The sequence below is a fragment of the Azolla caroliniana genome, unplaced genomic scaffold (genome assembly GCF_043228905.1).
Source record: "Azolla caroliniana isolate FFs.n. ecotype wild unplaced genomic scaffold, voAzoCaro1.0.p SCAF_13, whole genome shotgun sequence".
Classification (NCBI taxonomy): Eukaryota; Viridiplantae; Streptophyta; class Polypodiopsida; order Salviniales; family Salviniaceae; genus Azolla; species Azolla caroliniana.
The window spans coordinates 9,783,977-9,856,065 of record NW_028230448.1 but is presented as its reverse complement, the minus strand read 5'-3'; the positions used below and the strand labels follow the sequence as shown (position 1 = coordinate 9,856,065).

At 42.6% G+C, this 72,089-nt stretch overlaps 1 protein-coding gene and 1 pseudogene across 2 annotated transcripts; one reads left to right on the top strand and one right to left on the bottom strand.

Annotated features, from left to right (window-relative positions):
• The first annotated feature begins 41,445 nt into the window (after positions 1-41,445).
• Positions 41,446-47,269, top strand: LOC147856070 (uncharacterized). Its single transcript, XM_087329680.1, has 8 exons — positions 41,446-41,595; positions 42,051-44,347; positions 44,448-44,565; positions 44,666-44,739; positions 45,526-45,758; positions 46,442-46,528; positions 46,662-46,761; positions 46,856-47,269. Exons 2-8 carry the CDS (start codon positions 42,164-42,166, stop codon positions 47,069-47,071), a joined length of 3,012 nt encoding a protein of 1,003 aa, XP_087185806.1. The 5' UTR covers positions 41,446-41,595; positions 42,051-42,163; the 3' UTR covers positions 47,072-47,269.
• A 1,398-nt stretch (positions 47,270-48,667) lies between these two features.
• LOC147856069 (uncharacterized) lies at positions 48,668-60,629 on the bottom strand (annotated as a pseudogene). Its single transcript, XR_015530686.1, has 13 exons — positions 60,302-60,629; positions 59,770-59,884; positions 59,265-59,383; positions 58,705-58,852; positions 58,506-58,624; positions 58,318-58,401; positions 58,185-58,233; positions 58,009-58,100; positions 53,795-53,930; positions 53,586-53,674; positions 50,641-52,245; positions 49,945-50,567; positions 48,668-49,868 (listed from the first exon to the last, which is right to left on the bottom strand). The product of XR_015530686.1 is annotated as an uncharacterized LOC147856069 (transcript).
• Positions 60,630-72,089: the final 11,460 nt, after the last annotated feature.

Below are 72,089 nucleotides of genomic sequence, written 5' to 3'. Positions count from 1 at the left end.
AGAATGTTCAAGGTGACTTGGGCTACATTGTGTGGTGTGCACGCTTTGGGTGTACGTGCATGTGCATGGACGTCTTCGGATGTATGCGCGTGTGCAAGTTTCGGGCGTATGCGTGGATGTTTTGGACGAATGCGTATGTGCAGACGAGCGCGCGGATGCGTGTGTGCGCACATGCGCATGCGTGGATGCGTACACTACGGCGCCGTCGAGACTTTTGCGCACGGGGCGTACGTGTGGATGTTTCGGACGAATGCGTATGTGCAGACGAGTGCGCGGATGCGTGTGTGCGCACATGCGCATGCGTGGATGCGTACACTACGGCGCCGACGAGACTTTTGCGCACGGATGCATACACGGTGCGGGTTAGACACGCGCGCGCGTGGATGCGTACACTACGGTGCGGTCGGGACGCGCACATGCGTGGACGCATACACTACTACGTGGTGTGCACGCTTTGGGTGTACGCGCGTGTGCATGGCCGCGTGGACGTTTTCGGACGTACGCGCGCATGGACGTCTTCGGATGTACGCGCGTGTGCAAGTTTCGGGCGTACGCGTGGATGTTTCGGACGGACGCGTATGTGCGGACAAGCGCGCGGATGTGTGTGTGCGCACACGCGCATGCGTGGATGCGTACACTACGGCGCTGTCGAGACTTTTGCGCGCGGATGCGTACATGGTGCGGGTTGGACGCGCGCCCGCGCGTGGATGCGTACACTACGGTGCGGTCGGGACGCACACATGCGTGGATGCATACACTACTACACGGTCAGGACTTTTGCGCGCGGACCGTCTATAGTTTGGTTGCGACGAACGTACGGATTGCGCACGAGCTAAACTTTATGGATGATTGTGTCATTTGGCCGAATTATACGGACAATCGCATGCAACCAAAAGCCAAGGTCATGCAACTAAAAGTAAAAGGCATGCAACTAAAAGCAGAGGCCATGCAACTAAAAATAGAGGCCATCCAACTAAAAGTGGGCATGCAAAGTAACATTGGGGAGGAGGATCAACGAGGAGCTCGATATATGTCCCATTTTTTTCCCTCCTAGTTTTTTTTTTCCCTTCTTTCTTCTTCCCTCTCGAATTCGAGAAGAAAATTATCTCACATATTGATATCAAAATCCTAGCTTTGTTTAATTGATCTTTCTTGTCAAAAATTATCTCTGGGATTCATATCGGACCACTCCTTGCATGGTTGTTGGCTCCTTTCTTTGAAAAATTAATCTCTCATTTCCATACCCAACCCATTGTAACACGATTCTGAAATTATAAAGAATTGATTTTCTTTTGCAATAAACTAATGATTTGTCTCTCCCTCTTGTCTCATGCTTAAAACTTGCTTGTGTTGTTCATGTTGCTCTAAATCCTTCTCGTCCAGAACCCCGGCGGTTCCGTCTCACGATCCGCACATAGTGACGGATTTTCACGACAACACGCTTGTTTGGTGCGAGGGTTATAACACTTATAACCCTTTTGCTCGTCCGAGTAGCCGACCAAGATATAGTTCTCGGCTTTCGCGTCCAACTTCCTCCATTTCTCCTTCGGCACATGCACATACGCAATGCTACCGAAAACTCTCAAGTGTCGTAGATTCGGCTTCCTTCCGAAATACTACTCATGCGCCGACACTTTGTCTCCGATCCGATTTTGGATGTATACCGCGGTTCGTACTGCCTCGGCCCAATAGAACTTGGGCAAGCTCTTTTCCTCCAGCATTGCCCGTGCCGCTTCCACAACTGACCGATTCTTCCTCTCGGCCACGCCGTTTTGCTTCGGCGTGTATCTACAACTAAATTCGCGCCGAATTCCCATCTATTGTAGATAGCCGTTGAATTGACCGGAAAAGTACTCTTTTCCACCATCTGACCGCAAGCACTCGATCTTTCTTCTTGTTTCCCTTTTGACGAAACTCTTGAGGTTCCGAAAACAGTCGAAGACTTCACTCTTCTTCTCAATGAGGTAGATCCACGTGTGCCGCGTATAGTCATCGATGAAGGAGACAAAATATCGACTCCCACCAAGACTAACGTTTTGTGCCGGCCCCCATCCGATGGAAAGGAAGTCGGTGTTGCTTCCCTAGCTGGCAGGCTTCACAAATTCGTGCCTTCCGGCCACTAAATTTGGGTAATCTGAATACCACCTGTTTCGATTGTAGGTACTGAAGCCGCTGATAGTTGACGTGGCCTATCCGCTTGTGCCATAAGTCGATAGCCGACTCGACTTTTTGTCCTTTCGCGAACATTGTGGTGCCACCGTCACTAGAGTCGAGGATAACCATCCTCCCGTCTCTATGCCCTTGCACAATAACTCAGCCTTCTTCTTCGATGAAGCACCCGAGATGTGTGAACCGGACTTGCATCCCCTGGTCGACGATCTGCCCGACTGACACCAGATTCTTCGTGATTGTGGGGACGTGTAACATGTTCATGAGTTTCCCTTTCCGCCTGACATGGCTTAGGGGAACCTCACCGACATTCGCGATCGGATGCGGAGTGTCGTCTCCGGTTGCGACTACTCCCGGTTGCATCGGTTTCTCAAGGTATGAGAACCACTCCTTGTGGCACGTCATGTGGTTTGAGGCCCCGAAGTCGACGTACCACACCTCGTCCGATTTCAGGGTGGACACCTTCATCGATTTCGCTTCCTGTCTCGTCACGAACGCCGACCCTTTTCCGGCTTTTCCGGATCCTTCGGCGTAGTGCGATCGCTGCCGATTCCCTTTATCGGTCTGTCCGGAACCTGATCTAGATCCGTTCCTCTCCAAATCAGCGCGCTTCTTCCAGCACTCGCTCTCTTTGTGGCCCTTTTTGCCACAGTACCAGCATTTCGAGATTTCCCTTGCCGATTCTCGTCACCTTGACTCCCCCTATTTCCGGAGGGTCTGGAATTGTTGTCGGCATCACTTCAGTGTCTTCTTCCTTGATCCCGTCGACCGCCTCCATTGCGCACCGACTCGCCCCATCCGGCACTACCACGGGGCCTATCTCCCTCCATGTACAACATCTTGTTGTCGGCATGCGTGCTCGTCGATGCACCCACGTGGTTCTACTCTATAAGGAGCATCGACTGTAAGTCGAAAAACGACGGCGTATTCTCCCGTGTACACACAGCAGTTCTAAACGCTCTGAACTTCGACACCAGTCCCCGGAGACAGATCTGCACCATTTCGCCTTCCTTAACGTTCACATCGATGGACGCTAAGGAGTCGGATATATCTTTGATCTTTGAGGTGTAATCAGCCACAGACAAATCGCGTTGTCATAGGTTACTCAGCTCCTGTCAGAGTTGAAGCTTTCTGGCTGTAGTGGTTGCGGCGAAAATCTTCTTGAGATTTCCCCAAGCATCTTTCGGCATTTTTGCATCCCGAATGTAGCTTAGAAGTTGTTCACCCACACAGGACGCGAAGTAGTACAGTACTATGCTCGTCGACTGTTCCCACGCCGGGAAATCTCTGTGTGTCGATTCGGGTGCTGTGTCATTTGCTCCGTCGACATAACTCCAGTAACCGTGCCCGAGTAGGTACTGGTGCATCTTGTAGGACCAAGAAGCATAGTTGTTTCTGTCGAGCTTCTCGGTAGGAAGCGAGCTAGCCATGCCTCTATCTATTTTGTTTTTCTTGTCTTCTTGGTTAGTTTTCTTTTCAAGCTAAGGTCGGCTGCAGAGGTTCTCAACCCTCTCGCTCTGATACCATGAAAAAGATTATGTGCGGAAACAATAGAAAACCGAACACAGAAAATAGGTAGGTTTAATGGAGAGCTTGAATATACACAGTACGCGGGAGAGACAGAGAGAGAGAACACACAGAAATTCAATTAAAAAATAATACTCAATCTATACATAGAATGTGCCCAGTGAGCACTTTTATACAAGTCCATACGGACTGACAGAAGTACTGACACGTACTTCAATGCTCATAACTAAGCACTACGCTAACTCCCAAAATATATTCCTACGCGGAATATCTTTCCAACGGCCTCGTGGTTTACGCACTGCTACGGCTTCTCATTACGCACCGGTTTGCGTACCAGTTTACGCACGCGTTTTACGCACCGGTCTGGTTCTCGGCTTCCACAGCCGATCCGGCCAATGTTGAGCTTGTATCTCAACAGGGATGCATGTGTTAGCTGACCAGAAGTAAAGGAAGTGCACTTGGAGAAGTGTGTCGACTGCTTAGTCGGAAAGCAGAACCGAGCAACATTCCAGACAAGACCACCGAGAATAAGATAAGCTGCACTGGAACTAGTACACACAAATGTGTGTTATGTGAATGCTCTATTGCATCGAGGCGGGCAATACTTTGTGACCTTCATCGATGACTATAGTCGAAAGTTGTGGGCTTTCGTACTAAAGTCAAAATATCACGTACTGTCATATTTCAAGGAGTTCTAGGCAAGAGTCGAACGGGAGTCAGGTCGGAAGTTGAAGGCTGACCGAACCGACAATGGTGGTGAATATAGAGGTTACTTCGAGGAATACTGCAAGGCCCAAGGTATTCAAATCAAATACACAGTGCCGAGGACCCCTGAGTTGAATAGGCTTGCAGAGAGGATGAATTGAACAATCATGGAGAGAGTAAGGAGCATGCTCTCTCATTATAAACTGCCAAAATCCTATTGGGCTGAGGCAATATATACAACTGTTTATCTGATCAACAAGTCTCCCTCAGTGCCATTGAAGGGTAATGTTCCACAAGGGTGTGGACAAGAAAGGATGTCTCCTACCAACACATCTGAGGGTGTTTGGATGCTTAGTATATATGCATGTGGATAAGGATCAGAGGTCTATGCTTGACAATAAGTCGAAACCATGCATATTCATGGGATACTCGGAATATGAGTTTGGCTATAGGCTATGAGACCTAGTCGACAAGGTATCGAGGAGTTGACACGTAATCTTCTTGGAAGACAAGACGATAGGGGACTGGAAGCAACAAAAGTCAAAATCGACTACCCAGTCAACCTCCACTACTATCGATGTGAGGCCAAGTGAACCGACACAGTTGGCTATTTGGAGACAGCCAGTCGGCATAACCGAATCCGACTCAGTCGACTCGGAGAGACCGACTGGCTATGAGTAAGAGTCGGGAGAGCTACTAAGGTCAATCGAAGAATACAAGTCGGAGTCAGTGAACATCCGACAACCGATTGAGACATATGAACCCGAGCTGAGAGTAGAGTCGGTAGATACATCTGAACTGGAGCCGACAACGAGTGTAAGGGGACACCCACTAATAGAATGAAGACCACCGACAACATATGTGTAAAAAGAACAACGTGCGAAAGCAACAGAAAACCAAACGTAGGAAAAAACACAGGTTTAATGGAAAGATTGGACTCACACAGTACGCGGGAGAGAGAGAGAGAGAGAGAGAGAGAGAGAGAGAGAGAGAGAGAGAGAGAGAGAGGGAGAGAGAGTCAATACACGCAACTCTTTCAAAAAATAATACTCAGTCTATACATAGGATGTGCTCAGTGAGCACTTTTATACAAGTCCATACGAACTGACAGAAGTACTGACACGTACTTCAATGCTCATAACTGAGCTCTACACTAACTCCCAAAATATATTCCTACACGGAATATCTTTCCAACGGCCTCGCGGTTTACGCACCGCTACGGCTTCTCGTTGCGCACCGGTTTGTGTACCGGTTTACGCACCGGTCCGGCCTAACCGATCAGTCCCAATTGATCCGGTTCTCGGTTTGCACAACCGATTCGGCCAATGTTGAGCTTGTATCTCAACACTCCCCCTCAAGCTCAACTTGAGGCTCTTCTGGTTCTTCCGAATCACCACTCCGGTTTCTTCTGGCTTCACGCCTCGTCCTGTTCGATTCCGCGCGCCTCGACCCTTCCGGTCGGCATGTGTGCTCGTGCAACCCTTCTCAACTCCCTTGTTGTCGTGATGTTGGCACCTCTTCGGCTGCCCTTTCTTCCGCTTGGCCCTCGGTTGATTCAACATCTCCGAATCAAACATCCGAACCGAATCAGCTTCCTCCGATTGGTTTTTGCTCTCATCTGAGTTAGCTTCATCTCCCCAATGCTTGGCTGGTTTCGTCTCTTTCTTTCGACTACTTCCCTTACATCCGTTTTTGGACTCTTTCGCGGATCTGCCCTAAGCTTCTTCAGCCGACCCGAAATCGAATTTGTCATTCGACTTGGCGTCACGGTCTATTCCGCTCCTTTCCGGCTCCCTTCCGTGGTCTTCCGGGACTTCTCTCCCCCTCAAGTTCGGCACATCCAGGTGTCGCAACCCAAGCGCACTCGAGAATCACCACAACTTGTCGAGACCAAGGGGGTTGGTGAACATGTCGGCGGTCTGCCGATCCGTCGAAACATACTGAAGTTCGACTTCACTGAAGAGGACACGCTCGCGGACAAAGTGGTAGTGCACCTCAATTTTCTTAGTCTAGGCGTGGAAGACAAGGTTCTTCGCTAACTGGATACTCCTGAGGTTGTCGTAGTGGAGGGTCTTGATGATGACGACGAAGGGTATAAGCAATCGAACAAGGACCGGATTGACGATGGAGCGGAGGAGGAGGTTGAGTGAGCAAGCTCAACTTGGGTCGGTGTCGTGATGTGGCGTGCTCGAGAGTGGGAAAAACCGGCGAAAAGGGGGGGTCCAAAATGTGCATGTGCAATGTCTGTGCTCACAAAAGCAATTAATTGTGCATATGCAAAATCAAAAGGAAAAGAAAGGGTGAAAAGGAGGTATACAAGCTCGTGCAAAAAGTAAGAGAGAGAAGAGATAAAAGGTAGAGGGGAGATAGGCTATGAATTTATAGAGATAGAATTATATATTATATAAGAGAGAATTAGTGGGCTAGTGGATAGTCACATTGACTAATGGCTAGAGGTGCACAGTTCGAATTTGGACTTATAGTGTAGTGTGATTTAAGGAATTTTATTCCTTTTTCATTGAAGACAAATTTGGCGACCCCCCTTTCTTTTTTTCCTATAACAGGAGGTCGAGGGGGGCTCATTGGGGAGAACGTTTTGGGAGGAGGAGACTATCGCCAATTTTCCTTCGAAGCTCTTCATCTCCTTATTCACCACTTCTCTTCATCTCATACCCTTTCATCACCCCATCGCCACGTGCCCGTCTTCTTCGCGTCGGCACTCGAAGTGCTCGTGAGCCCAAGCTTCGTTGGTTCGACGTTGCTCTGCCCCGTTCGTCGTTGCGAGCCCGTGTGCTCACCGTTCGGGTGGTCGTGCTTCGTTGGAATTGGCATTTTGGTGGTGCTCGTGTGTTCATCTTCGCCGTGTTCGGATTTGCTTTTGTCTCTAAGGGCATTTAATATTTATGTTTTGATTGAGCTTGTGGTTAACTATAAGTTGTCATTGTAAACAAAACCCTATTTTATTAAGGGTTCTCTTGCGTTGGAATCGAACATGTATTTATCTCTTTGGTCGATATAATTTGTGTTTCTTTCTCTCCTTCTTTCTTTATTCGTGTCTTCCTTGTATGTCCGGCCGTCTTGTGACGAGGGGACCGTTCGGGCTTGGCCATGCACCTCTCCTCCTCATAAAGGCGTACGAGCATTTGTGCGTGTGTTTGTGTCTTCCTTGTACGTCCGGCCGTCTTGTGACGAGGGGACCGTTCGGGCTTGCCCATGCACCTCTCCTCCTCATAAAGGCGTTGTGTGTGTGTGTGTCTTCCTTGTACGTCCAGCCGTCTTGTGACGAGGGGACCGTTCGGGCTTGCCCATGCACCTCTCCTCCTCATAAAGACGTACGAGCATTTTGTGCGTGTGTTTGTGTCTTCCTTGTACGTCCGGCCGTCTTGTGACGACGGGACCGTTTTGGGCGTGCCCATGCACCTCTCCTCCTCATAAAGACCTACGAACATTTTGTGCGTGTGTTTGTGTCTTCCTTGTACGTCCGGCCGTCTTGTGACGAGGGGACCGTTCGGGCGTGCCCATGCACCTCTCCTCCTCATAAAGGCGTACGAGCATTTGTGTGTGCGTTTGTGTCTTCGTACAAGTGTGTTTGTGTCTTCCTTGTACGTTCAGCCGTCTTGTGACGAGGGGACCGTTTCGGGCGTGCCCATGCACCTCTCCTCCTCATAAAGACGTACGAGCATTTTGTGCGTGTGTTTGTGTCTTCCTTGTACGTTCGGCCGTCTTGTGACGAGGAGACCGTTCGGGCTTGCCTATGCACCTCTCCTCCTCATAAAGGCGTTGTGTGTGTGTGTGTCTTCCTTGTACGTTCAGCCATCTTGTGACGAGGGGACCGTTTCGGGCGTGCCCATGCACCTCTCCTCCTCATAAAGACGTACGAGCATTTTGTGCGTGTGTTTGTGTCTTCCTTGTACGTTCGGCCGTCTTGTGACGAGGAGACCGTTCGGGCTTTGCCCATGCACCTCTCCTCCTCATAAAGGCGTTGTGTGTGTGTATATCTTCCTTGTATATTCAGTCGTCTTGTGACGACGGATTGTTTCGGGTGTGCCCATGCACCTCTCCTCCTCATAAAGACGTACGAACATTTTGTGCGTGTGTTTGTGTCTTCCTTGTACATTCGGCCGTCTCGTGACGAGGGACCATTTCGGGCTTGCCCATGCACCTGTCATGATATGGTAAGACTCGAACCCATGACCTTATACTAGATGGGTTGAGCTCTTGACCATTAAACTATACATTGTAATACATAGAATATTATTTTCATTTATGTTTTATTATAGAAAATTGATGTATATTCCAGATTTCTCTGGAACATTCTAGAAACTTCAGGAGTAGTCCTTAGAACACTATAAAAGGAGGCACAAGGCATTATTTCGAACCAAATCAGTTCAACACCAGTCTTAAGCCTCCTAGCTACTGTACATTTTTCTTCACATAATATATATCTTTTCTTATCATCACTCTCTCTCTCTCTCTCTCGATCTCTCTCTCCCTCCCTCTCACTCACTCTTTCCTTCTCTCGAGAGTTCTTCACCTCTCTTAGTACTAATACTTCTTTTAGTACTAATTCCTTCTCTGTCTTAGTACTGTTCCTGACAGTTTGAACCGATTTCCCTACCTTCTGTCTCTCTCATTTCCTACTAATCTCTTATTCCTCTTTTCTTTCATCCCATGGCCACTGTTAGCGTTGAAGAATATCAATCTGTTTTCTCGGAATTTCAATGCTTGAAAGAGAAGTTCCATGCTTTGGAACAAGAAAACCAACGGTTGCTGGGGTTCTTCAGCAAATCTCCTTAGAAAAGCAGCAAACGCAACAAGAGCATGGGGAACTTGCGTTACGCGTGCAACAACTCGAAGCAACCATCATAGTGATGCAACAACAAGGGCCCGGAACACAAGGGATTCATAAAGAACCCAAGATTGGCCTTCCCACGAAGTTCGATGGAACGCGATCGCAGTTTAGAGGGTTCCTTAACCAGGTACGATTAGTTATTCAAATGCATCCTTCCCAGTATCCCACTGATGCATCACGAGTGGGTTTAGTAGGCACTTTGTTAAGTGGCTCAGCGTTTGCATGGTTCGCTCCACTATTAGAAAAGGAATCCCCGTTACTCAACAATTTTGAAGAGTTTCTAGGTGAGTTTAAAGCATGTTTCGGAGATACTGTATTATAGATCTAGGTACTAAGGTAAGCTTAAGATAAGGATAAAGAAATGAAAGATAGAAAGGAGAAAGAGAAAGAAGGGTGCCGATCCACCCGACCACCCCCGAGCGAAGGGATCGAGACGGACTCGAGCCTCAATCGGCGTCCCATACCACCGCCGTGGCGTCGAGTCGTACCTGGTGCTGGCGCGCTCGCTACAAGAGTTGACCCACCACACGAGCAGAGTCTCGATGTAGTCAAAAGATGATCAAATGAGGGTAGCTAGGCCTCTTATTTATAGCGATACCCAAGGCCCCCAGGCAAGTTCACACTTGACCTAATGGGTTGTCTCAATCCCGAGGATTAAAAGTAATCCTCCCCTTCTTTACACTCTCGTTTAACCCTCACACTTATCCACGTGTATAGAATACTACGGTAAATTCTTACCACGGGATATTATATGGTCATGCCCGTAACATACTCCCCCTCTTTAAAACATTGCACTCTTGCAATGGAAAGTTAGGGAAGTTAGTTCTAAGAGTATTTTCGCGTTCCCATGTGGCATCTTTTATTGATTTATCCATCCATTTTATTTTAAATTCTCGGATTTCTTTAGTACGTAATTTTTTTGTTTTAACATCGAGAATTCTTTCTGGTACATGTGGTTTAGAAGATAATTCTTCAGAAGTAACCAGAGTTTCAGTCGTAACTATATTGTCGCCAGAACCTAGAAGTTCTTTTAGACGATTCACATGAAAGACTGGATGAATTCCGACACCATCGGGAAGAGCGAGACGATAGGCTGATGACCCAATGCGTTTGAGGACTGTAAAAGGTCCACAAAACCGTGGGGCTAACTTAGCGCACTTACCCGTAGACAATGTCTTAGAATTGTGATGTACACGTAAAAATACCTTCTGTCCAGGGTTGAATACACGAGGTTGCCTATGATGATCGGCATAAAAACGCGCTCTATCTTGAGCTGTTTTTATATTATCTCGTGCAATATGCAACATATCTTGCATATCCCGAAGAAAGTTTTGCGTACTTCGCAACTCATCATGATGTATATTAACATCAATCGGGGCTCGTGGCTGAAAACCATACATCAACATAAAAGGACTATATCCCGTCGACGTATGCTTAGAGCTGTTATTAGCAAACTCCAAAATTGGGAGATAACGTTCCCATTTTGTTGGTTTTGCACCAACGTATGCTCGAAGCATGTCCTCAATAATTTGATTTACTCGTTCTGTCTGTCCATCGGATTGAGGATGATCCGTGGAGCTCATGCTCAACGTAGTTTCTAACTTCTTAAAGACTTGTGTCCAGAAGTCACTAGTAAACTTTGGATCTCGATCACTCACGATATCCATCGGTAACCCATAAAAACGAAACAATGCGTCAACGAATTGGTAAGCCAATTCAGGAGCTGTTACCGTGGTTTTAGTAGCAATAAATCTGGCCATTTTAGTTAGTCGATCAACGACAACCCAGATGGCATCATGACCTTTTTGGGTGCGAGGAAGGCTAACAATAAAATCCATGGATATACTTTCCCACTTATTATTGGGAATGTCCAGGGGATGTAAAAGTCCTGCGGCTTTAAGTCGCTCGGCTTTGTTAACCTGACACTGGTGACATTTAGTCACATAGTTATGTATGTCAGGACGCATCTTAGGCCAATAAAATTGAGTGGAGATGAGAACGAGTGTACGATGTATTCCAGGGTGCCCTGCGGAGGGTGCATCATGGCATTCAAAAAGAATCCTCTTTTTGACCTCGGGTAAATCTGGAACACAAACCTTCCCATTACGGTAGAGCAAACCGTTAGCAATGTGGAAGTATTCCTTCGAGGATGTGGTGGTGTCTGTTCCAGACTCAACTCTTGCCCAGTATTTTGCGAAATAACTGTCATCAGGATACTTTCCTCGAAGGTGATCATAAAGATCTGATGATATTGCAGTGAAGCTAAGCATGTTAACTTCACGGATGCGACTTAGTGCATCAGCGACAGTGTTCATGGAACCTTTACGATATCGTATGGAAAAATCAAAGTCCTGGATGAGATCAGCCCATCGTGCCTTACGACCTTTCAGGTCTTGTTGGTCACAAAAATATTTCAAGGACTCGTGGTTCGTAGTTACCACAAAGTGATTTCCATAAAGATAATGGCGCCATGTTTTGAGCGCATGTATAACTGCAAATAATTCCTTTTCTTGAACGGTATACCGACATTGAGCAGAATCAAGTTTCTTACTCTCGAATGCTATTGGTTTACCATCTTGATACAAGACAGCACCTATAGCATAATCGCTTGCATCGGTTTCAACCTCAAAAGGTTTTGAAGGATCGGGTAAAAGAAGTGAAGGAGCCTTGCAAACCAGGTCCTTGAGTTCCTTAAAGGCAAGGTCTAGTGTAGCATTCCACACAATAGGTTTTGTAGACTTACGCGTTTGACCTTTTAAAAGATCAGTAAACGGCGTCGTCAATTGGGAGTAATTACGAAGAGACTTTCGCAAAAACACCACAAAACCAAGGAATGATCGAACTTCTCGAATATTCCGAAGAGTGGGCCAAAGCTTGATTTTCTCAATGCGAGAAGGATCAATTTCAACTCCTCGTTCGGTTATGAGATGTCCTAGATAAGTAATTGATTTCCTGAAGAACTCACATTTTGAGATCTTCGCATAAAACTGTTTGTCACACAACGTTTGTAAAACAAAGCGGACATGTCTAGCATGTTCTTGTAATGTACGGCTATAAACTAAAATATCATCCAAGAAAATAACGACAAATTTTCCAAGTTGTTCTCGGAAAATGTCATTCATTTCTTGTTGAAAAGTAGTCGGAGCATTGGTCAAACCAAAAGGCATAACCAAAAACTCGTAATGGCCATAGCGCGTACGAAATGCCGTTTTAGGAACATCGTCCTCACTTATTCGTATTTGATGGTAGCCAGTACGGAGATCAAGTTTCGTAAAATACCGAGCTCCCTGGAGACGGTCAATTAGATCGTCAGCCCGGGGCAATGGATACGAATTCTTGATCGTCACTTTATTCAAGCGTCGGTAATTAATACACATACGCCATGTGCCCTCTTTCTTTTTAACCAAGAGAACTGGTGCACCCCATGGAAATTTACTATAACGTATATAACCCATTCGTAAATAGTCCTTGAGTTGCTTAGATACCTCATCTTCTTCGGATCGACTTAAGCGATACGGAGGTATACTTATTGGTGCAACACCAGGTACAATATCTATACGATGGTCTATATTACGTTTAGGAGGTAACCCATCAGGTAGTTCACTTGGAAAAACATCATGAAAATCATTTAAGATTTCATCAAGTTGTTGTTGTTCAAAATATGTTAATTGAATCGGGACATTATCGATATTGTAAACGTGAATGTCCGGATCAAGTACACAATAAAATAACGTAGAACAAGACAACTCGGATATTGATGGACACGAGGAAACAATCGAGAGGGATTTTTTTTTTACACATTGAATAAAATGCGTACAATCGTTCAGTACAAAAGAAATGGAATGACGAACCCAATCAATCAATAAAGAAGAGTTTTTATTATAAAACCAGGGATAACCCAGTATTACATCGGTGGTACAAAGATTCATTACATGGAAGTCTACTTCCTCTATATAAGTATCAATAGAAATTCCTAATGAATGAATCGCCCCGTTGATGTATTGTACTCTTCCATCAGCCAAGTGCACCGTGTAGGTGTGATCACTTACGGTGGGTTGGATTCCCCATATCTGAACCAAACGATCATTCACAAAATTGTGCGAGCTTCCCGAATCAAATAAAAATTGTACGGGAGATCCATTGATATACCCGTTTGCACGTAGTAAATCATTGGGACCCAATACATAGTGAGGGAAAGAACATTGACAATTACTTAAATGATGTGTATAGACCTGAAGGACATTAGGAATCTGACCTTTATGGTCTGCAGCTTTAGCTTTGTTGTCGTGCTCTTTCCGTTGGAGCTTTCGACATTGATCTTTTGTATGACCCTTCTTTTTGCAGAATACACAAAAAGGATGTTGTCGCTTACAATCGCGATCCAGGAATTCGTTGGGTGTCTTGCGTTTCCCAACAAATTGCGACTGCTTAGTCCCGGGCGCTTCGTTGGGTTTGTTATGGTCCTTCTTCGAAGTGCGTTGATAGCGAAGAACTATTTCAACGGCCTCTTCGAAGGATTTTGGATCCTTATCGTGCACTATCCAGTGATAGTCCGAATTGGGGATGCCATTGACAAAACAAGCTATCAACCAATTGTCCCCTTCTAGACCCGATTTTTGGATTTGGGTTCTAGCATGGTGAACATAGTCTTCTAGCGAGGAAAATTTCCTGCTAGAGAGGTTCATTAAAGCTTGTGCTGCCTCGGTTCGAGAGGGAGGTTGCAGAAATTGGCCCTTAAAAACCGTGACAAAATCTGTCCAGGTATCGGGCAATTTCCCCATAGTACGGAGCCCACGCCACCAGGCGGCGGCCTTACCCCCGAGTTCTCGGCCGACATATGCAATCTTCGTACTATCTGGTGTGGGATAGAGCTCAAAATGAGACTCCCATCGTCCCAGCCATGTGCAGATTGCTTCTTCGGTTCTTTCCTTTTTGTCTCCCGTAAATGGCTTAACGACAAATGATGGTTCACCTTGTCGCTCATCAGGTCTATTAGTCTCACGTTGTAGACTAATGACACGTGCTTCAAGAGCACTCTGAGATTGCCGAAGTTCGGTCATCTGTTGAGCGGTGAAACTAAGGTATTGGGTTATTTGTGCCAAATACATCTCAGTGGACATTTGTCCAGGAGGATTCCCTTGAGTTCCTTCCGCTTGAGCGGATGACATCGGGTCGTTAATTTGAGACATTAAAGATTATTTCTGGAAAAGAAATAGGATAAGGTCAGAGATATAGTCATAACATCATGTCGTGATGTAAACATATCATGGGCGAGCATTAATCGATATCATTATCTCATGTCAATACCCCTCTAGACGTATGAGATGAGGTTCAAGATCAGGTTACTATGGTAACACAAAGGTGTTTTAAAAACCATGGGGGTGACAAATAAATGTCTTTCCCTGATCTCTATATCGATTTTTTCATGGTGGCTCCCCGAGGCTCAACCATGTATGTTCGCGTCATGAATAGTTTATACACGAAAAAAATGTTAACAATAAACTATGTTTCGGTGCCCACATAAGTGGTTTCGGCTCTTTAAGTCCTATTACGAGGACCCCGAGGTGCACTTAGACCTTAAGTCTAAACATGTGTTATAGTCATATGTATCAAGGATGTTGTATGGTCTTGGTCATATTTGAACTCGAGACCTCGAGAACAAATACATTAAACACTTGAGCCAACCAAGTAAGTTGCTCTTCTCGAATGTTTAATGTTTGATGCGTATAAGAGATATGCGAGGCAATTGATCATATATGTTTTTAAAAAAAAACAGATATGTCAAGGGTCCTTATTTCGCCCTCATTTACCAAAACTATGTTGGTACGTTACCTAACCTCAAGTCTCGTAATTACGATGGCATACGCCAAAGTGCAACCTAATGGTCAAGCCAAATGAGCCCTTGTTTCGTAGTAGGCTCACGTGGGCCATCACATGGTCACGTCATTACGAATGCCTCTCGTAAGAACGAGCTCATGGTGGCATCGTATCCATGTAACGAGGGAGGGATGTTGGATACGTGCGTCACTGGAGCGACCTCACTTGAAGTGGGTCAAGCCCTACGTACTCAACATCATTTTGCCTATTGGCGTTTCTTTACGTAACGAAATCGAGGTCGTCAACGGGGTTATCAACAATAAAAAAATGTTGAAAAAGGGATGGTGACAACGCCATTCTCACAAAAATGTAAGGACGGCCACCAACATCCTTTTCCCGACCATGACAACTTTCGATATAATCATGTAATAACGAATATACACATATGTTTACTTATCACATATATACGATCAAATACGTATATATGTGACCACATATGCCTATATTAAACATATCGTTATAGTAAATAGCCACAAATGATGTGATCGAGATACGTAATCGAGGTATATACCTCTACGCACACGAAACATCCACAAATAAGAGATCATCGTAACACGCAATTGAAGTATTGACCTCTTACGCATACGAGACCAACCGCATATCGTTTACAACAAATCAAGGTATTAAACTCATACGCAAACGTAACATATGTTTGTGAAAGTAATACGTAATTGAGGTATTAACCTCGTACGCATACGACACTCATCACATATTATTAATATGTCAAACGAGGTATTGACCTCGTGCACATATGTAAACGTTTTAGATAATCAATTAAAGACCACTACAACATCATTGATTTAATGAAAAAAATTACATATAAACTAAACACATGATTTGATGGGAGAAGAGAGAATAGAAAGAAAAATTATGGAAAGAGTTACCGAAGTTCTTTGTTGATCGTTGTCTGGATCAAGGCCAACCGCACAACGATCGATCAGCATCAATCAAAAGACAAATGAAAAACAAAGAAAAATTAGTACAAAAATCTGATACCAAATATTATAGATCTAGGTACTAAGGTAAGCTTAAGATAAGGATAAAGAAATGAAAGATAGAAAGGAGAAAGAGAAAGAAGGGTGCCAATCCACCCGACCACCCCCGAGCGAAGGGATCGAGACGGACTCGAGCCTCGATCGGCGTCCCATACCACCGTCGTGGCGTCGAGTCGTACCTGGTGCTGGCGCGCTCGCTACAAGAGTTGACCCACCACACGAGCAGAGTCTCGATGTAGTCAAAAGATGATCAAATGAGGGTAGCTAGGCCTCTTATTTATAGCGATACCCAAGGCCCCCAGGCAAGTTCACACTTGACCTAATGGGTTGTCTCAATCCCGAGGATTAAAAGTAATCCTCCCCTTCTTTACACTCTCGTTTAACCCTCACACTTATCCACGTGTATAGAATACTACGGTAAATTCTTACCACGGGATATTATATGGTCATGCCCGTAACATACTGACAGCATCAGGACCGCAATCAACAAAATTCGGCGATTACGCCAAGGTGACCGTCCAACCTCTGCATATGCTGCAGATTTTCGACTACTCGCCGCCGATATCCCTTGGGATGATCAAGCATTGATGGAGCAATTTCGTTATGGTTTACGCAACGACGTCAAGGATTTACTCTTGACCTTCCCCGAAGAGCCAAAGTCCTTAACAGAAGCAATTAGTCGCGCAGTGAGATGTGACAACCGCCTCTTTGAGCGACGTTCGGAACGACAACTACAGATGCCGTGGGCAAGATCAGAGCCCACGTACGCCTCAGTGGTAGCAAGACCTTTTCCGAGGGAGTCATATAATGCGCCTCCAGTGAATACTCCGACTCCGATGGAGATTGACACTACACGTCGTCGAGGGCCATTATCCGAAGAAGAAAAGCAACGACGTCGTACAAATCGACTATGTCTTACTGCGGTGGACCAGGACATATTGCAATAAATTGCCCCCATAGGCCAAGAAGACAGGTAAACCAAATAGTCGCTAGTTCTAATTGTACTAAACCCGAGCCTATTTCAGTAGGGATATCTGATAGTCCTAATAGTACTAATAGCCCAAATCTAGCAAACAGATTTGATGTCCTTAGTCAATTAAAGAAAGAGTTAAACGACTAAGTCCAGCCAAAATAAGAGCCGTTTGGTTGGACAGCCCTAGATCTATGCAGCCCATTAGTGGTTCCATTTCCTCTAAGCAAGTTAGTGATGTGTTCGTAGCCCAAGTAATAGTTAGTACTAAAAGTACCCCTCTAGTACATGTCCTAGCACTCCTAGATTTTGGAGCTAACTCTTGCTTTATGGATAAGAAATTTGCTCCAGCTCATAAGATATCCCTAAGAAGACTACAGTGTCCAGCCTCTGTAGTAGTCATTGATGGACGTGTTGGGAGATAGGTCCCTCCGGATGGGAAACCGTATGACGAGTACCCGGCTACGGAGAGCCGGGTGGTGCAGACCCGGTGAAGACCGGATGAGGAGTACCCGGCTACGGAGAGCCGGATGGTTGCAGACCCGGTGAAGACCAGATGAGGAGTACCCGGCTACGGACAGCCGGATGGTGCAGACCCGGTGAGAACCGGATGAGGAGTACCCGGTTACGGAGAGCCGGATGGTGCAGACCCGGTGAGCATTCGATGAAGAGACATATTCGTAAATATGTTTCTGAGAGTCCATCGAGGCTATATTTGTAAATAGCTGAAAAGTCATATTAGTATAAATATGACTTAGGGCAAACTTTTAGATTACTGCTGTTGTTGTTGTCATTTCTTGTTGGTGCAAGAAGAAGAGAGAGCACGTAACAATGTACAGAGAGAGAGAGAGGAATAGGTCGTAGCCTCTGTTGTAACCGCCGCCTGTGGCGAGGATCGTGAGCACGAGGTCGTTGCCTCCGTGAACTCACTGTTGCACATTCTAACATAGCGATAGTTGGCAGCCTGTGGGTTGCCGTGGTTTTTCCCTTAGTTTGGGTTTTCCACGTAAACATCCTATGTACATTTTTCTTCTCCTTTGTGTCGCGTGTTTTCGTTTCCTGTTTTCTCTGTATGATTCTAAGCTCGGTTGTGGCCGAGCGTTGTGCATAAGGAGCCTTGAGTTCCCGTCAGGACGTCCCATTGCTTCCGGAAATATCATAGAAGAATCAGAGCCCATTAATATTGTCCTAGATAACTTAGCATGTGTAGTATCATTTAATATTATTAGAATCCCAGAACATCCCATGGTTTTACGATTACCGTGGTTCGAGTTACATAACCCATACATAGATTGGAGAACAAGAGAAATCCGGTGCCGACAAACCCAAGGGTCAACTCAGAAGATGGCAACCATTTCACTACGTCAGTTGCGTAAAGAAGGGCACAAGGAGGAAATGTTCCTCTTTGCAATATCAGTAAACCCCTCCAGCACCACTAAAGAAGGATCCACCGTTCAACTTCCCGAGAAGTATCTTCATTACGCCGATGTGTTCGATAAAGTACAAGCCAACACACTTCCTCATCATCGACCGTACGATTGCCCCATCAATTTACAACCGGGAAAAGAGCCGCCATGGGGACCGATCTACAATTTGTCACCAATCGACCTGGAAGTCCTTCGGGCCTATATAGAGGAGAATTTGGAAAATGGTTTCATCCGGCATTCGAAATCTCCAGCCAGTGCGCCCATTTTCTTCGTCAAGAAAAAGGATGGATCGCTTCGTCTTGTTGTAGATTACCGTGGCCTGAATAATGTTACAATCAGGAATAGGTATGCTCTTCCCCTTATCTCAAGTCTTTTAGAACCGATCAATGGTGCCAGGTTCTTCACGAAGATCGACTTACGGGGAGCATATAACCTCGTACGGATCCGACCAGGAGACGAATGGAAGACCGCGTTTCGCACCAAATATGGGCACTTCGAGTATACGGTCATGCCGTTCAGCCTCACTAATGCACCGGCAGTCTTCCAGCACATGGCTAATGATATATTCCGAGATCTATTGGATGATTGTTTGATCATCTATTTGGATGATCTACTAGTTTATTCAAAGACCCAAGAAGAACATGATTCTCATGTACTATTAGTACTAAAACGACTTCGAGAACATGGTCTGTATGCAAAGCTGGAAAAATGTAGTTTCGGGTGCAACCAAGTGGAATTTCTCGGCTACATCATTTCGTCAGAAGGCATCACCATGGACCCACCTAAGGTCAAAACGGTGGTAGAATGGCAGACTCCACGTTCGGTGCGGGATGTGCAATGCTTCCTAGGCTTTGCCAATTTTTACCGGAAGTTCATACAAGATTACTCAAAGATCATTCTACCTCTCACACAACTTACCAAGAAGGGACAACCGTTCATTTGGTCTGAAGAAACGGACGTGGCTTTCGAAAGTCTTAAAAAGGCATTTACATCGGCTCGAATTCTAGCTCATGTCAATCCGGAAAAACCATTTATTATCGAAGTTGACGCATCGGATTTTGCATTGGGGAGCATTCTGTCACAACAGGGGAATGATGAGAAGCTACATCCTGTGGCTTTTCACTCACGCAAGTTTGACGCCGCCGAAATCAACTACGAAATTCATGATAAGGAGCTATTGGCAATAGTGGATTCTTTTATGCAATGGAGGCATTTTCTGGAGGGATCCTCTCATACGGTCACCGTATTTAGTGATCACAAGAACCTTGCCTACTTTCAGGATGCTCGTGTGTTGAATCGACGTCAAGCTCGGTGGGCCCACTTCCTCACGCGTTTCGACTTCAAAATTACATATCGTCCGGGAAAGCACCAAGGGAAGGCAGATGCATTATCATGGCGTTCGTATCTAGCACCCCGTCCCGGCGAGCCAGCTTTCGATAACAAAAAACAAGTCATCTTGGGACCGGCACGACTACAAGCAACAAAGATCTTTGACATGCCCATGGATTCCCGCATTATCGATACCATACGCGAAGACTTGAAGACAGATGCGTTCGCCCAAGCTATACTAGCACAAATTGATCCCTCTCAAGCGTCGTGTTCACAGTCGCAACCACCAGGTACGGACTATCAGCAATTCAAATACCATGATGGATTACTCTTCTTTAAAGAACTTTTGTATGTTCCTAATGGTTCTTTCCGCCTTCAAGTAGTACAAAACTGTCATGACACATATACAGCTGGGCATTTTGGTAGTACTAAAACACTACATTTAGTACAACGATCATTCTGGTGGCCCTGTATGCGACAATTTATCGAGGATTTTGTTGGGACTTGTGATACATGCTATAGAGCAAAAATGCCAAGGCATCATCCATATGGTTTATTAGAACCATTACCAATTCCAAGCAAGCCGTGGCAATCCATTGCTCTAGACTTCATCACAAATCTTCCAGTCTCTAAGGGGTTCAATGCGATTCTAACGGTGGTCGATCGATATACGAAGATGGCTCATTTCTTGCCATGTACTAAGGAGATCTCCAGTGAAGACACTGCCGAAATTGTCATGCGTGAAGTATGTCGGCATCATGGACTTCCCGATAGTATCATCAGCGACCGTGGACCCCAGTTCGTGTCAAAATTCTGGAAGCACCTTTTTAACATGCTCAAGGTCACTTGTAACCTCTCCTCCGCCAACCACCCACAAACTGACGGCCAAGCCGAACGAACCAATCAAACGCTGGAGCAATATCTGCGGTGCTTTCTCAGCTATCATCAGGATGACTGGGCAGATATTCTCCACTTCGCCGAATTTGCCTATAACAACTCTATCCACGCATCCACGAAAGTTACGCCATTTTATGCTTATATGGGATGTCACCCCCGGTGGTGTGTACTTGAAACCCCAGAGGTGTCCACAAATCCTTGCGTAGAGGATCGTTTGGAGAGGTTACACAAGATACAAGCGGATTTATCTACTCATCTCCAACAAGCTCAACAAACACACAAGGTTTATGCGGATCGTCATCGACTCCCATCTAGTTTTAACATTGGAGATCGGGTATGGCTACTCCAACGACACATCAAGACTACTCGCCCATACGGGAAGTTGGATTATCGGCGATTAAGTCCTTTCCGTATTATCGAAAAGATTAATGATGTCGCTTTTCGTCTTGATCTACCTCCACAACTTCGGATACATCCGGTGTTTCATAGTTCTCTCCTCGAACCCTATCAAGAAAGCACCATCCCAGGACGTATTACACAGCCTCCACCCCCGATCGATCTTAAAGATGGACCTGAGTACGAGGTTACCGCCATCCTAAATTCCAAGCTTGTTCGCAACAAGCTCTACTATCTAGTCAACTGGCTAGGATATAGTCCCAGCGAGCGTACTTGGGAACCGATAGAGAATGTCACCAATGCTCGTGCTCTTCTTGAAGACTTCCATCGTCAATATCCAGACAAACCGGGTCCTCAATCCAAAACGACTCGTTACACTCGTCGTTTTAAAGGGAGGATAGTGTCATGATATGGCAAGACTCGAACCCATGACCTTATACTACATGGGTCGAGCTCTTGACCATTAGACTATACATTGTAATACATAGAATATTATTTTCATTTATGTTTTATTATAGAAAATTGATGTATATTCCCGATTTCTCTGGAACATTCTAGAAACTTCAGGAGTATTCCTTAGAACACTATAAAAGGAGGCACAAGGCATTATTTCGAACCAAATCGGTTCAACGCCAGTCTTAAGCCTCCTAGCTACTGTACATTTTCTTCACATAATATATATCTTTTCTTATCATCACTCTCTCTCTCTCTCTCTCTTGATCTCTCTCTCCCTCCCTCTCACTCACTCTTTCCTTCTCTCGAGAGTTCTTCACCTCTCTTAGTACTAATACTTCTTTTAGTACTAATTCCTTCTCTGTCTTAGTACTGTTCCTGACAGCACCTCTCCTCCTCATAAAGGTGTACAATCATTTTGTGTGTGTGTTTGTGTCTTCCTTGTATGTTCGGCCGTCTTGTGACGAGGGAGCGTTCGGGCTTGCCCATGCACCTCTCCTCCTCATAATGGCGTACGAGCATTTGTGCATGTGTTTTGTGTCTTCCTCGTACGTTTGACGTCTTGTGACGAGGGAGCGTTCGAGCGTGCCCATGCACCTCTCCTCCTCATAAAGACGTACGGACATTCGTGTTTGTGTTATCGTCCCCTTGTGCGTTCATGTTGCGTGCTCATCTTGCTTGTACCCATTTGGTCACTTGGCTCGGAAGATCGACGAGTCGTTATGAACGAGAGCCACCGGCCTCACAAAACAAAGGGCAACGAGACCTTGCTTGGGAAGGGTTCGGGAAGTAGTATTGTCGTAAAGCAAACCTCGGGTCTTCTCTATCCCTTGAGTACTCCCTAGTCCAAGACCCCCGTGATCCTGCCCAAGTAACACACGTGCACGAAACTTCGCGACATAAATTGGTGAACCCGACGTGAAAGGGCGGCAAGGGAGAACCAAGATACGAGGAGGAGAACTCGCTGAAGCGATGGCAGCGGCGGTGGACAGCTTGGTAAATGCCCAAGAAGGCATCACCGGCCTAGACTGGGCCATAGAGACGGACGGTGGTTAGCACAACGGGTCGGTTCAATGGAAGAGATATCACGAGCTACTTGGATGCCTATAAGGCCGAAATGCGTATGTGAAACGTCCCCGAAGATAGGCGGCTAACCGGATTCGCTAGAGTGGTAACGCCGAGTATCCACGCGGAGGTACTCGAGATCCAAGAGGACTGTTGCAATTGGGTAGAGTTCGAAGAAAGACTCCTCGAGAAGTACGGCCTTGATGACTCACTCAGAATTTCGAAAAGAGATCTAATGGAGTGGGTTGACCTTCCCGGCAAGGGGAGAAATACTATGGTACTTTTACAAGAATTTGAGAAGTGCTTCGTGCGACTCTCAACGCTCGATAGGATGGTGCTTGACACAAGCAAGGTCCTACTATTCATAAAGATTGTTGATGCACGAGATCGAGAGAAGGTGGGGTCCCTCCTCGAAACTGATGATGGGCTTACGACGGATTGGGCTATGGTAAAACGGGTTTGTAGCCGCTTCGATAAGAGAAGGGAATGGAATGATGGGTCTCCGTTAAGCGGCTACGGCTAAACATCCACAGGCTCCATTAATGAGACACACGAACCCAGGGGTGGTAGAATACCTCAAGAAAGAGAGCAAGCAAATGCAAGGTTCGTCCCCGAGAGAAACGTGGTGACGAGCTCACAAGATGGTGCGAGATCTCCAAATAGCGCAAGCTAGGATAGAGAGTGGCGGCCCTCAAGATCGACGTCCCCCGTTCGCACAAAGATGTATGTGGTGCGACAACCCCGACCACCTACGAAGGGAGTGTGGAGACTTTCAAGAGGCCCTAAGAAAGGATATTGTCTATCTTTGGAACAATAGGGTCTATTCGACGGAGACAAGGCGCCCCTTGGGATTCAATCAAGGCCGAGGGGGCATGAGAAGGCTAATGGAGGAGGCCTAAGCACGACATGTTGAAGCCGTCCACTACTCGGCGTCAGCTGGGATCCGAGTGGGGAAAGAGGTGAGGAGGCAAGAGGAGAAAGAGTTTGACTTTTGGCCGGCAATCCTTGGAAGCCTCTCTAAGGGGAAGTTCAAAAGAGAAGAAGCGGACGAAGCGGAAAGAAGGGTCCAAGAAGCAACCGGGTGGAAGGATCTGGTGGAAGAAAAGACAGGCTTAGTGGAAGCCGTTTGCCAAAACTACGAAGTAATGGTAGAAGAGAAGAAGGTAGGAAATGACGAGGGAGCCGGTCCATCAAGGAAATAAGACGCTCGAGGTGCACGAAGAAGGGAAGAGCCAAACCTGTCTCAAGCACGCGACGAAATATGGAAAGAGAAGGGGAACCCCCCTAACTTCAAGCTTTGCTCGGAGATCGAACAAGCAACAGACTTGAAGACGGTAGTGGAGGATAGGATCCTCGATAGTCGCGTAGAGTTTAATCTACGAGAGGTCCTCGAAATTGCCAAGAAAGAATTCCACGAGGTCATCATCGACCTAATGAAGAGAAAGCAGCTCTAGACAGAGCAAGAAGTGGCAAAGCCCGCGATTGTAAATGCATTGTCAACTGAGGTTCCCGAGGAAGACGAAGATTATGCGGACAGTCACTACACGAGGCCGCATTGGGCGAGAGCGACAACGGAGACACCGGTACGGGTCGGAGATGTAAAAGAGCCGGTTGTAGCATTGATCGACCATGGCTTTGAGATCAACCTTATGTCCATGGACTTTTATAGAAAGGGAAAGTGGCCGATCAACACGAAGCACGGGTGGAAGATTAGAGCGGCAACCCGAGCAACCGAGGAGCTATACGGGGCTTGCCCGAATGTACTTGTGAAGGTGGAGGACGTAGAAATAGATCAACATTTCTTTGTTCAAGAGACGTCCTCGCACCCGGTCATCTTGGGTGAACCATACATCACGGCGGTTCGCATGGAGACGAAGGTGCTAGACAACGGGTCGGCATATGCGAGGGTCAAGAGCCAAGATGGGAAGCATTTGGTCCAATTCCTTACGGTGAGGCCCAACCATGAGCGCAATCGAGCCTCCCTCAAAGGGGATAGCCGAGAGGATTTTTTATTCGGGCTATTAAAGAGTGGGGCCGCAATAGCCCAAGGCAAACGAAGACCCTAAACGCTTGTAAAACTATTAAATGTAATAGGAAACAATTTTGGTTCTCCGAAAATGGAGCTTGTAAAATTACTAGTTTAAGTGATAGAGATAAGTCTAGGGCCAAGAGATACGAAAGGTATCTCAAACAATGTAACTTATTGGGGGAAGATAACACCATAAACAACGCCATGGAGGCGGTCTCGTTCGACGACACTCTCAGAGAGATGGAGAGGGTAGTCATTTCGGGCCTCAATGAAGACAAGGTAATTCCAGTCAACTCAGTTGACATATACACCGCCATCGAAGAGCTTGGGCGGTTGATTGAGGAAGCGAGGACAGTCAAGGTGCAAACAAAGTACAAGACCGTGGACAAGAAGGTGAAGCATGTGGCTGCCCCATTGCCTAATGATAGTTGGGATCGGATAAAGGGGGTAGCGGCGGATCCTAGCTTGCGGGACCCATGAGGCATAGGGCACCGGTTCACCGACGAGACGCGACAGAAGCTCCAGATTGGTGGGGGTGGCTTCCTATTGCCTAGGGAGGAGGAAAGATCTAGAAGGATGATCGAAAGCCACGGAAGGGATTTCGCCTTCTCGTCGGGTGAGATAGGGTGTGTAAACCCTAAGATCTGGAGCCAATGGTGATCTTTATGGTGCCGCATGTACCGTGGAACATCAAGCCAATCCCCGTTCCGAGAGCTCACATCCCGAAGTTGATTGAGCTACTCAAGGAAAAGATTGAAATGGGTATCCTCGAGCCATCAACCGCCCCATACTCGAATCGGTGGTTCACTGTGCCAAAGAAGAACGACACATTACGCTTCATCCAGGACCTACAACCTATTAATCAAGTGACAATTCGAAATGTTGGGGTCAGACCGAGTGTTGACGAATTCGCCGAGGCCTTCACTGGAAGGTCTATTTATTTGATCGGTGATCTATACTCATGGTATGATCAATTCCAACTAGTTGTGGAGAGTAGGGACATCACAACGATGCGGACCCCTATCGGCCTAGTGCGAATGTGTACCTTGCCACAAGGAGGCACTAACTCTGTAGCCCACATGGTAAATGCAATGAACAAGGTATTGAGAGATTGCATCCCCGACATCACCATGTCGTTCCTCGATGACATCCCCATAAAAGGGTGCTCTGAAGCGGAGTAAGATGAAACCTTGGACAAGGATGGGTGCAGACGTTTTGTGGCATATCACATCTCCGATTGCGAGAAGGTTCTACAAAGACTCGAAGATGCACGCTTGACCTTCTTGGGTGAGAAATTGGCATTCGGCCAACCGGAGATCCTTGTGGTGGGACACTTGTGCGGGGCGTACGGACAGAAGTCGTCCCCGGCAAAGGTGGACGCCATCACAGACATGAGGGAAGAATGTAAATCGCAAACAAAGGTGAGGCGATTTCTTGGTGCTTGTGCATTCTACCAATCTGGATCCCGCACTATGCTCACCTAGCCGAGCCCTTGTATGGGCTACTCAAGAAGGGTCAGAAGTTCAATTGGGAGGAAGAGCACACAGAGGCAATGAAGAGGCTCAAAGGAATGTTGGTAGCAGCACCAGCTTTATGAAAAGCCGTATACACGGAAGGGGTGCCCATCTACGTGACGGTAGATACGAGTCCAACAGGGATCGGATGGGTCATAAACCAAGAAGGAGAGGATGGTACACGCTACGCCATCCGGTTCGGAGCCAAGGTCTTAAGCGAGCGACAACGAGGATACGCCCAAGTAAAACGTGAGCTTTGGGGTATTGTGTCTGCAGTAAAGGCGGATAAAGATTACCTAATCGGGTCAGAGGTGGTAATAGAGACGGATTGCCTTCCAATCCTAAGGATGGTTTCGGGATGTGCAACACCCAACCTAGCTATGCTAAGGTGGATTGCTTACATCAAATCAATGAACCCAGAGATTCACCACATTTTAGGGAAGAACAATGTCATGGCAGATATGCTATCGAGGGCAAGATTCGAGGGCAAACGCGACATGGTGTCTGAAGATGAGGATGTCGCTCTTGACTTCTTTAAGACAACCCAAGCGTCTATAGATGATCAAGATGTGCGAGTACTCCATGCCTTCAATGAAAGTGAATATGAAGGGGAGTGGCTACACATTGGCAAGTTCTTAAGCTCAATGACAGTGGATAGTTCATGGTCGAAGCAGGGAGCACAGAGAGTCCGAAAGAAAGCGTACAAGTACTTCCTACGAGGGGGATTCCTCTGGAGGCACCCAAAGAGAAGGACGGGGACGCCACAACGAGTGGTCATAAAGGAAGAAGACCAGACAACATTGGTGTTTGAGTTCCACGAGAGTCCTTGGGCGGGCCTTAGAGGAACGTGGGCAACATTTGAGAAGTTAAAGGAGAAGTATTGGTGGCCGGGAATGTACAAGGATGTCGCCCATTTCGTGGGGACGTGTGAAAGCTGCCAGATACACTCCAACATACATTGTCGTAGTGTATTCCACACACTACGTGAAAACTATAAAATAATATATCCGATTTTAGATACATATAAATAAATAAATAATATATCAAAATATTTATCACGTGCATAGGGCAAGATTCAAACCCTGCACCTCCACGTAGATAAACCTCAACTTTACCATTGTAATAACTTATCTTTAGTGTTATACATATAGATTTAATACGTATAAGACCTTTATTTACACATACCTTTATTAAAAGGTAAAAATCATGTATCCTTTAGGGTGTGAATATTTTATTTACACGTGACATTAAAAGTGACTCATGCACATCTAGCGTGCATGAGCCCTATACTTAGGAAATGACAAAGCATCACATGCACATTTAGTGTGCATGGACACTTTTGGTGAGAAAGCATGAAGCCATGCTTAGCCTCTTCCATCTTTATATAAGGAGGAGAGAAATATGTATAAGGTTGTTGATTAATATACAAGGATTAATCAATCTAATATATTCGTGGGATTCACGAATTTTGCCATCTAAATTACTCTTATAATCTAAATATTGTTTTAAATACACTAAACTCGTGGGATTCACGAGATTGCAATCTTACTTCTCTTTCTACTACTCATAACTAGCTTTAAGTTGTATTCCTCTTCCTCCTAGTCCAAAACCTCGGCGGTTCCCACCCGACTCACGCAGCGATCCGGAGCCGAAAGGCACGACAACGCCATAGGGACGAGTTGCACCCGACCTACCCACTCACCATACACTTCAAATGGATGGTGGATTTGGTTTCGATGCCGATGGGAGTGGGCCAAGTGAAATATTTGGTGCTAGCAAGAGAAGACCTAACAAACCAAGTAGAAGGGCGAGCCTTAGCAAACAAAACGACGGCGGGAGTGTGTAAATTCTTACTTGAGGATGTCATATGTCGGTACGGATGTGTGGGAAAGATAGTGGCCGACAGAGGAGAGCTGAACGCTCACGAAGCTACAAAGCTCTTTGACCGACTTGGAGTGAAGCTCTCTCTCACGACCGCTTATAACCCGGAGGCTAATGGAAAGATAGAACACGGACACGGGCCTATCGTAAAAGCCATTGTACGATCTTGTGATGGGCGAGTCTGGAATTGGTCTCGGTTACTACCTTATGCCTTGTGGGCCGATAGAACAACTCATAGCTCAGTTACAGGTTTCATGCCAGCTGAACTCATGTATGGACAAAAGCTAGTGATGCCCATTGAAGACACAATCACTTCATGGGTAGCGATGCCATGGGAAAACGAGATGAGTCGAGAAGAGCTTCTAGCCACAAGGATAAGGCGACTTGAGAGAAGACCCGAAGACTTGGAGTTGGCAAAGGAGAGGTTAGACGCGGCTAGGCTAAGTAACAAAGCCCGATTCTTTCGACAAGACACACCGACTGCGCCCTCGGAAGATCGAAGAAGGAGACTGGGTGATTGTATATGATAGTAGTCTCGACAATCAACATAGGTCGATGCGGAAATTCACAAAGCGATGGTTCGGGCCGTACGTGGTAACGAGTGCAAACGATAATGCTACCTACCACCTCGTTGAACTCGATGGGTCTAAGCTGGCAGTACCAATCAGGGAAGAAATTTTCAAAAACGACACGATAGGGAGCCAAACCTCGATGACCTTGACGAAGATAAAGGCGAGCAAACAACAAGCCGGGTCAATGAGGAGGAGGAAATGAACTATTGACCACCCTCAGCCCGCCATTCTTGGCACATACCGGAGGACGTGCGGTTTGGTGGGGGTGGATGTCGTGATGTGACGTGCTCGAGAGTGGGAAAAACCGGCGAAAGGGGGGGGTCAAAAATGTGCATGTGCAATGTCTGTGCACACAAAAGCGATTTATTGTGCATATGCAAAATAAAAAGGAAAAGAAAGGGGGAAAAGGAGGTATAGAAGCTCGTGCAAAAAGTAAGAGAGAGGAGAGATAAAAGGTAGAGGGGAGACAGGCTATGAATTTATAGAGATAGAATTATATATTATATAAGAGAGAGTTAGTGGGCTAGTGGACAGTCACATTGACTACTAGCTAGAGGTGCACGGTTTGAATTTGGACTTACAGTGCAACGTGATTTAAAGAATTTTATTCCTTTTTCATTGAAGACAAATTTGGCGACCCCCCCTTCTTTTTTCTCCTATAAAAGGAGGTCGAGGGGGGCTCATTCGGGAGAACGTTTTGGGAGGAGGAGACTATCGTCAATTTTCCTTCGAAGCTCTTCATCTCCTTATTCACCACTTCTCTTCATCTCATACCCCTTCATCCCCTCATCGCCACGTGCTCATCTTCTTCGCGTCGGCACTCGAAGTGCTCGTGAGCCCAAGCTTCGTTGGTACGACGTTGCTCCGCCCCGTTCGTCGTTGCGAGCCCATGTGCTCGTCATTCGAGTAGTCGTGGTTCGTTGGGATTGGCATTTTGGTAGTGCTCGTGTGTTCATCTTCACTGTGTTCAGATTTTCTTTTGTCTCTAAGGGCATTTAATACTTATGTTTTGATTGAGCTTGTGGTTAACTATAAGTTGTCATTGTAAACAAAACCCTATTTTATAAACGGTCCTCTTGCGTTGGAATCGAACACGTATTTATCTCTTTGATCGATATCATACGTGTTTCTTTCTCTCCTTCTTTCTTTATTCGTGTCTTCCTTGTACGTTTGGCCGTCTTGTGACGAGGGGACCGTTCGGGCTTGCCCATGCACCTCTCCTCCTCATAAAGGCGTACGAGCATTTTGTGCGTGTGTTTGTGTCTTTCTTGTACGTTCGGCCGTCTTGTGACGAGGGGACCGTTCGGGCTTGCCCATGCACCTCTCCTCCTCATAAAGGCGTACAAGCATTTGTGTGTGTGTTTGTGTCTTCCTTGTACGTTCGGCCGTCTTGTGACAAGGGGACCGTTCGGGCTTGCCCATGCACCCCTCCTCCTCATAAAGGCGTACGAGCATTTTGTGCGTGTGTTTGTGTCTTTCTTGTACGTTCGGCCTTCTTGTGACGAGGGGACCGTTCGGGCTTGCCCATGCACCTCTCCTCCTCATAAAGGCGTACGAGCATTTGTGTGTGTGTTTGTGTCTTCCTTGTATGTTCGGCCGTCTTGTGACAAGGGGACCGTTCAGGCTTGCCCATGCACCTCTCCTCCTCATAAAGGCGTACGAGCATTTGTGTGTGTGTTTGTGTCTTCCTTGTATGTTTGGCCATCTTGTGACGAGGGAGCGTTTCGGGCGTGCCCATGCACCTCTCCTCCTCATAAAGACGTATGAGCATTTTGTGCGTGTGTTTGTGTCTTCCTTGTACGTTCGGTCGTCTCGTGACGAGGAACCGTTTCGGGCTTGCCCATGCACCTCTCCTCCTCATAAAGGTGTACGATCATTTTGTGCGTGTGTTTGTGTCTTCCTTGTACGTTCGGCCATCTCGTGACGAGGGAGAGTTCAGGCTTGCCCATGCACCTCTCCTCCTCATAAAGGCGTATGAGCATTTGTGCATGTGTTTTGTGTCTTCCTCGTACGTTCGACGTCTTGTGACGAGGGAGCGTTCGGGCGTGTGCCCATGCACCTCTCCTCCTCATAAAGACGTACGGACATTCGTGTTTGTGTTATCGTCCCCTTGTGTGTTCATGTTGCGTGCTCATCTTGCTTGTACCCGTTTGGTCACTTGGCTCGTGCGGTGATCTCGGAAGGTCGACGAGTCGTGATGAACGAGAGCCACCGGCCTCACAAAACAAAGGGCAACGAGACCTTGCTCAGGAAGGGGTCGGGAAGTAGTATTGTCGTAAAGCAAACCTCGGGTCTTCTCTATCCCTTGAGTACTCCCTAGTCCAAGACCCATGTGGTCCCGCCCAAGTAACACACGTGCACGAAACTTCGCAACACCGGATCGGCTAAAGAAGCCAAGCGCCGGATCGAATGAAGACCAATTAGCTAGGCCGAGTCTGATGGAATCTGACAAGCCATTAGGGGCCTATATTCCTATTGAAGTAAATAGGAATATTATAGGTTTTTAGTGTTAGGCTCATTTAATGATCACTCAAGTCCTCGTGAGTACTTGTTATCCCATTGTCAAGGCTTGTATTTAAAGTGATCTCTCTCTCTCTCTCTCTCACTGTATAACTCCATTCTCTGTGTTTACCTAACTATTGTATGTCACTCAGCATAGCCGACTGTGTTGTTAACTCGCAAGGTTCTGCACATATTCTTTTACATGGTATTAGAGAGTGAGGGTTGAGAATCCTTTGCAAACCAACCGAAAAACGAAAGACGACACAAAGACATTCCTTTCTTTCGAAACAACAGGAACATGGACAGAGGCATGGGAAACTTCCTTTTGAAAGAGACAATTGATAGAAGCAACTACGCATCATGGTCATATAAGTTGAACCAGTACCTACTCAGACATGGGTACTGGAGTTATGCCGAAGTAGCTAATGATGCAGCACCAGATTCGACACATAGAGATTTTCCGGCCTGGGAATAGGCAGCTAGCGGAGTTCTTTACTTCTTTGCATCTAGTGTGAGAGAGTAGCTATTGAGCCACATCCGGGGTGCCAAGACACCAAAAGATGTGTGGGCAAATCTCAAAAGGGATTTCACCACCAACACAACGACCAGGAAGCTGCAGCTCAGCAATGTCCCACAGAAAGATTTTTCTGTGGCCGATGACACAGTGGAGATCTGTGATTCCCTTGCCTCCATCAACATGATCGTCGAGGAGGAAGAAATAGTGCAGGTTTGCCTCAAAGGGCTGGCGTCTAGATTCGAATCATTCTGAACGATAGTCTACACAAGAGAGGATATGCCATCCTTCTTCGAGTTGCAGTCGATGCTTCTCATTCAAGAGAACCACGTGGGTGCATCAATGAGTACGCACACCGACAACAAGATGTTGTAGACGGAGGCAGATCGGCCCTGTGGTTGTGGTGGACATGGTGGGTTGGTATGCAATGGTGATGGCTGACAAGAGCAGAACCAAAGGCATAGAGGAAATGCTGACAACAATTCTGGACCCTCCACAAGTAGGGGGAGTCAAGACGGTGTCGGAAGTCGGCAAGGAAAGTCCGCGACAGACTGTTGGTCCTATGGCCAGAAGGGCAATAGAGAGAGCAAGTGTTGGAAGAAGTGCGCCGATTCGGACTGAACCGGCGTGTGCAGATAGGCGTCAAAGATCACGCTACGTCGAAGGTTTAGGGCATGTTGGAACGGGCCAATCCTTCATAATGAAGCATAAATCCAACTCGATGGTGGCGAGCACCTCGAAATCAAAGGATGCGTGGTATGTGGACTTTGGTGCATCGAACCACATGACGAACCATGAAGAATGGTTCTCCTATCTCGAGAAGTCGGAGTAGCCGGGGATCGTCGAAACAAGCGATGATACTCGTCACCCTATTGAACATATCAGAGATGTCCCACTGAGCCGTGTCGGCTAGAAAGGGATCATGAGGAACGTCCTCCACGTCTTGACAATTACCAAAAACTTGGTGTCGGTCGGAGAGATAGTCGACCAAGGAATGCAAGTTTAGTTAACTTATGGGTGCTTCATCGAAGAAGAAGGAAAGATCATCGGGCAAGGGCACCGAGAAGGGAGGATGTTTATCCTTGAAATGAAAGACATCGGCACCGCTATGTTCTCCAGGGGGAAAAAGCTCAAATCAGATATCGACTTGTGGCACAAGTGGTTCGGCCACATGAACTTCATGCAGCTTCGATAAATGCAAACAAAGAACATTATTTTCGGTCTGCCGAAATTTAGTGGTTAGAATGGCCAAGTCTGCAAAGCCTATCAACTCAAGAAGCAACACCAACTTCCATTCCCCAACAAGCGTAATCCGAGCCATAACAAGCTTGATTTAATCCATTCATATGTGTGGGGTCCAACAATGAACGTAAGTATCAGTGGGAGTTGTTACTTCGTAACCTTCATCAATGACTACACTCAGTACTCCTGGGCATATGCTTGATCAAGAAGAAAGACGATTTCTTCTCCTATTTTCTCAAGGTGAAGAGCCTTGCTAAACGGGAGATCGGAAGGAAGATCAAGTGCCTTAGGACTCATGGTGGAAAAGAGTACTTTTCCGACCAATTCTCGAGCTATCTATAGAAGGAGGGAATCCGCCGCGAATTCTCTTGTAGATACAGACCGGAGGAAAACGGAGTGGTCGAGAGGAAGAATCAGACGATAGAGGAAGCGGGTTTGAGGAGAATCATATGCCGAAGTTTTATAGGGCCGACGCGGTCATGACGGTTGTTTACCTGCAGAATCAGATATCTGCAAATGGAGGAGTGTCACCACATGAACTCTAATTCGGGGGAAAGCCGAATTTGGGACACTTGAGGGTGTTCGATGTCATGAAAATCTGCCTATAAGTGTGGATCGTGAGGCGGAACCGTCGGGGTTTCTGGACCGGAAGGATTTAGGGCTTAACGCTTAATACACTTTAAGCTTAAAGACGAGAGATTTCCCTCTAATAAGAGTAAATTGGTAGTATAAGAGATCGAATAATCGTTAATTACATTTATACATAAGCAAATCTTCAAGTAGGAGATTATGCGAGATTGAATAATACTCAATTATTCTTATAAGTAAGAAGGATTAGAGTAAGCAAGCATGAATAACACTTAATTTTACTTATACATAAGAAAAGTTTAAAGAAAGAGATCATGAGAGAGGAAACATAGAAAGCTTTTTATTACTAAATCATCACTATAATGGATCTATTTTGTTACATGATTTTTTTTCTATCCCCTTTTAGGGTATAAAAGTATGAGAGAGGAAACATAAATCTTTTCTTCTTCAAATCCCCCCCCTTCTTCTTAAAATAAGCTCTTATTTATAGGTTTAGGATTGCTTTCTTCTTTCCTTTCTTTCTTTTTCCCAAAAAAGTTTCTCTATATGAGTCGACTTTTCTTTTTATCACTATTTCTGTTCCGTAACGTCAAATCTTACATGCAAGCTACTCTTAGAAAGCTATGTCTATTAGCTTTCTTATGCATCTTTCCTTTTCTAATTTGGACATTGGAGGAGAAAATTATGAGCTTTTTACTCGACCTTGCTCCTCATATCCACGGTTAGGTTTTCTTTTCCTATCTTTTTCTCTATTTTTGTCTACTTTCAAAAACCGCTTCTAACTTTTTATCCTTTCATTTATTATTATAGTTGATTTAACAACATTAGTTTATTTGGACTTCTATTTTATTCTCTTTTGAGGGTGGTTTCACACTATGTGTCGAAAACACCACGACATTGGCAACATCTCATATGTGCACGTGCCAAAGGAGAAGAGGAGGAAGCTAGATGCAATGACCAAGAAGTGCATTCTAGTTGGCTACTCAGATGAGCAAAAGGGTTAGAAGTGCTATAACCCCCGAACGAAACAAGTCTGAATTAGTCAAGATGTCGTGTTCAACGAATTGGCTACGTGGTACTTGCCTCCGTCTCCAACTCCCAATAACTCCATTCCAAATTTTGAGGATGAGGCTAGTGAGGCCGACATGCCCCTGAACGAGGAAATTGGCACTCTAGAGAAGAGTCTGATCTCACTCCACCTAAGTGGGCCAAATGAGGAGTTGAGCTGAAATGGCCAGCCGGATGATGACCCGACAAGGAGTGAAGACTTGGTCGTGCACTCCTTGCACCACGAGCCGAGGAGACGGCTTACACACAAGGAGAAGGGGAAGATGAAGATGTTGGAATACGGAATAGAGACCGATGCTAGGAGTGAAGATGGACCTCCGAAGATGAGGTTAGAGTTGGCCAAGAGGGCCTTGAAATCAACGACGTAGAAGTTGCACCGATCAACCTACCAGAAGAACCTTGTAATTCGATATGGGTACAATGAATATATGGCGCATCATTATGCGTATATGGCTAAGGGGGTGGAACTGCGTGAGCCGGAGAACTATGCGGAAGCGGCGAAGGACGTGAATTGGTGTGCCGCTATGGAGGAAGAGATGCACACATTGGCGTAGAACGAAACACGGGACCTGGTTGACGCCCCCAAGGGTGTGAAGCCGATCGGATGCAGGTGGGTGTACAAGGTAAAGTACAACGCCAACAACTCCGTCAATTGATACAAGGCCTGACTAGTGGCCAAAGGCTACGCGCAACAACATGTCATAGATTACGAGGAGACATTCATGTCATAGCAGCAGCCAGGGGATGGCACTTGCACCAAATGGATGTGAAGAATGTGTTCCAACAAGGAGAACTTCAAGAGTGGGTGTACATGGTGCAACCTCCCAGACTCCAGTCCGGATTGGACACGTCAGTCGTTTGTCGACTGAAGAAGTCCCTTTATGGACTAAAGCAAGCCTCGCGTGCTTGGAACATGAAGATCACGCATTGACTGCGTCGGATGGGGTTTGGTCCGTCGAATTCAGACTTGTCACTGTTCATCCGATAGGGTTGGCATAGGCTAGTAAGTATTCTACTTTATGTTGATGACCTAGTCATCGTTGGTGCCGACCTAGAGGAAATTGGCCACGTAAAGTCCTAGCTAGTTGCATCATTCGACATGAAGGATCTGGGGAACCTTCGTTACTTCCTTAGGATCGAAGTGATCCGCAACCCCTGAAGGTATACTTATCAACCAAAGGCATTATGTGTTGAGTATGCTCTTCGAGTTCGGGATAACGGTTTATAAATCTGCGTTTGGACAAAAACATCAAGCTTCTCCAAGATTCGATAATGACGTGTGACCCGACATAGTTTTGACAAATTGTTGGAAGCCTTATATATATTACCATCACCCGTCCAGACATCAGCTATTCGGTCGTCTTGGTTAGTCAGTTTATGTCACAGTCAACGATCGAACACCTTCAATGCACACAAAGGATCTTACGATATGTAAACGGCACCAAGGACAAGGCATTGTTATATCGGACTCGTGTTGCCGAGAAATTAGTCGACTACACAGATGCTGACTGGGCTGGAAATGCCAACGATCGCAGGTCAACATCTGGTTTTGCATTTTCCCAAGGAAGCGATATGATCACTTGGAGCAACAAAAAGCAGCCAGTAGTTACACTAAGGCCGAATACAAAGGAGCGGTTGTTACAACATGCGAAACCATCTGGCTACTGAGGGATTTGCAAGTGAAGGTGTCCGAGCCGACAACAATATATTGTGACAACCTCATCAACATCCAACTCACTAAGAACCCCATCTTCCACGCACAGACAGAGCACATGGAGGTGCGCTATCATTTTTTCCATGAGCGTGTCCCTCCGATGAAGTGGAACTCCTGGTGTATGTCTGGATGGAACGACAAACCGCCAATATCTTTAGGGTGGAAGCATGCTACAATGTGCCAACTTTTGGCCAAAAATTTAGCACTAAATCGAGGAAGAAAATAAACATAAAAATTTGACAATAAAACAATTACTGTAGAAATAGTGGATCATCATCCATTGAATGAGGTTTGAATTCAAATAAAAAATTCAATACGAATGTACAAAGATATTATAGGTCTCAAGGCCGTATTTAATACATTAACTATCGAAGTGTCCCAAGGCCGTATTTAATACATTAACTATAACTTCATTCTCCTAGGTAGAGTTGTACGAAATCAGACTCGAAGAATATCTCGAACGTGTCAGTTGATCAGTCTCTCTCTCTCTCTCTCTCTCTCTCTCAAAGTTGTTAGTCATATAGTGACAAAAAGTTAGAAATCAATTGCATGTATATTACCTATCTCTCTTTCTCTCTTGCTCTCTCTCACTCCACCTTTGATTCTCTATTTCCCCACATTGTTCTTGTTGTGTTCCCTCTGTGCTTGATTTTTCTTGTTGTTTCCCTACGATCTTTGAACTCTGTATACACAGAGATTGTTGTTTCCCCTCTATGCTCATTGTTCTTATTGTTTCCCTACTGACTTCTTCTTTTTCTCTTAACTCTGTGTATGCTCATTTGTCTACTCTGCACGGCCTCGTCAACGAACTCTTGCATATAGGTGATTTCCTCAGCATGGTGTGCTCCCAAGGTGAAGACATCAACACGGTGTGGTACCTCTGCCTCGACCTTGGCTTGCATCGTTCCATCCACAACTTGTACGACCTCTAGGTATTCTCTGTGCTGCATTTACATTTTAGGGTTTGATTATTCATATTCTCTATGTTGCATGTCCAATTGGTATGTTTTCGTATTCTTTATGTTTCATGTCCGATTGTTTTTATTTTGTGTGTGTTTGACATGGATGAGTTTTTGTCCAATTGTTTTTATTTTGTGTGTGTTTGACATGGCTTGTATATGCAACTTAGATTGAGTTGGCTATTATGATTTGTTGGTTGTTGATGGTATTTTGATGAGTTTTCTTCTTGTGCACGCATATTCTTTCAACAAGAATAATGAAGACCAGGGAAATGACGAGAAGGACACCCATAAAGAAGGCATTGGTGAAAGAGAAAGTGAAGACACCAGTGAAGGAAATAAAAAGGACGCCTATCAAAGAAAGCAAGAAGACACCCACAAGAGAAAGGGTGACGAACTCATCAACTCAGAGGAAGAAGATGTGCCACTCCATCATTTGAGCCACACCTCTCGGATGGCGTTATTTCCTTCGAGCACGACCTGAAGTTTATGAAGAGCTGAGAGAGTGGTTGATAAAAACCTAGGGGTCACCGCATCCCGATACAAGGCGAGGATTCCACATAAGTGGGTTGAAGAAGGAATATGTGAACTTATTGAAGACGAGATATGAACACGTTTATGATACTAATCAAATCTGTAACAATGAGGTGGGTACTGTTTTTGCACATGCATTTGCAGACGACACCACTCATCCGATTCGGCATGTCGGCAATGTCCCATTCAGGAAAGAAGGTGGACAAACTTGTATGAAAAATGTCTTGCATGTACCCACCATAACAAAGAATTTGGTATCGGTCGACCAAATTGTGGAGCAAGGGATGCGAGTTCGATTCAACCAAGGTGGTTGCTTCATCGAGAAGGAAGGTCGACTAATTGCTCATGGTCGAAGGGAAGGTTGAATGTTTATCCTTGAGTCAAACGAGGTGAAATCGGTGAAGTTTGCAAAGGCCTCAAACCCGACACCGACATAGAGCTATGGCATAAAAGAATCGGCCATATCAATCTCAACAAACTCAAGACGATACAATTGTAAGGAGTCGTCATTGGGCTCTCGACCATCAAAGAGAAAGAGATTGACAGAGTATGTGAAGCATGCCAATTCGGCAAGAAACATCGGCACCCGTTCCCGAAGGATGACATAGTCGGGTCGATCCGGCTTTCGTAAGTCTTCGAACCATTCTTGATGAGACGTCATATGGTTCGAAGCACCGGAGTCGACGAACCATACATCTTCCGGCCTAGAGGCACTAGTTGAAGTAGAAGCCGACATAAAATTTTCTCTATGTCTCATCACGAACATTCCTCCATGATCGTCATAGTCGGAGTTGGTGGCGTAATTGGTGAGTTGTCGGCTAGTGGAAGCCGACTCATGCATCTTCTTTCGGCACTCTTCTTTATGATGGCCGATTTTGCAGCAATATCCGTATTCGATCAAGGTTTGTCGATTCAGACCGGTATGGAAGCTCCCCCTTCTTCCGAAGGTTCCTCGATAGCTTTCGTCTTGTTGCCGAAATTGGGAGTTGTTTTCGTAAGTTGGACCTCGTCCGCCTCGTCCTTGGCTGAATCGGCCTCTTGCTCGGTCATGTCCTCTTCCTCCGTTCGAATGCGTGTAGAGCATGTGGCCTTCCGAGGCATTGCTCCTTGTTCGAATATGGTTTTCTTCAACCAACAACATGGATTGAAGATCGAAGAAAGAGGGAGGATTCTCCTTGCTAGTATGGCGGTCCTCATCATGTTGAACCGTGGTGCAAGGCCGCCAAGGCATATTTGCACCATCTCATCATCATCCACATTGACGCTTATTGAGCCAAGCGAGTCACAAAGCTCCTTGATCTTCAAGGTGTAGTTAGTGATGGACATATCCCTTTGTTGGATGTTGTTCAACTCATGGCAGAGTTGAAGCTTTCGTGTAGTGGTGTTGGCCGCGAAAATCTTCCATAGATTCTCCCACGCTTCCTTCGGCTTCTCGAATGTAACCATGCATGTGATCATGAACACATGTCGCCAAGCAATACATCACTCAGCTTGCCGCTTGCTCCCATGTTGAGTAGTCGGCATCTTTTGGGTCGGGTCGATTTTCTTATGCTCCTTTGATGTAGCTCCAATATCCTTGACCGACAAGGTATTGGTGCATCTTGTACTCCCAAGATGCAAAGTTGTTTCGATCCAACTTCTCGCTAGGGAGAGCGCTCCCCATTTGAGTATTCATTGGCGATGAAGCTTTCTTTCTTATTTTCCTTCTCTCTTGAACACGAGCTATGTAGTCTCACTACGATAGCAATGAGCCAGTTCTTCTTCAACGTCGACGTAGAACACAACACACGCGGATGGGCTGGATCAAGCTACCAAACCACTCTAATACCATGTAAAGAATCATGGTATGATTCTGTGTAGAGGATATAGGTTAGAGATGTGTGTTTGTGTGTGTGTGTGTTTGAGAAGAGGAGAGGAGAGAGACACAAGATAGATAGAATAGACAATTGAAAATACTCAAGAAGATGTATATTACAAAGGAGATTAACCGACCTATTACAAAGTAGGAGGAGAGTGCTTTATATAGTCTCTCTCTCTCTTCATTAACTACCGAAGCTCATCGGTCATGGGGAATGTGGAAACTCATTAGTTATGTGTCATAGAATATGATTCTATGACACAGTTTATGTGTAGAGAGTAGTGGTGTGACTTTTGACCTTTGAGTGTTCATACACTCTCAAGGGTGTGTTCACACATTAGACTAGGTTGAGCTTGATTGTCAACAATCCTTGGTGAGGGCTTGTCTGATCGTTTCATCCTGATTCAATTTTGGGCAACTTTTGGCAAATGTCATGCAGAATGCCTCCCAACTCGTCGGCAAGCTCGAAAAGGGGGCAAGGGCTTTAACTTCTTCTTCAAAGTTAATCTCTTGGGAGGAGAGCTCAGACAACACCCGACTGAAGGTGTTGATGTGGGAGGTTGCTAGATCCGTCTCTCTCATCTTCATATTGAACAACTGTCGAATCAATATGAGCTTCGATGGGGAAGAATTTTTCTCGTATATGGCCTCAAGTTTCTCCCACAAAGAGAATGACGTTGTCTCCTTGGCCATGTTGACATAAATGTTCTCGGCTAGGTGTATCTGGATGGTCCATCGTGCGATTTCACCCATCGATCTCCACTCTTTAGTGGAATTTGGCGTTGGTTTGTCGCTTTGGCGAATCACTTCGACTTGTCTTCGGATTATGAGCACATATTGCATCGTTTCTTTCTATAGGGCAAAGTTCTTCCTGTTGAACTTCGGGATTTCCCCATTTGTGTTGGATTGTGTCGTCATTTTCTGGAAAGTAGATGTTGTTGGCCTTGTCTTTTCTCTCAACAAGATAGTTTCTCTTCTCAATCTTTGTTATTCGTTGCCTCCGGACAACAAAGTCGCTCTGATACCACTTGTTATAGATGATATGCGGAAGAATGTGTGAGGACCTGCACAGTAGTGTCAAGCGAACATCGAGTACAAGACAAAGAAGTAGGATGTGCACTATATGAAAGGAAAGTAAGAAACAAGATGCACACCGTTGAAGCTCTAATGGAAACTATATTTCTCTTCTGTAAAACTCTCTCTCTCTCTCTCTCTCTCTCTCTCTCTCTCTCTTTACAATGTTATGTTTCGGCTTATATATATACAAAAGCCCTAACTTGAAGACGTATTCACGCTTAGGATACAAAGTGGAAGGAGTCGACCTTTTATGCCAACAAGTTATTCACGAGCATCCATCCCTCCCTCTCTGCGCTTGGCAACACATCCTATATGCTCAAGGAAACCATTTCCTCACCTAGGCTTGGACAAGCATAGGCAAGATGGAAAACTATGAAGATGCAACGTTTCATTCAACTTGCGCAGTCTTCTTTTGTACTACAACCAGGGAGATTCATCGTGATGGGTTTATTTATATGTTCATATTGCCATGTGATGTTGTGTATGACACATTCAATATGTTTGTGTGTGTGTGTGTGTGTGTGTGTGTGTGTGTGTGTCTACTATTATCCAAAGTATGGTTAAAAGTTAGCTAGCTAGATATCATTTTGGTGGAAAATGGTTCCTTCTTCTGAATCTCCTTTTTATGTTTTCCCGTGTATTGGTTGGTTCCTCTATGTTTTGTTTGTTCGTTAACTTTTGAATGTACACTTTATTCAAATGGAAGGAGGGAGGGAATCGCCATCGCCATCGCCATCGCCATGAATGAGAGAGAGAGAGAGAGAGAGAAAGATCACCAAAGCAAATTCTGCGTGTTCCTAGGAGATGGCGTATGGACTTCACCTCATTGTTCATCTCCTCGGCAGACTCTCCAGAAATCGAGAGATCCTCGTTCCTGAAAGGTAGGCCTTTTTCATTTGCTTCCAAAAACCCGCGCTTTTCTCTTTCTCTTCTCTGTCTTTCTGCCCCAACCACACCGTTTCATCTCCTGCGATTTGATCTATACTCTGTCAATATGATCTAGAAGTAGCCAGAAAGAGCCAGAAAGAGTTGCCACACACACACACACAATTACTTTATAAGATATTTGTTTGATTCCTTCTTTAGATTCTTCATTGTTTGTTTATTATATCAGTCTACATGTTTTATTGAATACGATCTATCTGATTACACATTGCATTGTTTCCTTTTTAATCTATCTATTTGTATGCCCTTGTGTTCCTTATGATCTATCTATTCGTTTACATTTTATTTGTTCATCACATCATCTATATGTTTGCACGTTGCTGTGTTGCTTACAGCATCTATCCGTTTTACATTACCTGTTTGTGCCTTATATTGTCCATCGGGTTTACAGCCTTTAGTTGCATCTTATATTTCTTCTTCGAGTAAGTGAAGAGTACCAAGTCTGAACTTTCCTCAGCAGAAGATCAACCGTTATTGTTCGAGTGTACAAGAAATGAACCGCAAATGGATAATGACATAAGAGATGTTTCTGAGAGGGAAAAAATGATTCACGAAGACAGAATTCATACAAAGCATATCAATTCCTGTTTTGATGGCACAAAATTTTGTGAAGCTAAGAAGCTTTGCTGTGAAAGTGAAGATGAAAGAGGATATATTAGGGTTATTGATGAGGACCGCATCAATAGTTCTATTAAGATTAAAGGCAAGAGAGGTGCAGGTTTATATTCACGGGTTCCTATGAAAGGAGTTTTTTTGGTTCCACAACATGCACATCACAATATGAATCAGATCTTAGAATGCATGCCACATGAATCAGTTGCACACACACATTTATGTGTTGGCAGTGATGATACTTCAGTTTCTGAGAAAATCTATATGTTGGAGTCAATCATGGACATCAATATTGAACTACAGTCTAGTGAGAGGGAAAGTCCTGAAGCTACCTTCGCGAGACAGGAATCACATTTGAATTCTAAAAAGATAAATAAAGGAGCAAGAACAAAGAGAACTAGAAGGAAACTATACAATGAAGAATATTTGGTATTTTGCACCGGAAATAAGAGACTAAAGAAGTCACACATGGATTCATCACAGACAGAATATATGATGAATTGTAGACACGAAATAGCTGCAAGAACATTTTGTAATGTAGAGTCAGTGATATCTTGCATTCCAAATAAGAAAACAAAAGATTCAACTTCCAAACACCATGCACCATTCCTAAATAAGTCTGATCAGGTTGAAAAATCCATCAAAAAGAAGGAAAATGGAAGGAATTTGGAAATGCAAACGCTTTGCAAAAGGTCAAATGACACAGAAGCAAGATTTTTACGTGATACTACTCCAATGGGTAGGGACAGAGAATTGAAAGAGCTAGCTCGAAATGTTGCAAGGAAAGTGCTTTTGGATTCTGGTTTCAAACTAGAGTTCAGACAAAGGAAAGAAAAGGACTACCAAGATCCAGTATATCGCTCTCCAGAAGGCCATACACACTGGTCACTTCCAAAAGCGTGGAGGGCTTTTAAGGAATTACAAGCTAAGGGCCTCATTGAGGATACTAAAATGAAGTATGGCTTTGTTAAAGCTGACAAGAGTGCCATAATACTAGTGTTTTCTAGATTCGGCAAAAAGATGGAAGTAGCTTTGAGGAATAAAGGCTGTCTTTCAGGTACATGTTTGGAGATTTCAGAGGCTGAAGTGACCAATGCTGAACTGATAGACATTTTGTTGGAAGATTTAGGCGTTTTAAACAAAATTTTAAACACAACTAAAATACAGAAAAAACAACGTGAAGGTAAAGCAAAGAAGTCTTATGCAAAAGATATCACGCAGTGTAGGTCTACATCACCAGATGATTTGGATAACAAGGGCAAAACAAAGATCTCTAAGTTGAAAGATATAATACACATTGGAGTGTTGCCATCAGTTGATTATGTACATGGCAGGGGAAGAAAGCTAATTTCGTTGAATGAAAGTAGGACCTCTTCAAAATCTAGGTTCGTGCTGAAGCAGACAGAGAAAAACATGATGTTGACATCAAGAGCAAGCAATTCACCAAATGTTTGTAATAAATTTGTTAAGTCAGGTAATAAACAACGCATTTTGAAGGAATTTCTGATGAAGAAAGGCTATTTTAAAAGTGCTGGTCCTAAAAAACAAGAGGGTTTGAGCAAGAAAATAACAAAATTGAGAGCTCACTCTGATGTTCGATTGCAAGCACGTCCTTCAAGCTTAGGCGACAATGTTGGAAGTGAAGGTTTATCATGCCAGACCGGATGTACATTGTTTTCATGGATGATAGACAGGAATGTGATTGTGGAACGGGAGAGAATATTCTGGAAGGATCCAAAAAGCAGCAAGGTATTGAAGGAAGGAGTAGTGACTCGAGATGGAATACTGTGCAAATGCTGCAAGAAGGTTCATACTCTACAGAGTTTTAGAGATCATAGTGGAAACATGATAGCCAACTCACTGCAGCATCTGGTTTTTGCATCGGGAAAGTCTCTTTTGGATTGTCAATTAGATGCTTGGAATGCTGAAGTCCATCTTACAAAAACATCCAATTATGTTGGAGTAACTGCAGAAGACCCAAATGATGACTCATGTACGATTTGTGGAGATGGTGGAGACCTAATATGCTGTGATCGCTGCCCTTCAACTTTCCATGCATCTTGTTTACTTCTGGATGTGAGCGAGTGTACATAAAATGAGTGATTCCCTTTTTGGATTGATTCTGTTTTGTAACAAATTATTATTATAGCATTGTCATTTGATCGTCACACTGTAGAATGTTCCTGAAGGAGATTGGTGTTGTCCAAAATGCCGATGTGTGGCTTGTGGTGGTACTGAGCATAGTGTCAAAGGGGAATTACTAATGGTTGTATGCAAGCAGTGCAAAAATAGATGTAAGTAATTATTTCTCTTTGTTTTGGGTGTTTTAATGAGAGACTTCATTTAATCTAGTAAACATGGGGCTAATCATTGTACTACACTCTTTGTCATCAGATCATGTATCATGCATGAATGGGAAATGTAACATGGTTGATCATACGTATTTTTGCGGAGATTCCTGTGAAAAGGTGAAATCCTTGGATCTTTTGCTGTACAATTTGGCAATTTTTTCCCAGATGAGTTAGAAACTTGTAATCGTAAGTTCTAATAAGAAAATGTGAAGGAAATCTCAAGTAAGCTACCTTTCATAGGCTGCTTGATCTAAATATCTTTGAAGGATCATGTTGGAAAGACTGACTGCCTGATCCGAATACCTTTGATAGGATGTTATAAATTGACATCATCGTACAGAAGATTTCTAATGATTATGTTAGGCTTTGCAGATCTAATCAACAGTTTCTCAACACTTTACAAATAACAGTTTCACTGTGCTACCCTTTGATTAAAATGTGATGGAGCAATGAATTGTCGTTTTCTTTGTATCATCCCTTTTATGTTAGGCTTTGCAGATCTAATCAACAGTTTCTCAACACTTTACAAATAACAGTTTCACTGTCTAAAACTGTGGTACCCTTTGATTAATCAAAGGTGATGGAGCAATGAATTGTCGTTTCCTGCATAATCCATGCATAGACCATTATATCTGGAGATCCAGAATCTATGTCTAGGATTAACTGTATACATTGAATTGTCTTGATTTAATCTATTTTTATCGAGTTCTTAAGGCTTCTTAATCATAGGGGCGCATTAGGATTTTGGCATGTTGGTAGCGGATGAATTCTCTAGAAATTGGTTACTGGTGCACTATAGTTTATTTTTTAGCATTGTAAATATCTATCAAAAAATATGACGTTTACTGCTTGTAATATAGGTCAGATGTGATGTGGTAATGTTAATTTTAATGCATTTGATAGGTTAATGTGGGTCTTCGTGGGTTTAATGGGGTTGCACACCCTTTGGATGGTGGTTTGGAATGGACTTTGCTTCGCTGTTCAGCTATAAAGTCAAATTCCAATGAAACTAGAGTGAAAGTTGAGCACAATAGCAAACTTGCGGTGGCTCTTCTTGTCATAAGGGAATGCTTTAATCCTATGGTTGACCCTCGAACAAATATTGACATGATCGCCCAGGCAGTGTACAATCGCTGGTAACACTCTCTCTATCTCTCTTGCTAATCAATAAATGTCGCTGTGGTGTGGTTGATTCTGTCTATTTGACTAAGTGATAAAATAGATACAAATGTTTCAGTGCTGAGTTAGTACCGTGTATAAAGAGTGACATGACGTCTTATGATAAGGAGGCTTCCTGCTATTAAGAGTTTTTCCATCCAGAATGTGAAGAAGATACACAGTGGAGCAAGGAACATTTTTCCTTCACAAGTAGACTGATATGCAGAATACAAGCACCTAGGCAATTGGTTGTTAGCTCATTTGCTACGACTCAAGGCTGGCCACTTTGTCATACTTTATTAGACTCTGATGTCGATGAGGTTTTAGACTGCTTCTATAGAGGGAGGGAGCAGAAGCTAACCTTGCTGAGGTATTTTTATAGAGACGTTACTTTATGTAGATGACATCATATTTATTTGAGACCTTCCTGAGGGACTAGAGGATACCTATGCACACTTAAGCTGCACCGCATTCCATGCATTATGATGTACAACTGCACATGGGAGATGTTTTGAGATTAACCCTTCTGCACATTTTAATTAAGCAGATGAAATTGTCTTTGCAATGTATGTCATTTGTTTTATAATTGTGTTTGTAAAATCAAGCCCTTGGCTGGAGCTTATATACTGGGCATGCTTAATTCAACACAACTTACAATCAGGTGCGAGTTTGATCGGTTGAATTATGCTGACTTCTATACGCTAGTTTTGGAGGATAACGGTGAGGTGGTTTCAGTTGCATCAATCAGGTATTACATTTCTAAATTCTCAAATTAGTCTCTTCTAGTATACTGTAGGATGTAAATTGTAAACCTCATTGATGCACTCTCCTGTATTTGTATTTTGACATTGGTGATGTAAACTTATTACGTGATCTGGCAGAGTACATGGTACCTGTCTTGCAGAGATACCGCTTATCTGTACTCGACGCAAATACCGGCGAAAGGGAATGTGCAAATTACTTTTTGGCATAATTGAGAAGGTTGAAGATTCTCTGTGCTCTTTACTATTTATGTTAGTGTTTTGACATTTTGTATTTGGCACGAAGATTGTATTTGACATTTTGTATTTGGCAGATGTTAGGCTCCTTGGGGGTTGCAACCTTGATTTTACCAGCGATTCCTGAAACGTTAGCAACCTGGACGAATGCTTTTGGTTTCAGACCTCTGGATCCAGCTCAGAAAGAAGCAATTATTAATTACAGTATGATGATGTTCCCTGGAACTGAATTACTCCAGAAACACATTCAAAGCATAGATGCAGTGAGCGATAATGAAATAAATATTTTCTGAGGAAGAATGAGTTAAGAAACTTCTCAGATGATTAAATAGCTGGATGTTGCAGAATTTAGCCTGTTGTAAAACCTGACAAGGTGGCAATGTTTTCTTTGTGGTTACATTTCAACAATAAAGCTGAACCGCTAATTCAGGGTACCGAGAGAGCTGATGTTTTAAACAGGACTTGGACAAGTTGAACTGGAGTTTAGAAATACTTGCTTGAGATGTGTATAAATGACTTTAATCGAACGAAGCCTATCTTTTATTTCCAAGCTCTCTCGGCTTCAAGCATCCTTTTAAAAAGGCTTTTGATCCTAATGTCAAATAATTTTGCTATGGAATAAAAGATAATGAAATGCTGGAGATTTGGGACTCGTAGTTCTACCATTGTAATTCAGTCTCCGGACATTAAAAGATTCAGTTAGAATTTCCATAACTAGATGAAACTTTGTTATCACATTATCCATTACATGAGCAAGCATATGGGTCAGAAACTTATAATGTCCACACATTTGGCTTGGAGACTCATCAAAAGCTAGAAAACACTAGCCTTGCTAGCTGGTGTTCTGATTGAACCAAATAACGAAAGTCCATGTCTAACTCTCTAGTAGATTAGATTGTGTGATTGATGGCAGTTGTGCTGGTAGTTTACGACATATTGGCTAAATCTCTTACACGCACTGGATGTAGGGATATATTAATCATAGACTTGCATTTATAACCATACTGCTTGGACATATCAGAGGAAACATAGCAAATGCATAGATATTGATTGATGTCGAATTTGTTAAACATGCAAAATTGTTGTCAATGAAAATTGACTTAGAAAACAATTTGTACCATAAACTCAACAAAACTTGTCTTTGTACCCATCATGTATGCTTGTTGAACTTAGAAAACAATGTGTTTAACCATTAACTAGTTAATATTTAGTTGAACTGCCTGTTGTAAGACCAGAATAATACTTTATAACAGGCATCAAGGGAATTCTATGCACACAGAATGCATACAATGTAATGCAGGTCTTTCCAGAATCACTATAGATGATGTCCCATAATAAAAACCTACTTCCTGACACTAAAGGGCATGCACACCATGATCTCACAAAGTATGACAGTCTTCATTCAGCACGTTTGAAATGAAAAATCATGTAGGGCTCAAACTTAACCTTCAATCTCTATACTACATACATGTTCACTTTTAAAGAGATATTTGTACTGTGGAGCAAACAGGTAGTGTTAATTAAGAAATAGGTAGGATGTTAACAATTGATCCTGCAAAGTAATATTCCTGAAATCAAAAACTCAACAAGCATGCAGATGGATGATTCAAATACATCATACCAATTATAAACAACCAAGAGCCCATGAAGAGGAATTAGTAACAAGTGCAGATATCACCCTACTTAAAACAGATTGTTGAAGATTGAATTGGCTATTAACTGTCAGGTAGTAACAAAATATCAATCAGGTACTGATTTTTCCTTCTGGATTTACTAGCATATGTTAACTTATAAATACATAATTAGTGGATCAATCACCAAATGATACAACAGTTCAGCCACTTCACAGTGAATAAGCAGCACATGAGGGTTATTCTCTTGCCAGGAGATGTACAAATGTAGATACAGCAGCAAATGGCTTTACCCACTTCATATATTCAAAGAGATTTTATGTTCACCAAGAAAAGAATATATGACATACATGAAGCAAATAAACCAAATTTCTGAACAGATTTTGAATCACTCTGAGGTCTCTATTAATTTCACCGCAAAATGATGCAATAATCCTGTCATGCCAAAATTGAAAGATCAGCAAGCAGATCATCCAAAAGTATCACTTTTCAGGTAAATAGATTTTTAGCTTGTATAATAAAATAAAATAAAAACAAAATAAGGACCATTCCAGCAAAGAATTGCCTTCATGGGCAGTCATTGTTTTGGTGCACAGACAAGCACAAGAATTTCGAACCTCACATGTGACACGACTTTGGTTTGTATGTTGACTAACTGAACGTGACAGACTTTGGTATGTATATTGACTAACTGAATTTTCTTGTAAGATCACTGCAGATCGGTAACTGTATTCCATACATCAGAGAATTTACGAATGAGCTCCTAGAAGCAATAGCTCATCAGTGCAAAATATTTTATGACAGACCTGTGCAATCATGTTTCACATCATGCTTGGGTCAAGATAAGGAGCAATGAAAACATTTCGTTTGCACTGACATCATTCTCTGCACCTACCATTACTGTTCAGTTCCATCAACAGACGAACTCTTTTCTTGATCAGTTGCATTCTCTGAACTTTGTAAACTGCTGGCGCCTACTGTCAAGTTGCCATCAAGCTATAGTAATTTTTTCATAATTTGCTCCACAACAAGTGCTAAAGCTCACAGACCAAGCTGAAAAGAAGAGCATATTTCCATGCTTCTTCACAATGCATGATATAGCAGTATACCACTAATATCCTGATACTGATACTTGACCACATTTGGTGTCACAAAGCAAGGTTATGGCACTTGTATAATAGTAAGGAATTTATGCTGTTCAAAAAGCCATCATCCACACTAGCCTTGTTCAATGCAGAAGACCAAAATGGCATGTCATCAGTTCTGTAACTTCACCAAGTAGTCAGTCACAAATCATTCATAATTCTGGAAATTTGCAAATGCACGACATGTCATGATAAGAGGTCAAACATCCGTTTTAGAGATAATATTGTCCTCTAGTACTGCTAAATGGGCCAACTCTGGATGGTCCCTGATCATCGTGAAAGCTTGTATCTGCAAAATATCTTGACCGCAATTCCTACAAATAAAGTAATTAGCAATCAATCAATTCAAATATTCGGATGCAGCTATTACATCAAAAGCTTCATTACTACCTTGTTCCGTGATAATTCTTCTAAGAGACTTTGAGGAACTCTATCCAGAGACATGTGAGGCACAGCTGATTTCCCAACCATATTGACTGACTGTTGCCCTGTGGAATTAACCTCCGGAATTATGTTCCAATCCTCCCAAAAGGTAGGCTGGAACCTGGTTTTGGTTGTGCCATTGCCATAAACAGAATCTTGTATACTGCGTTGAAAGGTTGCATTATGATATTGCCCTGATAACCTTTGGTGATTAATAGACTCATTGAGAGATGAATGGAACAAAGATGGTAACAACGAATCATGGTCCTGATTTAAGTATCCAGTCTGGGAGGTGGAATTCATGCTGCCATAGTTTATATATGTACCTTCATGATTAGGTTGACAACTTGAATCATAATCAATCAATCTAGCCTGCTGTGACAAAGGAGTTGCTTGGGAAATGGAGGTCTGCAGTGAGGAACTACCTATAAAGGGCATAGTTGACCTTGTGACAGGTTGCAACTTCCCTCTTCCAACAGCCATGATTGCAGGATCTATGAATTCAACATCATGTGTACTATTGTTAATAGATTCAGATTGACTATAAATGCTAGACACATCCACCAGTCGAGATGGATCTTGACTGGATTCTGCAAAAGAACAATTATGTGAATGTATTGATTTCAATAAGAAAAAAAACTGGAGGAACTTGCAATACTGCACCTGGAAGTTTTCTTGAATCCATTGATCTGCTATTTTGAGAAAAACCAGGAGGTGGAACTGCTGATGCTCTGATAGCTGAAAATCCAGGAGGAGCACTAACAGTACTCCTGGAGTTTGACAATGAGGATTGCACTGTATCAGAAGTCAAGACATGAGCTAGCAGAAACAGAACAAGCAAAAAGGTTTTTATAAATCACAAACATAAGTTTTAAGCTGAGACTGTTCTTACTAGATTCTCCTGAATACAGAACCTTGTTTTGAAATGATTCACCAGTGGAAAAGACATCTGAAGTGTTTGAAACACTGCTATTTAATAATCTGTGATATTGTGCATTTTCCATCACTTGAAAATCAACATTATCTGTGAGGACCTCTGCAGTTGCATCATCTTGCCTAGCAAAACGGAACCTTGACTGTCCAGTACCAGAAGGCTTCCATGATGGAAATGTTTCCTGTAAATGTATTTCAGGAGGAGGCTCTACATTTTTCCCATTGAACAAGAGTTGAGCTAGATCTTGTGGATTACCATCGGTCCACAGGTCAAACCCAGTTGCAAACATGTCAGTTATGAGCTCATGCTCCATGAGACCATTTATTACCTTTTCTGATACTCGATGCCTTGGTAAATTTCCTAATTTGTCTTCCACACACAAAGAGTTTCTAGACAGAAGCTTCTTGTCATCTTTCATGAGCATAGATAAGTGCTCCCTAGTAGCAGAATCCAAGCATGAATCTTCAGGAAGCACTCTTTTCTGAAAGGTTGATTTTTCTTCAATTTGAGTATTTAGTAAATTTATAGAGTCCTGATCGCAATTACCACCACCAGTTGAAGATGCTTGAAATGTGTGGACACTGCTTTCCAGGCAAGTATCATGAGTGTCAGGATGCAACTCGCAGTTGTCCATCTCCAGTCTCAAACCATTTTCTGAGATATGATTTGATGTTTCAGCATCAGAATGCAACTGGCTAGATATGTTTGGGCTACCATATGGTGAAACGTTTGTCTCTATCATAACTTCAATGTTTGTAGATGAATTATTATTGAGAATCACAGCTCCCGCAGAACTAGCACAATTCTCATGTACAGTTGTTACCTGAGATGTCTCTCTCTCTATGAGAGCAATTGCCCTCATGTCATTATCCTGAGAATCAGAAATTTGATCACAAACAGAATTGGAGGAAGAATCCAATTTTGATTCTTCTCGAATATCATTTAGATCATTGATATCTAAACCGCTAAATTTCCTGCTATGAGAAGCTACCATGTTTGATACAGGCATTGGGAACTCTATATCAATATTTGAAGTGTCTAAATCAGGAAGACAATTTTTGGTTTCGAAATTTCCAGCAGAATGACTGCTTGCTAACTGCATTGGTGCAACTGTTTGAGCTTCATCGGTGTCATTGGATTTTACCCCACCATGGTTGTTAATATATGGTATCTGGATAGGCTGTCCACTTCCATATTTTCCAGGAACTGTCAATAGAGATGAGTTTGTTGCCGTAAGCATTCCTACACCTGCTTTCGGCTTCATAGTGGCAATACCAACACCACTCTTTCCTGCAGAAGTGAGTCGGGATGATGAGATGTTGGAACGTGATCCCCTGCATTTCATATTTTCCATAACAAGAAAATCAGTCACAAAGAAAAATACTACACAAGTACAACAGTGACTGCATTGATATAGGAAGAATATTCTGCAAATTAAAAACATTTTAAGACTGCATGCATGTAAACACATACACATCCCTCCATTAGACCAGAATATTCTGTATTACAAATTGTGTATACATATGATTGAGATGAGATGCCACACAGGGAACATATAGAACAGGTAATCACAAACCAAGTTCCAAAACTCAGTTTTGGAAAATCTGAATTTATGTCAATTTGACCAAATCACACTACCTACATGCAAAATAGAGTAAAAATGTTTTTAATTTAGAGTAAATTTCCTCCATTAGGAAGGGTACAGGTAAGCACATTGATATAGGAAGAAAATTCTACAAATTAAGAACATTGTAAGACATGTAAACACATACACATCCCTCCATTAGACCAGAATATTCTGTATTACAAATGGTGTGTACATGTGATTGAGATGAGATGCAACACAGTGAACAGCTAGTCACAAACCAAGTTCCAAAACTCAGTTTTGGAAAATCTGCATTTATGTCAAATTTGACCAAATCACACTACCTACATGCTAAATAGAGTAAAATTGTTTTTAATTTAGCGTAAATTTCTTCCATAAGCCCTTAATGGAACTCGGAACTCACATATGAGACCAGAAAAATCACTCTGGTCAGTTGAGAAAACAATTGCACACGTGCCTGTTTAGGAAAAATTTCACATCTGCCATTTCTTCAGATCCCACCAGAATTTTCAAGCTATCATTCCATTATCTACAGATATTTTGTATTCTATTTGTCTTATCATGCACACAGATATATCTAGGATTTACATATTGAAGCAGCCTCAACCAAGGGTTATTTGCCATTTAAAGGAGTTGAGCATTATGTTGTCATAGATAAAACAAACAGACATTTTAACGTTGATTTGAAGTAGATTTATGACACTCACAAGTACACAAGATCATGTTCAAATGTTTTGCAAACTAGTAATGTACCACTTTGTACAACAAAAACTGCACATAGTTGTCCTAAATACACATCAATCTGACATAGAAATTCCACACACAAGTGGTGCTTGAACACACCTAAGAATATCATCCAACGCTTTAACTACAAAGTTCAAATTTTGGCCCTTCAAGCTACTAAAAATAATCTATGAGAGTAATATGAACTCATGGACTTTGTCAAGGTCATATTCACAACACAAGGAAAATAGTTTTTATGAACAGAAGCATTTACATCTAGCAGTGTCATATACTCATAAACTTCATTAGCTCTAGTAATAATATAGGACAAATGTATGATTGTACCATGATGCTGCAGCAGGCAAACTGCTAGATTTTCCAGCACTTCCAACCATTGATGATTTTGGTAAATACCCTGGTGTAGATGATGTATGCTGAAGAATGTTCAGGAAAACATAATTAAAGTCAAATAAAATTCAATTCGGAATTATTATGTGAATCATATAGTGCCCTGCAATTGTCTTCTGTGTTAAAATTCATATCATGAAACTTACAGATGTAGGGGCTACAGATGAAGATGTCAGTGTTCCAGATGTTGATGGTAACGAACTGGCTTCCATTGGAGGAGGTAAACCAACTCCAGAACGCAACAAAGGTGGATGTGTAAGCTCATGGAAATATTGATTTTTGCTGCAGTTTAAGAGATGATGGTTCAAGAAACCGAAATTTAATTTGATGGGTAATTTAATTTACACGACTTTCAATTGAACACAAAAGCTATGTTCACCAACACTTGGTAAATTGTGTCATACTGAACCATTCATAAGGTACATGTTTCAACCAAATTGACAATTCGTGCAGTTTTTGTCAGTTACAGATGAAATGTAGGAAATCCCCATCCATTTATTCCAAAAACTGTGGCTTAAAGTTACAAAAAGCACTTTGCAGCTCCAGGTTTTAGAATGACCATTTCATTTCAAAAAGACAAACATATGGCTTTGTAAATAAACCTTACATATCAGATACTTACAGAGGGTGATTTCAGTTCCAATGATCAGGAACCAAACCCTATTGTTGGTTACTACTCATGATTACATTCCAAGCCATATTGTTTTGGGAATATAAAGTAGAAAGACATTTACTGAGTTAAACATAAAGAGTTATAAGCTTTGTTGAGCCTCATATAGATTTGGTCTTTCAGAACATCAATCTTTTCCTATTCTTTATAATTGGTGAATGTAATGATTAATGTAGAGCACGAAAGTCACAAAGCAGCTACATGTCTAGCAAAAAGCATGAGAAGATGGGCCCATGCCAAGGAGCCAATTCATCCTCGGTAATAAGATCCACAATAGGCTATTGCACTGAACTGCTAATGAAGGAAACTTGTCAAACTGCTGGTATGATTTCACTCAAGAATGGGAATCAAAGATAAACGTTGTTGCGTCGAATCGCCAGGATTTATTCAAGTGGAAATCATAGAAGTAAACACGATGGTTGGAGGAAGAGCTTGGAAATATGCAAATAGTTTTTCTTAATTTTAGGCCAATCCTTTCTTAAATTTACAAATATGGCCCAAATATTCGAGACACAACTCATTCTCTAAACATTTGATTCACACGTTTGCTCTAGTGAGCACCTTATCAGCTGAAATTCCACGAATTTTACCTTGCGAATTGTGAGCTTCAGGAAAACACATTCCAGATTGTAAATTTATTCCAACAGCCCCATAGAAACACAAAAAGAGGAACAAATTTTGTACTTGCAAAACGCATCAAGATATAATCACTAATTGTAAACTGCTAATTTATGAATACCTTTAACATTGATCTCTAGGAAACCCAAAACTTCCTTTGCGCCGTATAGATAAAGAAAATTTATTCATTTTGTTATCATTATTTGCTTTGCAAGCCAATAATTCTGATCTTTATCACATAAGACTATTCATATCTGTAATCATAATGTCTCACAGGAGAAACTCCGCATCTACCAGAGAGTTAATTAATCTTTATTTTCTGTCATTCTCTCTCAACTACACAGCTCTTTGTTTATAGTTCGTGATAGGGTCAGTAGATTCAGAGTTTTGAACATCAAGGCAGTGTACAACCTTGCCTAGTCAACTTATTATATTGACGTTATTCTAGAGAGACCAATGTGAGTCTTCTTGAGATAATTAACAACTCTCAAAAGACTCTCAATTATCTTGGTGCCTATTACCTAACATAGGACTCTCATGAACTTTATCACAACAAGAAGCTGGATAATAAAGTTAAGGCAATGATATAAAACACATTATATGACCCATAGAAGTATTCTATTCGATGTTAGGCTTAGTGTCTTTACCTTTCTTGTTATTAGACACTTCATCACACTCCTTATAGACAAGAACTTGTTACGTTCTCTTCATGGGGTTGGCTTCCCAACCACCCAAAAGAAAATGGCCTCCCAAAATACATTAATCAACCACATTCCAACCAAGCAAGATCACATTGAGTTTCTTCGACACAAGCAACATGAGCACAGAATCAGAAACTCAAGGCCAGTCTCAGTGAATTCGGCAACTGATTTAACACCAAGGAAATGCTTCCCATCATGACGGTGGCAAATGTGTAGACAAAAGACTGGATACACAAACCTTTAGTAGCTATTGAGGTCACCGTCAAATCACCAAAGTATGTAAAGGACAAGGATCGTGAGCATCGTCGCAAAAAGAACACCCTCAAGATATGCATCAGACTGTTGCCACCCATTGCTGATGCCTTCACATGTGACTAGATAGATGTGAAATCTCCTCAAATGAGGTCTCTATCCAGCACCATAGGCAATAGTTATACATCATGAGTAACAAAATGAAACATCTCCTCTAAGAGTGCACTTTAGCCAAAGCATCGCTTTCTTTGTGAACAAGGATAACAGAATTAAGTTCTGAATCACCAATCTCGTGTCATCAACGAGACCAACCAATGGATAGTAGAAAATCCCACCAATGTAACACAAAGTTGAGAAGCTCCCACGGATATAACAGAAAATGAAATGTCTCCACCAGGAGAACACTTTAACCAGCACATCATTTTCTTTGTGAACAAAGAAGACTGAATTAAGTTCCTACACACCAAATCTACGTCATCACAGAGACCAAGCAATGAATAGTGGAAAAACCCCACACCAACCAATGTAAGAAAGAACGAGTCGTTCCCAGAGATACACCAAGCCCACAATGAGACAAATATGTGATTCTCCATAAAGATTTCCAAGCTCCCAAACCCTCAACCATCTCCGAGAATATCCAACCCCATAGGATCTATACCTGTTTTGACAGGAAAAATAATATTCTGCATTTTTTGTTCCCATTGGTCATGTTCTGGTTTCTGAAGACATTCCTTGTTGACCACGATTTCGAGTTGCCCTGTTTCTTTGGTGCATTTTCACATATTTCTGGTGCATATATATAGATAGTAGATACATAGATATATAGATATACACACACTTTCATCTTAGCCATCTTGTCAATTGTGGGAGTGAGAAAAATACCTTCTCTAAGATGTAACAGTTCTCCAGAAAATCTTCACAGTGAATCCTATGTTTGTTTTTATTTGCTTGGTTAAGAAACTTATGAGTAAGGTTTCTTGCTAAAAGCTTACACATCTAAGTTAAACAACTCGTTTCCAAGGTGAGGACAGCATATTTACTTGCTTCAAATAAACACATTCAAGTCCTTCTGTCCCTTGTAGAGGAAAAATGCCTTCTCTAAGACGTTACTTTTTCCAAGAAAACAAATCCCACGGTAGTGATTTTTAGGATTGCTTTTGTTTGGTTAGTACTCTATAAAAAAGTCTAATTGAGAGTTTTCTAGGTCTCCTACACTGTTTCTACATTTTATTGATTGTATCAATACTCCTAACACCAGTTTGTGAGTAAATGCAATGTTATATAGCATAAAAATCTACTCTCACATGTGTATTATTTTCAAGGAAAAATCCTCACAGAGAACCTAGGCTTGCTTTTATTTGCTTAATAAAACTAAGAATAAGCCTAAACCATTCCAGATCTGCTACACCAATTCCACATAGTTGGCTGTAAAATCCCTTTACTTATGGAATCCAATCAATGCCACTCGTATCAAAATACATGCAATGTTATTGTACAAATGTACTCTCTCAGATATGTAACCATTTTTAAAAAGCCAGTCCTGATCCTTCAGGTGAGCTCAATCTATAGTGAGCCTTTAATAAATGTCTAACCCTTCATTGATAGTGTCACTCCTTTTCTGTAGGATGTAATCTTTTCCAAGCAAAACATCCTCACGGTTAAGTCCTGCATTTATTTTCCAGACTTAACTAGAATGTCTCAACACATTGGATTACAAATTCCTTCATTGATGCAATCAATGGTGATGACACCAGATTGTGAGTAAATGTGATATCTGGTCATGGAAAATTTTACCTTCTCTACGATGTAAGCTTCCTCCCAGAAACAAATCCCCATGAAGACTTGCTTTCACTTGCTTAATAAATCTATGAATAACACATAACTGCATACTTTCGGGATTACCTAGACCATTTCGATAGTTTTGGGAGTCATGTCCCTTCATTGATTGTATCAATGATCTTATGTAATCAGTTTATGAATAAATGTAATATTAGGTACTATAAAATAATTTTCCTGTTCAGTCATCATCTAGACCTCTGAATCATGTCATGTTCCCTCAATCAAATCATGTCCATCAAGTAATGAATATCCACCAATGTTTCAACCACAATGTAAATACCTTCCATATTTCGCAAGCATCTCCTCTTTTGTAAACGAGTCTTCACGAGTACCTTCATCATGTAAATATAAGCATTCTGGATTACTGCAAGGCTGCAGAAAAAAACAGTCAGCAAACCAAATGTCTAACCCAGAGAATATGGTAATACAGCACTTTCACAAGGTAAAGAAGCAAACCATGTGCTTAAGCCAGCTATTGCAGTATTTTGTGGTTCCAAAACAAGCCCTAGAAACAATCAGTACGATTAGTGATTCAAAAAGAACATAATCCTCCAATCCCCTTTTCCTAACCATCCAAAATAAGACTTACTTTAGGACCTTTCCTTCCAAAATACAGCCATTCACAGCTTCGATACACCGGAGAGCATCTTCCTCTTTCATATATGTTACATATCTACATACATTACATATTTACATATTTTGGAGGTTAATATAACCATAGTCTATTACTGCAATTATCATGAAACATTCTACAACATTGATAACAGAAAAACTCACACGCCAATACTAGAACTTGTAGATGACGAAGAGTGCTGAGAACTGCTTCCACTCAGCTTTGCTATGGATATTTTAAGGATTTTTCCATATTGGCCAAAATACTCTTTACGCTCCAATGTCTGACATGCACATGAATATCAACCATAGAAAAATCATCAAAAGTAACGGCATTAACAGCAGAATGTAAAGCATTTCAAACCTCCTCATCCGCAAATGGTGTTGGTATCCCAACAACATAAACAAGCTTTCTCTGGATAACACGGACATTACTTAAATTCTTCCTTCCTTCTGCTGATTTTAATTTGGATTTGCCAGACTTTTGTTTTCGCTCATTAATGTCTACCGGCCTGATTCAAAGCATCCAAGGTCAAGATGTAGAATGCCAAATATTGCTAGTATTTTTTCCCCCGGAGAAGTATAAATGGCCAAAAAAACTCCAAACAAATTAAAAGTTCAAAATCTTTCCAGAGCATGTCCTAAACTGGGAAGATTTCAAGTCGCTCATGCAGGCAAAAGTGAGAAATAGAAGCCATGGAAGATGAAGACAATGTCTATGACTCTTGCATTATACACATTTATGATCACAAAGGAAAAAAAAAAAGTTGATGGATGTTCATGCGAAAGATACTTATGTGTGAGATGTAATATATTCAAATGTATGAACAGAACAGCATAATCTGTTTAATAGATCAGTACAGGATTGACTTATTAATTCCTCTGAAACCTCACTTAAATGGTGCTTATTTGTATTAGACATACTTGGATGCTGTAGCCACTATTTTTTCTCGATTGTAAGCCTTCCTACATGCAGGACATCGCCCTTCAGTATTGTCCTTCTCCGCCATTTCCATTATATGATTCCAGCACCACACACAAATCTGTTAGGGAGAAGTAATTTAGATGCTTGTGGATAGTGGGTTCATGGTCCCTATACTTCAGTATGAATCAAGACTATAACCATTGCATTCACAGAAACATGAAAAGAACATTACATCTAAACTTTGTATCCTCCGAATTGTGTTTGCTAAGAGTAGTAAATAGTTTATAGGCTTTAATGAATGGAAGTGTTTTGTAAAACATAATGAAAACATAATGCATAAGAATATAAAAGGATAGAGAAAATATAATAGTAAAACATGAATTCCTTCGTATGTTCTTGATACAATACATCACAATACAAAGCAGTTGAAACTAGAACAGAAAGATCGTTAGCAATGGGAAGTAACTAGGAAGAAGGTTTAAGGAAAAACTGCCAAATTTTTACCTCATAACCACACCGACAAGGTTTGAGTTGCCGGTCTGTTGAATCCATCTCTTCCATGCACAACGGACAGCAATTATCCCAATCTTCCCCCATGTCTTCCATTAAGACCTAAATCCATGAAAACCAAACCACCTGTGTTAGAATGGCCTCCCTCTCTCTCCTCTGAAAGGAAAACTGACAACAAAACCAATACTCCAGCCGCCAAGTGCATACAGTAGTTTTACGTCAAATTATATATATCACACCTTAAAGATCTGCAAGTTTCAAATGCGTCATAACCAGACATCTGTTTTCATCAATCCAATACGAAGTTTTGTTTCTAAAACAGAAACTTTTTCGCAGCTAGTTTGAGCGGCAATAGAAAACGACCAGAGTCCACAGATCAGGCGTCAAAGATAGATGTATTATCATTTCAGAAACGCCGTGACAAGATCGATCAAAGGATGAAAAATAAGACGGAAAGAAGACGTAAAAGAACACGATCGTGCATACAAGACGAAAGGACAGGAGAGCACATAAATCTTACCTTACCTTGCAAAGGAGCGCGAGTAAGAAAGATGCAAAAATTCTTATTTGCTGACGACGTAGCAATTATGAAGAAACGTCGTCAAATTTCTGCTGCTTTTGTTGATGATATCCGAAACGAAGGATCAATGGGCAGACAAACAGATGACAGCAAGTAAGAATCAGGAAATGCAGAGAACGGATAAGAATTTGGAGAAAAGTTGTGGGGGATGTGGAGGTGCTGCCAGGCTATGGCGGAAATCTGCGAATGTGTGCTCCGTAAAAACCAGAGAGAGAGAGAGAGAGAGAGATGTTATTCTCTCTCTTTCTGTCTGCCCTATTTCCCCTTCCTTCCTTTTTTTCTTCTGTGTGCGCACACTCTATGTGTGTGTGTGTGTGTGTGTGTGTGTGTGTGTGTGTGTGTGTTGGTGGTGAAGTTTGATAGTTTGATTGGGAAAGAGGCGGTAGCCTAGTTAGCCACAACATTGAGACTAGAGGCGAAAACATGTTATTTTATCACTACTACTTCTTTTTCCAAAAAGATTTCCTCCATTAGTATTAGGAAAAAACGCCGGAAGGCTATAAAATGTACAATTAGTGAGTGTTATATACAAAAATGATGATCAGGGCAAGGACCATGAGTGATAATATTTCCATATTGGTCCTTCAGAGGAGACCGTGAATAGAGGCAACTTCCTCCATAATTGCAGTGTAAAAACGAAGGTGCGAAAGCGTTAGACAACCGGCTTAGCCGGATAGCAACAGAGAGAGAGAGAGAGAGAGAGAGAGAGAGAGAGATTAACACACATAAGGTACGCAGGAGAGACAGAGAAAGAGCAGAACAACTCAAATCTATTATCAACAACTCTATAAAATTCTCTGTACATACAACGTGCTCAACAACACTATTTATACAAGTCCTAAGAGAACTGACAAAAGTGTGATGTACTTCAATGCTCACACGAGCGTTTGACACTAACTACGAGACATTAACTACCTAGTAGTCTAGGCTACTACTGGGCTTCCGGTTACTGCTTGATCCGGCTAACTAGCTCCCTAGCTCACCGGCTCGCTTGCTCACCGGCTCACCGATCCGGCTCAGGCTTATTCAGCTAATCCGGATCCGGTTGAGCTTGCCGCTCAACACTCCCCCTCAAGCTCAACTTGAGCTCGGATCGTAGTGTCAGTCTCCATGGCAGCCGGTCCTTCCACCTGGCTCCTTCTAGCGTCACTCCGCCACGCTCGCACTCCTCGTCCGGTCTGGTCACGTTTGCCGTGACCCTTCTGATTTTGCGCACCTCGATCTCCTCGGTCGGCTTGTCTGCTTAACAGGCCCAATTCAGCTCCCTCGTTGTTGTGACTTCGGCGCTTGCCGATTCGTCGATTCCTTCGTGTTGGCGTCGACTTTCGTTGTCTTCTCGTCCTCTTGGCCTTGAATTGATCCGGTTCTTCCGAATCCGTCTGTTGAACCGAATCGGCTATCTCTGATTCGTTCCAGCTCTTGTCCGAATTGGTCACTCCCAATTCTTCTTCCGGTTCCAAGCCTTTCACCACATCGGACCATGTTCGGGTCTTGGCCTTCTCCTTCCATGTAGAAAACCGGATAGCAACAGAGAGAGAGAGAGAGAGAGAGAGAGAGAGAGAGAGAGAGAGAGAGATATTAACACACAGAAGGTAAGCAGGAGAGACAGAGAAAGAGCATAACAACTCAAATCTATTATCAACAACTCTATAAAATTCTCTGTACATACAACGTGCTCAACAACACTATTTATACAAGTCCTAAGAGAACTGACAGAAGTGCGGTGTACTTCAATGCTCACACAAGCGTCTGACACTAACTACGAGACATTAACTACCTAGTAGTCTAGGTTGCTACTAGGCTTCCGGTTACTGCTTGATCCGGCTAATCGGCTCACCGATTCGGCTCATGCTTTCGGATGCCGATCCGGATCCGGTTGAGCTTGCCGCTCAACATGCATTAATTTTTTCCTTTTCTTAAGAACAACCTCCGAAGATCCCGACATATTGTCATATTGCCCATGTAATACATCCAATAAGCTTTCCCATAATTCCGGCAATATATCTGAGAGAAGGGGAATTATGGAATCATATCGTCTTTTACATCGATACTTCCATAAGGTCCATAATGTAACTGTAGATATTGTTTTCCATACATGGGTTGCACGCATTTGCTTTAGAGGTTGCTAAAAAGGGGAGACAGATATTAGATGCATGTTGATGATTGTCTTAGCCTCTAGAGCATCATTTGCCTCATACAATAAGAGACTGGAATGGAGAACCCCCCATACCGTTGATCCCTAGGATGAGAGGCAACCTGCATTAATTGTCAAGAATAAAGAAAGAACTTTATTCCATACCTGTTGGGCTAGTGAACAATACCAGAGAGCATGCTTGGTAGTTTCCTGCAAGTCATTGCAATAACTACATTGTGTAAGAACGGTTGCCACATTTCCTTTCAATGACTATTGATCTACTAGTAGTGTTGCCTGTAGTAAAAGCCATCTGAAGATAATGTATTTTGTTGGTCCCCTAAAGGACCAAATCCATTTCCAATAAGCCTTCAAATGATTGCTTGAAACACCCCACTTACTCTAGTGCTTTTGAGCCACAGGAGTTGGAATATTCTTAGACATGAGTAAGGTTCTACCAAATTTTACAGTATGCTGAAAGAACGAAACTTTCTGCATTGGATCCATCATGGGACTAGTCTAGAACCATCCCCCTGGGTCCTACTTCAGCCTATTAACTAGTTGTCGTGCATATAACCAAAGCATATCCCACAAATGGGCTATTGACGGTTGTGGATCCAAGAGTCATTTCTTATCAGTTTTGGCAATCATCCTAACTGGAACAACTATTAGGTTTTTTAGTAAATTATTTGAGGGTTTATAAGGCTGCAATTTATTATCCTGTTGAATATGGAAATAAAAAATACACTTGTCTGTAGAAATTCCTTTAACAAAGAGCATCATGCCATTCGTAAGGCAACCAAACCACATATGCTCCTGCATTGGCTGAAGTCACGTTGAGGCATGTGAGAAGGCCGCTGAAATATCCATTGTCATTGTCTTCACCCCATATATCGAGTGTAATTGCTTAAGCCAATCCACTTCTGCCATCAGTTGAAAATGAATCCAGGATCCTATTGATGTTGTTGGCCCATTGTCAAGTTTTCCCCATGCAAGACGAGGTCTAAGGCCCAATACATTTCCAATAGAATCCCGGACGAGAGAATTAGCCAAAAGCGGCTGATTCATCCAACCATCCCACATGTTAGGCATTTGCTTGTGTAAAAAAAACTTGATTACATCCATGCTCTGACAATTCCCACGAGAAATCTATTGGATCTCAGATTTTGTCTCTATGTTTGTACATCTGTCAAGAACATCCATTTCAAAGAAGGCAACCAGTTTCCTCCCGTCTTGGGAGATAATTGCATTAGTTGATTAAGCAGCATACCCTTCCATGTCCCTGTCCCTAGCAACAGTCCTCTTACTACAAACTTTGTCAAGAGAGCTCGAGATTGTATCAAGGGATCTATTAAAGCCAACCCTCCTTGGCTTTTTGGCCTAATCAAAACATCCCATGCCACCTTGGCCACCGCACGAGACCAATTTTTTCCACCCCAGAGGAAGTTACGTATGAGGCTTTGAACTTTCATGATTGCCGACCTAGAGAACAACCAAGCAGATGCGATAAACTACATTGAGGCCAACAACACTGAATTTGCAATGACCACCCGACCTGCAAAGGATAACTGTTGCGAGTCCCAATATACCAACTTACGCTTGATTGATAATAGCAATGGTGATACTATCACTTCATATGGTAAATCTATACCAACAAGACAACCTAAGTAATGAATGGGCTACCATGATTAAGCCAACGGAATGCAAGGCCTGGATACCACTCTAGACGCGGTTCATCAATGGCCCAAAGGCCTACAGATTTATTCCATTTGAGAGAGGCTCCAGTAGCATCTGAAAATATATGTAAAGCATTCTGTACCCGATCAAGATTAATAACATCTCCACGAATATAAAGAGTAATGTCATCCGCAAACTCAGCATCAAGAACTGTCAAGTTTGCAATAGGTAAGGTTATTGCTTGGATGGTCGTTGTCGAGGATCTAAGAAAAGATGGTAGAGCTTCCCCAAATAGAATGAAAAGAAACAGTGCTAACGGACAACCTTGTCAGACATATTTGGAAATTGGAAATAATGTACCATTGCCTCCAGAAAATAGAATCGAGCTAGAAGTATGTCTATATAATGCAGACACACCTTTTATCCATGCACTTGGAAACCCTAATCTTAATAGAACTGCCTCCAGAAAGTCCCAATCTACTTTATCATATGCTTTCTCAAAATCTAATAATAGTATAGCAAGGGACTGTTTGTGATGTTGAGCCAATGCAATCATCTCCCAACAAAGGAAGATATTGTCAAAGATGCTTCTGTCTTGAAGGAATCCTAATTGTGTATCATGTATAATCGACAGAAACAGCGATCACATTCTATTGGCTATAGTCTTTGCTACTATTTTATAGATGTCGTTAAGCAAAGTTATTGGACACCATTTTGAGATTTCATTACATTGAGCATCTGATTTCGGAATCATGTATATGATTCTTTCCGTCCATTCATCGAGCATATTCATTGTTGAGAAAATTAAATTAATTGCTCTAGTAAGAATAGGCCCCAACAAGTCCCAGTAATGCAAATAGAATACTACTCCTATGACATCCTTTCCAGGACACACATATTTACCCAAGGATTTAGCCATTGTCCAGACTTCAGTGTCTGTAAATGGTTGAAGCAACTGGGAAGCCATTACATGAGTAACCTTCTGTTTTATTGTTTCTAGTACAAGTTGTATCTTATTAAGATCTTCCTTCGAGAAGGATTTAGCATATATAACAATTGATGGTAATATGTTGTAGCTATGTCCCACATCTCAGAATCATCCATTGTAAAAGAACCATCAAGTCGTTTTAGGGTTTTAATAGACAATGTTTTATACTTCTGTTTAAATTTACTAAAGAACTCTCTACTAACCCTATCCTGCTTCTGTGACCAAGAAGTTGTATTACACTGGTAGAAATACAAGCCTCTCGCATGTTGCTTTTCTTTTAAATTTCTTTTTACTTGTAAATCCGAGAGTAGCATATGTGAGTTTGGGTATTTTTCCAATAACCTTTGTGTTGCAGCCAATGCTCGACGCAAATTAGTAATCAGTGCACTGCATGGATCAACTGAAGAGGCAACTATATTTATGAAGAAACTCTTGATGTCAAGGATGGCATAAGTGACATATCTGAGCAGAAAGGCATTAGAGAAGCTATATTTAGACCATATTTGAGCTATAGAAACTCTATGAGTTTCATCGCCAAGCAATGATATGGGGATGCGGAATTCCTTAAGATAGGATCTTCTGGTGAATACAATGTTTAACTTCAATGGATAATGATCAGAAGTTATCGTCCCAACAATAATCCCCATAGATCTAGAAGCTTCCCAAAAGAAGCTACTAGCATAGAACCTATCCAATCGTGCCAATTTAGTTGCAATCACACTACCATTTGATCGGGAGAAATGAAGAGAGCCTTGCATTCGAGGAATGGCTTCCATAGGTCCAATAAACCAAAAGAGAAACAGAAGGAATCCCAAGCTCTAGCTTCTCGGCCTGTAATTGTACTGATTGAGCCTCCCCCTCTATCATATGCTTCTTCAATCATGTTAAAGTCACCACCCACAAGCTAAGAATATGATAATCCGGCGTATTCAGAAAGAGAAATCCAAAAGGAAGCTCTTTTTGAGGCAGAGTTAGAAGCATATAGATTTATAATACCAATCTTTTGAGGTCCTATTTGAAGAATAAGAAATTGCGCCCTTTTATACAAAATAGTACCTGTCGAGACTATGATGGATGCCCATTGTTCTTTAATAGCCATACATCAACCAACTTGTCTACTATTTGGACCTATCGTTGGGACCTAGAAATGTATCCATCTCCCTAGTAGGATGGAACCATAACTTCGTAGCCTATCAACAGACAACTGATGCTCTTGCAAAAAGAGAATATCAATAGCACCAACATTAGGTGTATCTAGATCTGCTCGTATAATTCCTTTAAATCTAGGAAAGGCCTGACCTCCCAGGTCTTGCACGTTCCAAGAAAGGATCTTTAACTTGTCCATACTACATATGATTTAAAGATGTCTGTTTCTCAAGGAGAACATCCTAACGACTCTTCTTAGCACCCTCTTGAGCGCGGATTTTTCGCTTTGTTAGCAACACCTTCCCTGCATACTTATGAACCCTATGCTCTTTGATAGCCTTATCCAACACCTGGCCTATTGCCATATGCTTCAAGGATCCAAACTTGAAACCATTGGCCTCTTTCTCTGTCAATAACAATTCTACTTCCATTGTTTCCTTTTTCTCATGAAGAGTTTTTCCTTTGTTATTATCAGTTGTAGGTACATGTGCAACTTCCTCCAATCGTTGGATAGTGATAGCCGCCATCTTCTCCTGCCCTTGTAGCTCTAGCTTTCCTTGTTGAGCTACTTCAATCTCTATGTTATCTTCCTTCTGTTTCAATTTATCTGGCGAGATTGTTTTAATAGGAAAACTCAACTGAGATCCCTGTATACTTTTGATAGGTGGTTGACCCTCTATCAACCGAGAAGATGACTTAGAAGGCATTGTTGTCATTGGGGGACATGTATCAGTCTTCAACAAGATCAATGAACCTGTAGCAAGTGGCACTTGAGGATCCTCGTCATCTACCTAAAGTGTTGTATATTTATTTTGAATGGGAGGAAATTCCTGAAGGTTATTAGGATGTACTTGTTGAGTTTTACTTGGTCAAGATGTTTTCTTATTCCCTATTATACTCCATCCGTTAGATGAGGCCTTGTATGGAATAATGGTCGTAGATGACTCCACTATATGAGAGGCATTATGAAACTTAGGACAATGTTTGGTCAAATGGCCAAACCCGAAACACCGAAAACTTTGATTGGGCAGACCTCGGTACATGATTTTCTGAGAATACGGAGACTGCATTGAGTCCAACAAATTGGGCAACAGAATGTGAGACGACAATACCTTAGCCTTAGAAACTAGAATCTTAGCCGACATCGCACCTAACATTTTGTCTCCTTCTTTTCGTGGCTTATCATATACCTCTAATACTGTACCAATCGTAGCAACAATTAAAGCGATAGAATTTATCCATTCTTTACGCAAGTTCGGGAGAACCACCATACATGTATAAAGAGAGTCAAGTTCACAGTATACATAGTTTGCCGAGAAATTGTGGATCCATTTGTGAAAAGAAACCCATCATCCCTTGACTGCAATAACTTTCCATTCTAACATAAATGGCACCATTCGATTTGATTCGAACTCAAGTTGATAGTAGTTCCTTCCTAACATCTGCACATCCACAATATTGTCAACATCTTGTTTTAAAGCAGCTTGCAACAATAAACATAGATAAGCACGCGACAAATGAATCCCCAACACGTGCAATGATCGTCCGCCTTTCCATCACTTGAATCTCTTGCAAGATATGAATCCTATCTTGTTCTGATAACAGGAGTTCAACCACATTGTCTGAAATAGGAGTTACATCTGGGTTAGTTATATTGGAGTCTCGATAAAGTTGATCACGACCTTGTGGTGATTGTTCTTGTCTTGAACCTGCATCAATGTTCATCGAACCAACACCTACAACCCCATTAAGCAAAGTTCTTGCCACTTCTGATTGCTTGTTGTCTCTTTCAATCCTAAACTTTCCTTCAACAGATGATCCCTCCAACGACCTTGACGCAACAACCTTAGTGGCTAGAGTAACAGGCGAATATGCAGGCAACACCATTGTCTTATTCCCCTGTCCGCATGTTGTCAGATCAACCATACATGTGGTGGTTGTTCTAGTAGCCACAACAGATGAAGGTAAGGATTTTTGGGGAGAGGAAAGTAAGGGAGCGTGAGGAAATGGAGCTTGAGAAGAGGAAGGTAAGGAAGCATCATGAGAGGTAGCTTGAAGAGGTGAGGCATGTGGCAGACCTGTGTGTACACATGCAGAGGCAGCCGCAAGAGCGACAACAACCTTGGTCATGGGCGCTGACGCAGAGGTAGGTGCGATGGAGCGGTTCATCTCTTGATTCATCACTACTACTTTTAATACGCTAGGTTTGTGATACAAGGATATCATCCAACCGGCGCTCTGCTGAAATTCATGGAATACATCCTCGTATATGAGTTTTGCATTATTCATGGACTAGACTAGGCCTCGATTGGGTCGATCCCCTGTGGATGGTAAAAATATATCTATCTCTCCATTAAATAGTAAGGTATTAATTAAGAAAGTCAAATCCCAGTAGATGGAATATGATATATCCTATTGCCTCACCACAAACTCGATTAGAGTTTCCATGGCATCCCTCATCTCTAGATGTGTATCGTTATGGACCCATGGGATAAACACTAATACAAACAATAGACACGATGTCTTAGCAGTCTACATATCCCTAATTCTGCATCTGATAACCGCCCAAAAGTTTCAAATAAGGAAATTTGCCATTACCAATATGCCTTTCAAGTGTTGAATGTATCTTTGAACCCCATATTGAGCATAAAAAAACTAAGGCATTTCACATACACCAATTATATCATCATTCTCGATACCTTTTTTTTTCTAAAACAAATTATCCTTCCACTAGTTATAAAGAAAGGTCATAACGGTTACATCATACAAAGTATTTTTTCCCAACCCCGTCTTGTGTAGACAACGGTTGAGGAAACAAATCTATGTACTCCAACATAGAGAAAACAGTCTAGAAATTACAATCTATTCCCCCGCACATAAACAATAAAATGTGTCTATATTCCTCATCTCCTCATGAGAATGTGCTTCGACCTCCACACCATCATCACTCATCATTATCCAAAACATAAATTCTACGTCATTAAGTCCACATCATCCATCTCGCCAAATACCACCAAAATCCTGCACATACAACAATACATGAGTCTTTTTTCCTCATCCTCTCATGAGATTATGCTTCACCCCCCACACCCTCATCACTCATCCTTATCCAAAAACATACATTTTGCTTCATCAAGTCCACATCAACTTCTCGCGGATTACTGCCAAAACCTATACATACAAACAAGTAAATGAGTCTAGTCTTCTGTATAGATTATGCTTCAACCCCCACACCACCAACACTCATCCTTATCAAAAACATGCATTTTGCTTCCTCAAGTCCACATCAAACTTCTCGTTGATTACCGCCACAATCATGTACATACAAACAACTTAGTTTTCTGAAGAAACTATGCTTCAGCCCCCACACCACCATCACTCATCCTTATCAAAAACATGAATTGTGCTTCAATAATCCACATCAACCATCTCACTCTTGTTGAGTTACCACTAAAATTGTGTACCTAAAAAACCAAAAGGACACTACTCTCCTCGTCTTATTAAATTATGTTACAACCCTCAACACCATCATCACTAATCCTTATCCAAAATCCAAAAAAGCTTCATTTTCTACATCCACCATCTCGCCCTTGTCAGTCCATAGAACTACCCCAATCCCATCTGCCTCTTTTATGTGCTTCATGTCAACCTGTAAGATAAAGAGAAAAGAAGAAACTATATACCTCACAATTATGTTTGAAATAAGAAAGGACTAGGGGGTGAGAATAGCCAATGTGGTGGAACATAAATCCAACGATCTTCATGTGACTCATCCAACCAGAGAGGTATTGGCCACCATATTTTACAGATTTTTTTTTCGCATTTTCTTATGCACCTTTTCCGATGTTCCTTTAATACTATTATACTCTCCCTTAATTGTGTGCACCAAGTTGTCCCACAACATCTTATATCCACCACATTGTACTCGATGCCTTCATATTTCTTGCTACAACGACACTTCCACCACACCCATAAGCATTAACTAAAACAATATTCCAAACAAAAGAATTTCTAAAAACTTTACCACCAAGAATGTTAGGAAGAACTGCTTCAGTTGTATTCTCCAATACATTAATGCTTTCGTGCATTGCTCCACCTCGTACAAAGATACATGCTCATCCAAAGACCCTCAGAAAACAGTCCCCCATGTAAAAATTGTGTTACAGCCATGACCATATCCCATGGTAAGTATTATCGTAGTATTCTATACACGTGGATAAAGTGTGAGGGTTAAACGAAAGTGTAAAGAAGGAAATGATTACTTTTAATCCTTGGGATAGGGACAACCCATTAGGCCAAGCATGAACTTGCATGGGGGCCTTAGGTCTAGCTATAGATATGAGGCCTAGCTACCCTCATTTGATAGATGATCGACTATGTCGAGACTCCTCATTGTGGTGGGTCAACTCTTGCCCAATATTTTGCAAAATAACTGTCATAAGGATACTTTCCTCAAAGGTGATCATAAAAGATCTAATGTTATTTCAGTGAAGCTAAGCATGCTAACTTCACGGATGCGACTCAATGCATCAGTGACAGTGTTCATGGAACCTTTACGATATCGTATGGAAAAATCAAAGTCCTGGATGAGATCAGCCCATCGTGCCTTATGACATAGATAGGAAATTTAAGGCTCTGGCTATATAAGCATATTGAGATCCCTTATTTTTCATTTGTGCTAAGAGCACTTTGGCCATTTTGTCTAGACAGATGAATGTGGCCAAGTTCCCAAAAACCGATTGACAATAAAATGGAACCGGTTGGTAAGCAAACCGGAACCGGCCAGAAAGCAAACCGGAACTGGCTGGAAATCAATTTGAAACCGGTTGGTAAGCCGGAAACCAAATTGGAATCGATTGGTAAGCAAACCGGAACTAGCCTGTAAGCCGAAAACCAAATTGGAACCGATCGTTAAGCAACCAAAACTGGCCGGTAAGCAAACTGAAACTGGCTGGTAAGCCGGAAACCAAATTGGAATTGATTGGTAAACAAACTGGAACCTACCAGAAAGCTAACTGGAACTGGCCGGTAATTAAAACGGAACCGACAATTGGATGGAGCCGGAAACCGGGATTTGGCGGACCAGACGGATTGGATGGGCAACAATCAAGACGGACGGATGATTGGATCATGCGGCAAATTAAAGTAAAGTAAAGAAAACTAAAGTAAAGGTCATGTGGACGGTCGCATGCAACTAAAAGAAAAAGGCATGCAACTAAAAGTAGAGGCCATGCAACTAAAAGTGGGCATGCAAAGTAACATTGAAGGTTATGATCAACGGAGAACTCCATATAAAATTCCATTTTTTTCCTACACTCATCCTCTCTCCATATTATTTTTCTTGTCCTTCTCAGCTCCCTTATCTTATGGAAGCCATAACTCTCATAAACCCTATTTTCCCTACGGAAGCCATAACACTAAAAAGCCCTAATTTTCCCTACGGAAGCCATATCACTCAAAAACCCTAATTTTCCCTACGGAAGCCATAACACTCAAAAACCCTAATTTTCCCTACGGAAGCCATAACACTAAAAAACCCTAATTTTCCCTACGAAAGCCATATCTCTCAAAAACCCCTAATTTTTCTTTTCTATTAAACTTAGTAAACCTAAACTTCTGAATCCCAATCTTGGGACATATTGTAATTTCTTTTCCTTTGCTAATGAAAAATTATTAAATTTCTTCTTTCCATTAATTGTTAAAAAATATAAATGCACGAATGTGATATCCTCTAGTTGGAGGCCCCGGGGTCCTGCCTCAAGTTCACGTATCCTCGTCGTATTTTCACGACA

Bases quoted from the DNA above. Each gene is read 5' to 3' on its own strand.
- LOC147856070 (XM_087329680.1), top strand. From the start codon at position 42,164: ATGGATAATGACATAAGAGATGTTTCTGAGAGGGAAAAAATGATTCAC. The intron at 45,759-46,441 runs GTAACACTCTCT...ACTTACAATCAG, and splicing joins CAGGCAGTGTACAATCGCTG to GTGCGAGTTTGATCGGTTGA. The intron at 46,762-46,855 runs GTTGAAGATTCT...TGTATTTGGCAG, and splicing joins TTTTTGGCATAATTGAGAAG to ATGTTAGGCTCCTTGGGGGT.